The 72,089-nt window shown below is 39.5% G+C and overlaps 1 protein-coding gene and 1 pseudogene across 2 annotated transcripts; both read left to right on the top strand.

Annotated features, from left to right (window-relative positions):
* Positions 1–25,461: 25,461 nt before the first annotated feature.
* Positions 25,462–40,239, top strand: LOC148019690 (NADH dehydrogenase ubiquinone 1 beta subcomplex subunit). Its single transcript, XM_087699824.1, has 4 exons — positions 25,462–25,674; positions 25,762–25,807; positions 25,894–25,995; positions 39,947–40,239. Exons 1-4 carry the CDS (start codon positions 25,577–25,579, stop codon positions 39,956–39,958), a joined length of 258 nt encoding a protein of 85 aa, XP_087555950.1. The 5' UTR covers positions 25,462–25,576; the 3' UTR covers positions 39,959–40,239.
* LOC148019691 (uncharacterized) lies at positions 37,824–39,374 on the top strand (annotated as a pseudogene). Its single transcript, XR_015694863.1, has 2 exons — positions 37,824–39,092; positions 39,179–39,374. The product of XR_015694863.1 is annotated as an uncharacterized LOC148019691 (transcript).
* Positions 40,240–72,089: the final 31,850 nt, after the last annotated feature.

The raw sequence follows: 72,089 nt of genomic DNA, 5'->3' as shown, positions 1-72,089 counted from the left end.
AGAAAGAGATGTCCTGAATCCCATATGCACAGTGAGGAGAGTGGAGAAGCTGAAAAGCTATAAAGACATGTACTTGGTTCACTTTTCAATGCAATGCTATTTGTACTTTGTACTTCATTCTGTGTGTCTGTCATGGTCAGCTCAAGATTTTGTTTATGAGTCCAAGCCTACATCTTGGAACCTAATTCACTTGAGCAATAGTTTGTATTCTTGTCTATGTCACTATGAGTCTTGTTACCAACTTCCATCCTCCATGGTCAGTGTGTTATGCTCTAGATCCATATTTCCTCACATGGTATCAAAGCCTAGTCAGGCATGGCACTACTCCTCCAACTTCATTTCACTCTTATCTAGCTCACTTTGAGCTCAAACCAACTCAGGATAAGTTTGGAACCCCGATTCCTACTCTTTCTTCTCACTGCCTTGCTTGGCAGCCATAGCTAGACTGCACCTATCTTCAGTTGAGCACTTAGATCTCATCATATAGGTTGTTTTAGCTCTTTCCTTCTTCATCAAAGTCGCTTCTCAGCTTAAGGCACTCCTTGCTATCACATCAAACGATGACATTACCCCCTGCAGAACACGGCATTGTGCATTTATTGAAAATTGTACAGTTCAGAATACTGCAATAGTCTGTACAACTGTGCAAGCAGCGTAAGGCACAATCCAGGCGGCCATCATAGGGAAATTGAATCCCAGTACCTAAGCTCTCTTCTCATCAAAAAACCTCTAAAAATGATGGTGTATACAGCCCACACATAGTGAAAAACCATGCCCATGTCCTGGAACCCTAACTAGCAACCATAGCTAAAGCTTGGAAACTTGATTTTTTTCTCACTCTTCCTCCTCACTGAAGCCTCTTCCAATCAAACCTAATCAAATTCTAGTAAGATTTCCTCTCTAAGCCAACAAGAAAAAGCCTCAAGAAAAATATTAAGCATCAATGCCCAACATTGAGCTCCAAGATAGTATCTCCTTGATACTCATGCAGTGTTGTGAAACACTAATCATCCTATGTCTCTTAACACACTGAGATACAACTTCTTTGCTGGTTATTTGAAGCTGAAGCTTATTCTTGGTGTGTGGAAAAAGTAGCTCTCTTATTTTTCTCTTTCTTGTGCTTGTGCTTGTGCTTGTGCTTGAGAGAGGGAGTGTGAGAGTGTGAGGGTGAGGGACCATGGTGGAGAAGCTCTTCATCTTCTCCTCTCCTCTTCTCTTCTCTCCTCTCCTCTTGCCTCGCATGTGCGGCTATGGTGGATGGAGCTTGACGGTGGAGGGTTGAGCTTGCTTGAGCTTGCATCACAGATTGTGGAGCTACCAAAGTGCTTGAGGGAAAAGGCTACTCATTCGGGCATCAAGTTACGCTCATCACTACACTCGTAGGACCAAAGGAGTGTTGGCTAGGTGAGAGATAGCCATTAGAGCTCACTTGAAACACTGGAAACAATAAGAAGTCAATGACACTTCATTTTGGTTCCATTGCCAAGACCAACAGATTCAAGCTTGAGCACTTGTGCACTTCAAATTGAGGGTGGAAGTAGGGTTACATCCCTGAACCAGTGCTTGATGTAGGTAGGATATTTGGGAGTTTGATATTTGAAACAAGTAAGTATTTTGAGTTTTTATTGGTCAGGCAGGTAGGATAAATCATTTCAGTGCTTGAGCTTTGAATTTTGTTGCATTTAAAGTAGGATGAGACCAAGAGATTGAAGCGAATCACTTTAGGGTTGCTACTGTAAACAGGCCTAAAACAAGGTAAAACAAGGAAAAAAGGGGTTGAAATCCATTGACCAGGCAAGAGCATGAATGGGGCAATACTCAAGCACTAGAACGAGGGGTTAAAACCCAAGGAAGAGGAGGTGAAGGCTCATTTTCAGTCCCTGCAATGAGAGAGAGAGAGAGAGAGAGAGCTTGAGAGCTTGAGAGAGTTCCAGGGCAAGGCACGGATCGATCATCGCATATGGGTATTTTCTAGTAGTGTCACGTATATACAAACCTTGCCCCTTATCTATTATTGCATTCTTGAAGCTGGTGTGGCTTGACATGGCCAGAATCATTGTCGAATATTTGATTTTCACCTCATCGGGAACCACAACGACCGTCAAAATCGGATGCACTTGATAGGGTTCAGTTTCTAGAATAAAGCTTGGATGTCCGATTTTGGCTAATCAAATGGTCCAATTTTGGAAAATTAGACCACTCGGACACCACCCAACTGTCTGATCAGACACATTGCTCATTTGATTCAAACAATTGGATAATTGGATAGTCAAACCATCAATAATCAAATGATTGAGAATCAGACACTTGGACTAAACCAAATCAGAGAAGAGTTTGATTCTAGAAATCAGACATTGCAAATCGGACCAGAAGCTGATAGAATTTTTTCTAGACCCAACACATCCTAAGCTAGGTGGAGCACCGCTTGTAGTAGAGAAACCTTTCAACAACCTTCCAGACACATTTGATGGCTCATAGAGCCTCTTGACTACGAAAAGTGTAACTTGACGACCTACAAGTGACAAATAGTGAACCCATTAGCTATTTTCCCATTTAGAGCCCCAATTACTCCTTGACCAAGCTAAGAGCGTAGTAAAGGCCTTAGAGAACCCATAAGAGCGGCCAACAATTGCACTTAGAGCCGTATTTTTGTCAAAATATCAAGCTCCACCCATCTTTATTTGTGTGTGTCTGATCGACATTAGCTGGTTGGAGATAAATGTACAAGTGTGTGACATTAATAAGTCGGGATCTAACGATAGTTAGATGATGGTTAGTGAAACCTAGTATAATACTCTCTCTTTTAGTTTGTAGACTAAGTGAATGGAATAATGAAGAAGAAGAAGATGAGTTGATGCTCATGGTTATGCTCCACTCTCTGTCTCTCCCTCTCTTCCAATATGGTATTAGAGCCATGCTAGGTGGGCTCTCTGGAGCAAGAGGCAGTGAAGAAGACCTAAAGAAAGTGAAGATCCAGGGTTCTTTAAAGAGAGGCAGTCTGCCATTGTTTCTTGAAAGGTATGCATTGAGACATTGAGTTTGCCATTGCTCAAGCATTGTCTAGGAGTGACCAAGGCTCCATTGAGCATTTATAAGTTGTCAATGAGCACCATATGCTATTGATATGCTACGAATACACCTTGTCAAGCTACATGAATTGCACCTGTTGCATGCTGAACTTCATTGATTGCCAAGACATCACACAAAGTGGCTATTAAGTGGTTAAATGATGGTACATACCCTTTGAAAGGTGCTTGAAGACTATTGTATGTAGATGCTTTGGAGAGGGCTCAATTATGAGTTGAGACATGAATGTACAAATCTAAAATTAAGTCTAAACTGTTGTATACTTGAATGGACATCATGTAATTTGTCATGATTGACACACAAGAACACTTTGACATGCTCAAAAAGCATCATTGAAGCATAGGTATATGCAAGAAGGACATATGCCTTGTTCTTGTGCCTTGGAGCTGAAATTTGGAGGTCAAAACACTTAGATCTAGAGCATTTACTTGGTTGGAAAATTGTCATGAATTTATGAACAACAAGCATTATAAAGCATTACATGATATTGCTTGGTTCATGCCAAATGTATGACTTGGGGTGCATCTACTGAATGTCTAGAACTGAAAACAAATGCATTTAAAGTGTCTTGGCTAGTTACAAGCAGGGAATGCAGTCCATGACCTTGCTCCTTGAAGACAAAGTGTTTGTGGTTGTATGTATGGTCATGTATTGACCCCGACACACTGAAGCAAATGTATGAAGTGATTTGAAGACATTTTTGAGCTGGATACACTTTGTTTTGCTGAGTATTTGTTGACTGCAACCTACAGGCAAGATATTTGACACTTTTACTTTATGTCTATGCACTGATATGTGCTCGAATGATCATTATGGAACCCTACATGTACTAGTAGATATTTGTGAGATTTTGGGGCATGTATGACATGCATACACATTGGTTTTGGCTGTAAATCAGCTGTTAGTCATTTACAGCTTGCAAAATTCAAACTGCATGTATGTACTCTGATAGTAAGGTTGCATGATACAAAGTATACAGAAAATACATGGTCTATGTACTGACAGATATACCTACGAGTTATGCCACATGTTTGTGGATGGTTTTGAGATGTTGATGGGCTGAAATACCTTGGTTTTAACAGTGAATTTGTTGCAAAAAACTATCATAAACAGTCAAAGACTGCAGTTGGTCAGTGATACTTGCTAGCTTGTAGGTAGTCAAGCATACATTGTCTATTGCAACATGGCTAATGCACAGGGCACTGACAACATTACCCAGATTGTGGGTTCAATTGGGTTGTTTTGGAGCCCCTATGCCGTCAAAAATATATCTATTTCGAAGTACCAAGCATGTGGAGCTTGTTTTAAGGTATACAAGGCTTTATTTAGCTTGAAACCTTGTACTCTTGACTGTGCACAAAAAATCTTGGAGGTTTTGCAACATATACATCCTCTTCCAAATCTCCATCCAAAAATGTTGTCTTTATATGCAATTGATGTGCATCCCAATTGAAATGTGAAACCATAGGAATCAAACATTTAATGGTAGTCGTCTTGGATGTAGAAGCAAATGTCTCCTCATACTCAATGCCCTTTTCCTCAGCATATCCCTTTGCAACTAGCTTTGCATTGTATTTGTCAATAGACCCATCATATTTCCTTTTAAGCTTGTAAACCCAATGTGTGCCAATGGCCTTTTTACTAGAAGGCAAGTGAACAAGGCTTTAAGTGTTATTTCACTCAATCGAACGCATCTCATTACTCATGGCTTGCACACCCATTGCACATCCTATTGTGTTGCATCCTCAAAACATGAAGTTTCATCTTCATCCAAAAGAGTACTGGCAAAAGCATATGCTTCCTCATCATCAATAATACGGCTTGTATCAAAAAATATGCCCCTTCTGCATTTTTGGCAGTAGAATATGTACTTTGAGCGAAAGGAGGAGCCATATGGCTCTCTTTATGAGTCTATAGCAAACATCTAGGCTTTATTTTGGATGTATATATAGCATGCCTTTCTTGCACAACTATGTTATCCACTGCCCTAGGAGAAATTAGATTAGTTAGAGTTTAATTTTAGGCAAGTGGGGCAATTTCAACATGCTATAATGGCTAGTTTTTTGCATTAAAATCAGCCCTCAAACCAATAACATATGAAAGGAGACCCTCAGATACATCCAAAGAGTCTAATGTGGCTAGCATTTCAAATTCAACATGCATATATGCTGAATTTTCAAAGAATATGACATCTTTACTCACAAAAAACTTGCACTTGGAAGGGTTATACACCCTATACCCTTTTCTTTCAATGGTATACCCAACAAAAATGCATTTTACTACCTTGTCATTGAGTTTTTCACAAAGTTCTTTTGGTACATGTATGCAACACAACCAAAAACATGAGGGCTTCTTGATGTACCTTGCCTCATTTGGTGTAATGGTCTTCAATGCTTTTATAGGAGCACAATTCAAAACATGATTTGCACACATAAGGCCTTCAAGTCAAAATCTACGAGGCAACCCTTTGTTTTTCAATATGCATCTAGTTGTTTCCATAAGAGTACGATTCTTGCATTCTACCACTCCATTCTACAGAGGAGTCATCCTCACTATAGAATCATGTGCAATGCCATGGTCTAGAAAATAAACCTCAGAGGCTTTAAACATATACTCTCCCCTCTATCTATGCAAATAGTCTACACTTTCAAACCAATTTCAATTTCCAATTTGGAAACCAAATGTTTCGAGTACATAAATGCATCCGATTTGGCCTTCAAACCATACACCCAAGTGTAGCTAGAATAATCATCCATAAATGTGATGAAATAAAGATGATCCCCAACAGCACAAGTCCACATGGGACTACATACATCACTCTGTATAAGCTATAATTTCTAGAAAGCATACATTACACCATCCTTCTTAAAGGCAAACCTATGCAACCCTCACAAGCATGAGGAGGTGGAGTGTCCAAGGCAAAGCATCAACCATTTGACACCTCTGAAGAGTCATGAGACTATCGAAACTCATGTGCCCATATTGAGCATGCCATAGCTCCACATTCTACATAATAGGAGTAACAGTACTAACTGTTAGAGCATAATGAGATCTCTTCTCATAAGTATCCAATAAAAAGTGACCTTTGTATGTACCTGACAAACAAAGAGCATAATCAAGTTCTCTATCTTTGACAATGCATTTGTCATATTCAAAGATGACCTAAAAGCCTATTAAAAGCTGAAACTAGAAGAAGGTTTTTAGTAACCCCATGCACAAATAATACATCCATAAGTTGAAAATCTTATCTATCTGTAGTAGTGATCACAATTGTATCAATGCCACAAACATTAAAGCTAGAGTTGTTCACATGAGAAGCTCTCTTCCTCATAGGGGTTGATTGCATGGATATGAACAAACACCTCTAAGAAGTGATGTGCTTGGATGCCTCACTATCAAAATACCATGTATGATATGTTTCACTAGCATTAAATGTTGAATCAACCATAAACATGTTATAACTATAAGTGAGAAATGCATAATGCTCCTCAACCAAGTTGGTTGTAGCATCACTATTTGAGGACCGAGTGGTTGATGTTTCATGGACAACCAAGGCAGAGTCCTTTTCCTCTTTTGCTAACCTTTGTATCCATTTGTCTATGTAATGGACAACCAAGGCTGAGTCCTTCTTTTTCTCCTTTGCCAACCTTTGTATCCATTCGTCTATGTAATGGACAACCAAGGCAAAGTCCTTCTTTTTCTCTTTTTCTAACATTTTTGTGCATTTATCTATGTAATGGTCAGGCTTCTTACAGTAATGGCATTTACCCTTCTTTTTCGCTTTGTCTGAGTCTTCGAAAAATGGATATCCCACATCAGAGTTGGGCTGATTTTTCACTTGTTGCTTGCATTTGCCTTTGCTTTTATACCTAAAAGCATAGCTACATCACCTAATCTCATAGCCATGTTCTTCCAGGTCTATTCCTCTTGAGGCTAGTTAATTCCGCAAATGTGAGGAGCTATTGTGCCCCCCTCAAGGACAAATTTAGCAAAGTATGGAAATCAAGATAAGACTCTAGAAGAGAGTTAAGTCTAATGTTAACCATCTCTTCATCAAGGATCCCCTCATCAATATTCAACACAACTTCTCTCTCAAATCCCGAATGTGGGTAAGGTAATCTATCATGACATCACCCTCATCCATGTGTGCATTTTCCAATTGTCTTCTCAAGTAAGAGATTATGGCCTCATTTCTAGTAGCAAACATCTGCTTAAGGATATCCCATGCTACCTTCAAGGTCTTACAAGACCAAATATGAGGTATTATTGCTCTCTTGACTAATGGAGCAATAAAAGGCAAGGCATGTGCAAATTTGGAGTCCCATTTCCTTTATTCTTCTGTAGGAGGAATATGGCCCATATGGGTGATTTGCTATCCTCTAGCCCCTTTTTGAGGTGTTTGAGAAGTAAACTCTCCTAGTCTAATTGAATCATTGGTGACAAAACCCCAATGACCCTTAGCAAGTAATAGATGGTGTGCCATGAGACTCCATAAAGGAGTAATTGATGCCATCTAATTTGTCCTCCTAGAGTAAGGACACCCAAAATGTTGCTATGATCACTCTAACCCTATTGAGCCATTGCTACACTAAAATGCACAAATTGCAACCAAACACTTCCAAGCTAAAGTGCAAAATGTACTCACACGAGTACCAAAATCACAACATGGGATTAATAATGCAATCACAAAACCGTCCAAACATCTCAAAGAAAAATCTACCTTAAATGCTTTGTAAAGCATGCCAATATTGCTCAAAATAGCAAACACTATTGTACCTTGAAATGCATGCCTAAAAAGTTAATTTTAGCAATTTAATGTTGTAAATCCCCAAATTCGCACAAATTTTTGTGGTTAATTTATATCAATTAGTAAATAAATGATGTAGCTACACTCGCTTTTCGCTTTGGAATGCATAAAATGCAAAAGCATCAAATTTTCTCAAAGAAATTTCAAAAAAGTGAAAATTTTTATACTTGCAACCTTACCATTCGATGAAATGTTGCTTTGGGACTGCAACCAACAACTTCATTATACTTGGAATGCATGCCCACCCAAAGATCACAAAAGCCCCAAATTTCTCATGGAAAATTCAAGAATTTTCAAAATTTGGATATGTCGATCAAAAACCCACAAAGTTCTTGGCATGGAGTGTGAGAAATTGAAAATCTCTTTGAAATTGGGGACAAGATGAGCAAGATGGATAAGAAATTGCACAAATTTCCAAAAAGCATCAAATTCTAAAACTAAGGTTTTTGCACTTTTAGGGTTTCTAAGTATTCTTGCATAGTTGAAAATGGCAAAGATGGCAAGGTGGATCGAAAATTGCACAAATCTTCAAAAATCCACAAATTAGAAATAAGGTTTCTACATATTTTAAAAAAGATCTATAGAAAATGGTAGGCATCGTTGAGAAAATGGAGGGCAGGGCTCGTGCAAGGCTGACAATAACACAAGCAAGGTAGAGAGAGGTTTTGTATGTGCAAGGTTGGATGCAAGATTACATAGGGACTATGTGAAGGTTGAAAATGAGAGTAAATTCTCCTCCAAAATAGTAGCTCCTCCCTCTAAAAAAACAACTCCTCTTCCTTTTTCAACCAAGTGGGCTTTGCACAACTCGCACTAGCTAAGTGATGGCGAGACAAAACCCATGTGTCTAGCTATGATACCAATTGTTGAAAATGGAGAGAGAGAGAGATAGAGAGAGAGAGAGAGAGAGAGAGAGTGAGTGAGTGAGTGTGTGTGTGTGTGTGTGTGTGTGTGTGTGTGTGTGTGTGTGTGTGTGTGTGTGTGTGTGTGTGTGTGTGTGTGTGTGTGTGTGTGTGTGTGTGTGTGTGTGTGTGTGTGTGTGTGTGTGTGTGTGTGTGTGTGTGTGTGTGTGTGTGTGTGTGTGTGTGTGTGTGTGTGAACACAAGACAATGAGCAACAGTGGGCAATAGTGCCACACTCAAAAGGTGTAAATACTAGAATGATAGAATCGAAGTACAATAGGTCTTATAAGTAAGTTAGCTGATGTGACTAGAGTTAAATTAACTCTAGAAGTAGTGACACAACTTATGAACTTAGTTGTATCCACACCACACACTAAAACATTGGGCATTGCCCATAATTGACCAAGTCTAACTGCCTCCACTAATACAAGACCACTCAAGTTGATCATCACCTTGATTAGAATCCATCACCTATATAACATCCCATAACTTTAACTGCATTACAACCACTCAACGTGATCATAACCTATAGACTTGATTGGAATATGATCACTTTGACTAATTTTGAGTCCAGACAAGGTGATTCACACTCAACATGCATAACAAATACAAAATAGGATGAACCACAAGGTGGTTCATCTTGACTGACCCCAAATCTCTTGATCAAATTACCCTGATCCAAGTGATCACTTAAGCAATTTCACTCAAGGTGATCATCACCTTAATTAGATCATTGTAAGTATCCTAGATGTGAATTTAACTATTTGAAAGGTAAGAACTCATCTACGATTATTATTAACGTATCATCCCCACTTAAGGTTACGTTCACCTTGAGTGCATATAGCATCAAAGCTACTCAAAATGATACACTCAAGGTAATAAATCATCACCTTAACTAAAAAATCATGTTAAATGGACTTTTCCTATGAAGGTAGTTCATACATAATACTTTTGCTTCACCTCCAAAATATTAGAATAGCTCCCTAGTTAGACAAACTCTACACATACCACACTCCACACATACCACATCCCATCCCCATCTAGAAAGTGTCGATCATTTTTTAAAACATAGAAGCATCTAGAAGCTGAAAAATAATATTAACTAGCATCCAAAGCACTTAAATTGGTATATGAAGTACTTAAAATCATGAACCCTAAGACAAAATTATCAACTCTATGCAATATACTGGAAATACAAACAACAGAGACCTAGTTTGAGTTATTACTTTGCATTTGAGAGTGATAGTCATCAATTAAAATGGCTTGAGAAGTACCAACTAGGCAAGTTAGTCACTTTAATTGGCCAAAAGTTGAGTAAAAAGTACAAATTTGTCATCATGAGTCACATTCATCACCTTTAATGCATCCAAATTCAGAAATCTAGTGGCCTAGACAAAGAATCGACCCTTGCATCACAAATTGGTAAGGATCCCATTTCTAAAAGATTGGAAAAGAGCTAAAACACATCTACCATCACCTTGGCTACCAATCATGACCTCAATTGGGAAAAACGTTCATAAATACTCAAAAGTTACATGCACCAAACCTCTCTTCAACACACATACCTAGGTTGAGAGACTAGAAGAAATAGGCAACAAGAGACCATGAATCACCACAATTGTATCAAAAGAGGTTTAAAAAGTAGAAACTATCAAGCTAAGAAGCCACAGATACTTAGTGTGTGCTTTTAACAGTATGGGTGTTGGATATGCAAAAATGGTTTAAGGGTGGGGAGTGGATAGATATCTAGATATGGTGTCCGAAGATATATGCATGGACACATTTCAATCAAACCTCTTATGAACATATCAAGCAAAACATCAAAGCAAGGGAGAAAATGGCAAACTTGCTTATTACAGTATGCATAACTATCCTTCATGTTGGGAATCCTACATGCAAGCAGAGGCACACACGCCGCCATGCATAGCCAACCCGCTCTCACTGGTATATAGACGGAGTATTGCACAACTTCAAACTCGATCACACACTTTATTGATCAAGATAGGTGCATGGAGTGGACAGGCAAGAGAGACGAGGTTATGCAAGTTGTGTGGACTACAGAGTGTAGAATCAGAGGAGCACATGATTATGACATGCCCAACATATGCACACATACGAGCTGACTTTGATATCCCTTTACAGGGGCCACTTCACCAGTTTCTGACCACTACTCCTATATCAAAGTTAGGGGCTCTCATCACCCGCATGCTATGCTTTCGGGAGAACCACGTTGCATAGATAATTCTTTCATTGTAGCTACCCTTTCCTACCATGGGGGAGGAGAATCATTGTATATCTGGAAAGGTCCCATGGGTCAAAATTTGGCCTTCCGTGGATGATAATAAACTACTCTGCTCTCTCTCTCTCTCTCTCTCTCTCTCTCTCTCTCTCTCTCTCTCTCTCTCTCTCTCTCTCTCTCTCTCTCTCTCTCTCTCTCTCTCTCTCTCTCTCTCTCTCTCTCTCTCTCTCTCTCTCTCTCTCTCTCTCTCTCTCCACCCCCTTAAGCTAAAGGAGAAGAAGAGCTTTACACTCCAAATCCTTCACTCAAGCTTTCACCCTCACTCTCAAGTAATGGTATACAAGGGGATAGTCTAGAAACAAAAAGAATGGCTACTCTTATAAGTTGCACACACAAGGAGTCTCATATAATTGTTTGTGAGCACTTATGAAGAACATGGGAGCTACATACATGGGATCATTTAGATAATTTCATATAGCTTGTCATTGCTTTGCGGTGGTCATTACTACACGTAATTGAAGGTCAAATGATATATAATTTATTTTTGCACACACTTTTTCCTTCTACTTTTTATTTACACACTTCTCTTGAAAATCAAATAAATCTCCTCAAATATAGCATTGGAAATTTTCTCATGAGTTTGCCCACAATCATTAGGTAAGATTGTGCATATATATGCTTGGTCTTCCCATCTCACTGGCCATTCCAAGATCTTTTCAGCTCTCATTAACTGGAGTAGAACTAGAACCTACAACATCCTCAATAGCACTTGTTTTTACTACACTTATAAATTCCAAAACACCATCAATACATTTTTCAATTCCATGCACAATGTTCCAAAACCCCTTTATAACCAATATATGATGCATCATATAAGTCCATAGTAGATAGTTGGCGCCATCAAACTTGGGTGAAAACCCTATACCAAGGGGGTTTGTTTAACCGCATCAGGGGCTAGGATCAAACCCATTCACAAGAGGTCTCTCTATAGGGAGGATGTTAGGTTAGAAGGTGATAAGGGTACTAGGGGGGCCCTAGCAATAAATTCCTTATCCGCATAGGACCTGCCTAACCCCTATAAGCCTAGGATGGTCTTCCTAGAAGGTTATATTACTAGTTAAGGGTGAAACTTGGTGGATTATACTTTTAGATTCGTCCTTATGGATAGGAAAGATAATATAACAAACTAAATCTTCAAAATGAATAAAGGATTGTCTTATAAGAACCGCTTTACTTATTTGAGTTAAGGAAGCTACTTTTACGTATACTAAAGAATGCACAAAAAGTAAATCAGGAGGTTGAAACCCTCAATAGGTTCATCCTATGGCTGGGTGGTCTTGGTTAGCCGAGAGCTTTCTTCAAAGTTGTGCTAGGTAGGAAATTACATGTTGAACATTAAGGAAATCAAGTAGAACCTTGGCTTCCTGTCATTTTAGAAGACTGGAGTGAGACTATGCCCTACGGGCAAAGGGGTTGATGTTCTACACTCTCCCTCATTTCTCACTCTCTTTGAACTAACTATGACACAAGTCCGCTTCGATTTGAGTGTTTTGTGCAAAGAAGATGCTTGAAGATCGATGCTAGAAGGCCATTAGGTGACTATAGTTTATGAAGAAACCAAAATCAAGTCGATTCTTTTAGAAACAGCTAGGAACTTCCCCTACAAGGTTGACTCAAGTGAGTCTAGGCAACAAAGTTTGTGGTATTCCAAGGAATCCTAGAGGATGTTGCTTAGAAATATCACTTGATGTACCATCAAAAACTGTGTCACTAAAGGCTCTTCAATCGAGCACGTCACATAGAGCCACTAGTAGAGTTGTCCTAGAATTACCAAAGGTACTCTTGGACTTTACAAGAAGATAATATGAGGCCGAGCTTAACATGATAAGGATATAGATAGGGAAAAGAAAATGATAGAGCTATCAAAAGTTACAGTAGCAAATCCTATAGAGACTTTGCTCGAGGTGCTATTTAGGAAGCTTTTAAATAATTCCACAACTATACAAAAATCCCACATTTGATTCATGGATAGAAATCCATTAGTTAGAGCTTGCCCAAACCAATGCTATGATCAAGCTATACAGGGGATTACCAAAAACTCTCTCTTGGGAACATGTACGATAATGATGACAATAGAGACTAAAATCATGCCATTAATGTTTTGTACACTTTTAAATCATGAGAACATTGGAAAAGGTATCCTACTTGAAAGAACCTTCAAGAAAACATCTAAATATAAGATCAAATTTAAAATGTTGCACATACATCTTAGCATTTCTAATGTTAAGATTATTACGGCTTTTAGCAAAGTAAACATTGCTTATCCTCAAGGGAAAGGCAAAGGAGACTACATTAGGATCAACCACAACCTCTAGAGAGGGGGATAAGAAAGTACTTGAAGAATTACTCAATACACAAGTGAGAACTACGTGGTTTGCTAAGGCCACCAAACATAATACAACCACCCCCGAGCCTTAAGAATGAAACACCAAATGAACCCACTTGAGAAATCTAAGAGGCCAAGAGCATTTTATCATAAATATTGATGTAGAGGTAACTTAACGCAACAATGGGTTCCCAAAGCCATCTTGCATTCTCAAGGTAATTATGTTGGCAATCAATGCATCCGGCTTCCTAAACCATCTAATATGCCTTCTCTAATGCTAGAGACTATTCAAATCACAACTTCAATACAAGCTTCTTCCAAACCAAAGAACAGGAAATCTAGATCTATGCACAAACCATCATCAGTAGTAAGGACAATTACGGAAACAAAAAGGCACAACCAAAGGAACTAGTAACAAAAAAGGCATTGGTTGTCTATCAAAAGAAGTTGCATAAGTCACACAACATCCAAATGCAATAACCCATGGTAGCTACCAACTTGTGCTAGGAACGATATCTTAGAAACCACGAACACCACCTAGAAGTAGAAAATGGAACAATAATGGCCTCATGCTACTACTCAAACCAAGAAATTGAATCCTAAAAGAAAATGAGAGATGATAGTCTTAGACTGTTATTGACCTTTTTTCTTGACCTTTCTAGACAAATGCATACTTTCAATCCATCCATATATCTTAGTAATTGGTCACTACTACTTTCAAATTGAGAATGGAATCTAAATAGTTGTAGCACGTGATTGCAATCACCTTCATCAACTCAAATAAGAAACAAGATTTTAGTGCTTCAATAGAACACCTAAGTCTCAAATCACAAGCAACACATCAAGTTTAAAAATACATCAAGATTCTAGTACTCTTCTCAACCACAACCCTCAACAATCTCGAAGACTAAGCTACCAAGAGGTCTTTGAAGACATTGCAAAAAAGTCAAATCAACCTTGACAAGTGTCTCTAAGATATTGATGATACAATGGTGATACTTGCTCTATTATTTAATTTAGTAGACATAACAATGTTACTTGAAAAGCATTGAAAATCTATAGTAGCACTAGTGACATGGGAAGAACAAGAACACATCTACACTTATCACCCATCTCACAAATTGCGAAGGAGCTCTTGAAACTCATATATAACCGGTAGTCTTAGGTTGATTCCCTCTTTCCATATACAACTTTGCCAAATGATCTTAGAGGAGATACAAGAGCTTAAATAGAAAGCAAAATGATGAATCCCATTGGAAGGGGAATGGTATGCCACCCAAACCTCCGTTGTCAAAATATGGAGTCAAATGATGACTACTGTTAGGAAAAGAAGCGTGATAAAAACTTCAAAGTGTGATTCAATGTATGTGGTTCCCACTCCCCTACAAGTGCTAGAAATCATGTATGACTTCCCATTAAGCAAGCAACTATTATAACATCCTTTGCCAGCTCCTACAAAGGAAGAGTCATATATTGCTAGAAGCCAATTAGGCTAGAATGACACAATCTTAGATGTAATTCTCTCCATCTGATTCCTTGTTGTTCTTGGTGCACAGATCGGATGCTATATGCATGCGTAGCGAGTGCCGGAAGGTCCCTAAGAACAAAAGAACTCTACTTTTGCACAAAAAACAAGATAGAAGACTTGCACGACATGAAGCAAAAGACCAATTGGGTACAATCTCCCCCCATGCCTTGTGTGAGCGCTCCACAAAGCATGTATTTGATATATTATTCATCTCCAAGCTAAAAAAATAGCCCAATTTACAGTTAGCATGCTTTAGCTTTTGTGTTTGCTTTTGTCCCACTAAAGAATTAAAGCTATAGAACGCCCAAAGAGTTGGGATGTGCCCAAATACAATGTCCAATAACAAATATTTAAATTGTGTGCCCATGCGCATACAAAATAATAAATAAATGGCAAGCGCTTCAATAAATAAGCGCATCAAAATAAATATTGGCGCCATGCCTAAGATGCGCACTTATCAAAAATGATAATTTCTTCTAAATAGCTTGAATATACGCTATCGCCCAATGCTTCCCAACGCCACCGCTGCCTGCTCTACACATCAACTGAAGCATTCACAATTGTTAGAAAATAATAAAATTAGACCGACAAAAGTGAATACCTAGTAGTCTTCAGCTACAAAATAAATAAATTGGTTAGAACTCAATCCTAACCTTAATTTATTACGAGTGCACACTCTAAACTCATAAACTTCTATTAATTTAAATATGTATTTTGCGAAATCACAAGGAATCCACCTTGTGTATGAGCCCCAGCAAAAAATATAATTTTACAGAATCCATCGCAAAACCTCACGAAATCCACCGTGGAATATGTCTCCTGGCATCATACCCCGGGGTGGGATAGCAATTGTCCTCAATTGCTATTAGCTCAATGTGGAGCCAACAGTGAGGGGTAAGCACTTAGGTCTTGAGCATGCATCCATTGGGCCTCTTCAACAGTATGATTTTTAAACTTAACCAGATATCTAGAATATCTACAGCCAGTTCTAGTGGTCATAAAGTCAGTATCTAGAATAGTTTTAGGTTCTAGTATTTCAGTTTTTTCTTCTAGCAAAGGAGGGTTTTCATAGACAGGATGTATAGGTAATTGGCCTCTAAAAGGTTGTAACAAACTAATATGAAAAGTGTTGTGGATTTTCCAGTGTTGTGGTAATTCTAGTTTAAATGCATTGTCATTGATTTTGTGAATGATCTTGAAAGGTCCATAAAATCTAGGAGCTAACTTTACAACTGGGTGTTTATCAACACTTTGTAATCTTCGCTTTTCAATACGTAACCAAACATAATCATCAACTTTGAAACTCATAGCTTTTCTTTTCGTGTTGGCTTGTTTTGTGTATGATTGCTGGGCTTTGGCAATCATATCTTTAACTTCATCAAAAATGGTAGCATGCATGTTAGCAATATCATCAGCAGCTTGAACTTTGTTTGACAATGATGTAATAGGTGTAGGTAATCTATATCCATAAATAATTTCAAATGGTGCTTTCTGTGTAGCTGTATGTGGTGTGTTATTGTATGCAAATTGAAGTAAATGTAAATGTGTATCCCATGTTTGTGGTTTTGAAATTGTGTATGCATGCAAAAGATCTAAAATGGTACTGTTAGTAGCTTCTGTTTGCCCATTTGTTTCAGGATGAAATGCAGATGAAAAATCAATCTTTGTTCCTAAATTAGCAAACAAAGTAATCCAAAAATTATTGCAGAATCTAGAATCATGGTCAGAACTAATAACTTTTGGCAAACCATGATTAGTGAAAACAATTTTCAAGAACAATTGAGCAGCTTGAGATGCGGTTAACGTTTTCTTGCATGGAATGAAATATGCTTGTTTGCTAAACCTATCAACAATAGTCCAAATCATGTCATGATTAACTTTAGTGTTAGGCAAACCAGTGATAAAATCCATTGAGATATGTTCCCATGGTCGTTCTAGAATTGGTAAAGGCATTAATAAACCATATTGTTTACCATGGTGTCGTTTAACTCTTTGACAAATTAAGCATTCAGATACAAAGTTAAATACATCAGATTCCATGTGTGGCCAATAAAAATCTTCAATCAGTGTACGCAAAGTAGAAATAATTCCTTTATGGCCTTGGTATAGGGACAATGAATTTCATGCAAAACAAATGATCAAAACGGAACAGTTACACATATTTTTTTTATATAAAACACAAATCCATCAGTGTAAGACAATGAATCAATGGGAATCCGATTATTTGCAACTAATTTATTCCAATCAGCTTTAAAAGTAGGGTCTTGGTCATAAGTATCTTTCATAGGGAGAAGAGAGTCAAAAGATATCACAGAGATATTATGAATAGTTAGTCTTCTACTTAAAGCATCGGCAACAACATTCTCTTTTCCGGGTTGATATTGTATGAGTGGATGAAAACTTTGAATAAAAGCAGCCCATTTAATGTGTCGGTCAGATATTTGTGGTTGATTAAGGAGATGTTTAATGCTTTGTTGGTCAAGTTTGATCATGAATTCAGATCCCATTAAATAGTATTTCCATTGACGTAAAGATTGTACTACAGCCAGCAATTCCTTATCATAGGTTGAATACTTAAATTCAAAGGGTTTAAGTTTGCAGCTAGAGTAGGCTATGGGATGAGAATCTTGCATAAGGGCTGCTCCTATTCTAGATCCACTAGCATCAGTGACTACTAGGAAAAATGGTCTACTAAAGTTAGGTAATTGCAATACAAGAGCATGAGATAAAGCATGTTTCAGTAAATCAAAGGACTTTTGTTGATTGTCGGACCAATGATACACAATGTCTTTCTTTAATAGTTTTGTCAGAGGTAATGCAAGCAATGAAAAATTTCTCATAATTTTTTTGTAAAAGCTAGCAAGACCTAAGAAAGAACATAATTCATGCACATTTTTAGATATCGGCCATTTCAAAATTGCTTCTATCTTTTTAGGGTCAACTTTAATACCTTCAAATGAAACAATATGTCCTAGGTATTCAATTTGTGTTTGGAAAAATTCACTCTTTTTCGGATTAGCATATAATTGATTCTCTTTCAATAATTTGAAAACCAAAGATAAATATTCATAATGCTCGTTCTCATTCTTACTGAAAACCAATATGTCATCAAAGAAAGTAATGACACAATGCTAATGCTTCAAAAATATGCGATTCATCATATGACTGAATGTGGCTGGTGCATTAGTTAAACCAAAAGGCATAACAAGGAATTCATAATGTCCAAAATGTGTTCTAAATGCAGTTTTGATTATATCATATGTGTCCAATCTTACTTGATGGTATCCAAATTTAAGATCTATCTTGCTAAATATTGCAGATCCTTGTAGCTTGTCCATAAGATTATCTACCCTAGGAATCGGATATCTATTCTTAACAGTGATCTTATTTAGGGCACGATAATCAATGCACATGCGATAGGTACTGTTTTTCTTCTTCACTAATAGGACAGGTGCACCAAATGGAGAACTACTAGGTCTAATGAGTCCTCAGATTAACAATTCTTCAACTTGGGCTTGAATTTCTTTCTGTTCAATTTGGTTATGTCTATATGGTGCTTTACATGGTGGTTGTGATCTAGAAATCAGGTCTATTTTGTGATCTTCAGGACATATAGGTGGTAAGCCAGGTGGTAAGTCAGCAACAAAAGAATCTTGAAATTGTGAAAGAAATTGTGCGTGCTTAGGATGCATTTGATTTTCTGTAGCTTCAATTTCATTCACCCATATTAAATAAGATTTGCTACCTTTTCGTAATGCACGTTTAGCCTGTGTATGACTAAGCAATGGAAAATTATCGAAAGTGCGCATACCATGCAATGTGATTTGTTTCCCATTAGAATGAATCTTCATTGAATGCGTGGAATAATCTATATCGGGATTGTGCTGATGACGCCAAGGCATTCCTAAGATAATGTCGCTAAATTGCAAAGGCACAACTAAGAAATTTCTGCGTTCAACATAATCACCAATTTTAATTTCTAAGTTATGCACTTCTTGTGTTCCATTGTATCTAGTGCCTAAGAATGCAGCCTTGATGAGATAATGTGTAGAAATAGTATGTAAATTCAATTCTTTGACTAATTTTGCAGAAATAAAGTCGTGTGTGCTCCCATCATCATGTAAAATAGTCTTTTCTTTACCATGCACAAGACATTTCATCGTTAATAAAGAATAGGGATTTGGCATACATGGTAAAGTATATGAAGTAGTACTAATATCGTCATTGTCTTTCATAAAATCTGGCATTTCTTCATGTTCTTCATCTTCTGTTACTCCCAAATAATTGATATGAATAGTTGGCTTTTTGGTTTAACAATTCACTGCTAGATGTCTAGGTTGATGACATTTGTAACAGACTATGGGTTTGGCTTTAGATACATTATTGGTAATAGCGGGAAGTTTAGGAATGTTGGGATTTTGCTGGAAAGATGGCTTAGGGTTTGGATTTGTGTTTGATGGTAAAGCAAGGGGTCGTGTCCAAGATTTACGGAATGAAGATGGAAGGAAACGGTTTTGATTGAATCTTCAAAAATTTGAATTGAATTGTTTTGAACCAAAGTTACCATTAGTTTGAAATTGTTGTGGTCGCTTCTCTCGTCCTTGAATTTTGTCTTCAGTGTCATGGGCCAAGGAAATTGCATCTTCGAGAGTCGTTGGCTTGAACATGTTGACCTCCGCATAAAAATGTCCAAGTAAGGCAGACATAAACTTGCATTTATGGGTTTCCTCAGGTACATCTTCAAGCATTCGTAGTTGCAATAAAGCATTCCAAAAACGCTCGGTATATTGTGAAATAGGCTCACGATCCCTCTGTTGCAGAAGATCCCATTGTTTGATTGCTTTTTCGTGGAATTGGGGTGGAAGGAAATTCTGCAAAAAATTCTTTTGGAAAGTCTCTCAAGTAGTAGGACAATCAATGCTCTTGCAGACAACAATCCACCATAGGGATGCTCTGTCCACTAGATGATTAGTGACACACTTAATTTTGTCTTTCTCAGCATACTGTTCTTCATGGAGATAATCATCAAATTGACTGATAAAAGCAAGTATAGTATTTCCATCACGTGACCCATTGAAAGTATGAAATTTGAAATTTCTTTTACTTATCTTTGTTTCTTTCCGAATAGATTGTGCTTCAAGTGTTGCATCGATCGTACGTCGTATAAGATCTTTAGATTGCGGTCCATCTTGGTTGGCGGTAGATCATTGCAAATTGGCCAATTGAGCTTGCAAAGTTTGACGTGCTATTCGTTCCTCTTGAAGCTGTCATAATCAAATCCAATTTTTGCTTCATCGTTGGTCGGGTAGGTCATCTTCAGCCATAAAATCTTCCATGGTTTGATCGGACATCCTGCAAAATTTCAAAAGACCTCACACACTCGAAAACTTGTTAGCGGGATGAGCATAGCTCAAAGTCGGGTTTACAAGGCTTATTTCTCTTTTTTTTATAAATGGCTTTTTTGTAGTATTTCTTCTTTGCGGATGCGGAATTTGATATCACGGTCATCTTCCAAGAAGCTAATTCGTGCATGCAGACTGCGGGTAGTAATCTGTTTGTTGCTGAAATTGAATTTTGTCAGTCCACAGGTGTGAACAGGGGCTTGCCAGAAGGTTGAAGACGATTTCAGGATTGACCCAGTGTGAACGCCTGCTAAGGAGGAATTTTATGATTGACTTTGAAGCTTTAGGAACCTTAGAGTATTAAGCTTTATTTAAAAAGCTTGATTTTTTTTTTCTAAAACGAATCGGGACAAGAAGACGTTGACCACAGATTCGGCGCCCACAAGTACATACCGTCTCGCTGTCGTCACTGAGATTTAGGGATTAAGCTTTACTAAAAAGCTTATTAAGATTTTAAGCTTAAATTCACTTATCTGTCTTCTCTGGTCTTGAAAAAAAAACATGTTGATGAAGAAGCTTCCCGTGTGGTCCTCCGTCTGTAGAGGCCGGTCCTTCGCTATCCAACAACGTAGCAGGGGGTTCTTCACTACCAGGAACACGTTGGTATTGACGGATTGACTGATTGTAGAGCTCGATCGTTCCAGGAGCTCCGCCTTCGCGCGAGATGGTAAGCGATTGGAAGCTCTCAATCTCAGCTTCGCTCTGATACCACTGGTGCATAGATTGGATGATGTATGCGCGTAGCGAGCGCCGGAAGGTCCCCAAGAACAAAAGAACTCTACTTTTGCACAAAAAAGACAAGAGTGAAGACTTGCACAACATGAAGCAAAAGACCAATTGGGTACAATCTCTCCCCATGCCTAATGTGAGCGCTCCACAAAGCATGTATTCGATATATTATTCATCTCCAAGCTTAAAAAATAGCCCAATTTACAATTAGCACGCTTTAGCTTTTGTGTTTGCTTTCGTCCCACTAAAGAATTAAAGCTATTGGGCGCCCAAAGAGTCGGGCTATGCCCAAATACAACGTCCAATAACAAATATTTAAATCATATGCCCATGTGCATACAAAATAATAAATAAATATCAGGCGCTTCAATAAATAATCACATCAAAATAAATATTGGTGCCACGCCTAAGATGCGCGCCCATCAAAAATGATAATTTCTTCTAAATAAATTGAATACACTCTATCACCCAGTGCTTCCCAACGCCATCGCTGCCTGCTCTACACATCAACTGAAGCATTCACAATTGTTAGAAAATAATAACATTAAACCGACAAAAGTGAATACCTAGCAGTCTTCAGCTGCAAAATAAATAAATTGGTTAGAACTCAATCCTAACCTTAATTTATTATGAGTGCGCACTCTAAACTCATAAACGTCTATTAATTTAAATATGTATTTTGCGGAATCACCCGCTATGGAATCACCCGCTTGCACATTAAATTAACAAGACGCCCAAAAAGGACAGGCGTCCCCATCGAATTTTCGCACAAGGAATCCACCTTATGTATGAGCCCGTGCAATAAATATAATTTTACGGAATCCACCGCAAAACCTCACAGAATCCACCGTGGAATATGCCTCCTAGAATCAGTTATACCCCATCTTCTTAATGTATATATATATCTCTTCAATATAATTGAAATTTCTATGAATGGCTTATGTCAAGGTCGAGTGATCTTATGCTATAAGAAATTCATTCTGTACATACATAAACTACCATTCTCTACATTGTAGAAAATAATATCTAGATTCAAACAAAAACACCTTTAGCCCAACACCTCAAGTCATGATCACAATGGAAAGACGCCTCAATCACTTATAACACCATCGACAATCTTATCATCCTTTATAAAATATTGTCGTCCACCATGCCTTATATCATTATCCAATCTAAGGAAGTCAATTGCATTCCTTACGTTCACCATCATGAGCTACACTTCCATCAACAACAACCATCACTCCTCCATTGCACTGCACCACTCAATGCTAAACATTCTATGTCTATTGTGCATGTTGCAACATGCCACCTTTAACAATAATAAGTGCCAAGACTAGCACTCATCTAGGAGAGAGAAAATATCAATTAAATCTATGAATTGCTAAAAATAGAGGATATTAAAAATGGTCATGATAAAAAATAGCAATTACTCAACAATTGCTAAAGTCAAGAATGCAGTGGAAGTTATCAAGCGTGTTAGGAGTTATTAGATGCATCATTTTGACAAGCTTCTATAAATAGTAGCTATCATAAACAAGAACTCCTACAAATAATAAGTGACAATGATCAACTAGAAATAGAAAGAAGAGAGTAAGTGGGCCTAAAAAAATAAGAAAGTAAATTTTGGTGATATTTAAGGCACAATCATCTTTCAAAATTGTATCTATTCATTTTCCACTCTTGAAACTAGTCTACTATATTTCAAAGTTAGTTGTAAAACACTTGTAGCAAGTGGAGAATATCTATTATAAAAAGTGAAAGCTAGGCTCGCTTCGATAAATGTAATGTCTCATGGAGTCACATACATGTATACTTTTAATGCACAAAAGACTTGCAAGACTATGAATAACCACCACAGGCAAGTTTGCATGTTATGAGAGAAGTCCATGCTACAAATCCAAGAGCTAGGGGAATGTAAAAGAGAGATGACAAGAATTGAGAGTGAACAAGGGTGGCAAACTATGACAAGAAAGTGAGTCTAGGTATGCCTACTACAAACTTTGAGCTTTCTTTTGCGTCTTGGTTTTGTGAGATTGAGGGGATAGAGCATAGATGGTTTAGACTAGAGTATGAGCTAACTATGAGAGAGAGAGCCTAAAACCATAATAGAAGGGAAGTGCTTGAGTTCTCATCCAAGGTTCCATCTGAACATTTCACTTCTAACACTGCTTAGTAATAATAGATCAAGTTTTTTCCCTACTAAACTAAGAGCCTGAAAGCTCACCAAATTTTTCATAAGCTCCATAAGACAATTCAAAGAAAACTCATCAATATGCAACAAATTTGAATCATCATTTGTGAACATCTACATCTAGAAGCTTTGACCCTTAGGTAGAGGAAGCCCCCTAATAGTAGTACATTGATGCATTTTGACATCTCTAAACAATAGCTTCATAACCACAACAAAGAGCAAAGTAGCTCAAGGGTTTCCTTGTATAATTGACCATTTGACTTGCTCAAAGGACTACATGATATGGCAGCCAATGCAAACAAAAGCAAAAGCACTAGAGAATAATGTCTCAATTGTCTCATAAAATAAAGTTCCATTACCAAAAGTTGGAGCCACTATCAACACAAATTTCCAACTTATTCCATCATAGTATTTATCAAGGTCCATGGTGGCCCATATGAACTTATGTCCACTTGCTAAGGTATACTCCATGATTGCAAAGAGATTAAGAATGGCATCATATATCTTTTACCCACTAATAAATCCATATTGCCATTGATCAAGAACTTTGGGTTGTAAGAATTTACCCTAGGCCATAGGTTTAGCCATCAATTTTGTGTGTTGTATTAAGCATTCTTAGTGGCCGTCATTGTCCTTAATTTTATGCTCATTAGCATTAGTGATCAACTTTACAATCCTTGCATTAATGGTTTTGGTAGCACCTTGGAAATCTTGTAATGATTGGGCATACTACAAAGATCCTTACCATAATCCTTCTAGAAAGTTTTCAAAGAACTTTACTTGTCCAATCTTGAGGACTTTCCTTTTTCCTTTTGTTCAATACAAATTCTAGCTCCTCCATCATGAAGGGGTGATCAAGTAGCATACTTTGCTCAAGAGATAACCTATTAGTGACACCCTTCATAAAAGGATTGAAGCTAGCAATGTTGTTGTCATCCATCTCATGCTATATCCCTACAATTGTTGAAGGTAGGATTTAAAACTCAAGGTATGTCAGCCTTATAATTATGAATATTGCAATCGTTGTCTTATATTAACATAATGCCTCTTTTTTTTGTTTCAGCTCTAGAGTCTAGAACTAAAACTTAAAAGATGAATCACCCATCACATTCCATTTTATTTTTATCTTAACTTTAATACATTGGTTTTGACATTCCTATTGACTCTTCATGTGAAATCATGAACGTTGCAAGAAGTACAACGAGGTTGGCAAGAAAAGAAGCAAGAGTAAAGAGAACAATACCTTTGCATCTCAAAGGTTTCAACATCCCTTTGGACTATTAATGTAAAACAACTCTACACTCTATAAGGTCTAAATAACATGATGTTGGCAAGAAAAAGAGCAAGAGTGAAGAGAACACTACTTATACATCTCAAAGTGGTGTCTCCCATTTCCCTTCTATTTGTAACCTTAGACTTACCATATCTTTTGGAGGCTTCATTAGCAACTTGAATGCATTCCCCCCACCTTTGCACAAGAGACAAATTTTTATCTACTTTTCTTTTAGGCATCCTCAATTAGTCTTGAATAGCCCCCTCCATTGGAAAGGAGACATTTAACTCGAAAGGTGGAGGACCATTACTCAACATATCAACTTTAGTGATCCATAATGAGAAGAATACCATGTTGTAATCAAAATCAACCACATGCTTGAGTACCTTGCAAGTACTTTGAGGAGCTATCCCCAAGCTTGTTGATTACAATATAACATATCCAATCTTGCAACATGCCACTTTATGTCCTAGTGCCTATCATCTTAAGCGAAGCAAAACATGCCACATTAATTGCAACATCTACCAACCTACTGCTTATATTGAGAAAAGCCACTTGTCCTTTTCTTCTTCTTCAATTAGGCACTTGCATTTGTGCAACATATTAGAATTGTCATAGGTCATGTTCCAATCTTTGCTATGTTAGAACCACATTGACAAAGTCAAACTCCATCCCATTGCATGTTCCATGACCATTACACACCATGTTCCAATCTTTGCAAAAACCCATATCGACAAGGACAAACTCCATCTCATTGCATGTTCCATGAGCCTTCCTCTTTTCAGAGTTGTTTGCATGGCCATCACCTCCCCTAGGACCCAACAGGGAGCGCTAACTAAGAAATACAAGCCTTGACCATACTAATCACGAGTCTCCTCACTTCCCATATCATCATTTTGGGATAGTGTGCTTAAAGTAGCCAAATAAAACTCCTAAAAGACTCAAAATTCTTAAAAATTTCAATATATAGGTAGCAGTCACTGAATACACGCAGAGAGAGAGATACGCACACACACACGAGAAAGAACAGAGATGGCAGGGCACAGCGAGTTCCATTCCGGAGGCTTGCATTTCCATCCCCCGAAGCGATGGCAGGTTCGAACTGGTCAGATCATGTGCTCCATCATGTGGTAAACATCTCGTGCAATTTCGCATCCGATTTCCCTGTTTCTGCGAAAGTTTCAGACTCAGTTTCTTATGCTTACTATCCCGTCCAGGTTTTGGGTTTTCTACAGAGCGAAAGAGGATGGCCCTGTCCTCCTGGTATACATCTCAGGCAGATTCACTTCTGTGTGTTTCCGTTGATTCACGAGATTTTTGATAAAACACTTATGCGGTTTTCGTGATAGGGTTTGCGGCATCCATGGGAGCACGGTGGCCATGGCCATGGGCACACACAGGTACATGCACATGTGACTACACACGCCTCGGAGGAGAAGGAAGAAGCCAAGGTACGTTTCGTCTCTATTAATCAACTTTTCTGTATGGTACAACAGATGACAAGGTTTAGGGTTCTTGGTAATTTGCACAACGTATGATACTGTTGTCTTATGTAAGGGCAATGATTTTAGGCAGCGTGGGGCAATATATTGTGTGTATTTGAATTCCAAACTGTGCATTAAACATTTCCAGTGGGGAACTCTTGACTTCAAGTCTCACAGGACGCCCCAATCGCGTCTCATAGAGTCCACTTGATCAAATCTTTAGGGGACACATTGGTTCCTATAGGGATAGTTTCACATATATAGACCATTAGCCCCTAGAACTGATCTCACATCTGTTTAACTGTCTGGGTTATAGATTGAATACTTGTAATTTCACTTAATCAACCACAATAGAAAACTAACGAAAACATTCGGATAATAGAAGATATGGGAATATTATGTTTGAAGGAATAAATCTAGAAAACAGTCCTAACTGGCTGCAAAGCATAACAGACAGCATCCTTGAAGCAAAACCCTTTTGCAGAATCCACTCAAATTAGATGGAATTATCCTATTCAGAAATTTCAGTTTGATGTCTTCTTGGTCAGTCCTTTGCAATGTGCCCTTCCTATTCATGTTCAAAACATTTTCTTGCAACAAACCTTGTGCTTATCCTCACTTTTCCAAGGTCTCAACTACTGATTTCTCTTCTTTTTAGCATCAGACGATGCCTTACCGTGCTTCTCAAACTTTGTTGTCTTTTCTCCGACTCTATCTCAGCATTCTGGAAGTCGGAAGACTTATAATGCTTCAAAGTATTTGTTGTTTGTGTTCTCTCTATCAATTGAGACATGCTGGCTATACTTGTCTTCATGCAAAAATCTTTGATTTCCTTTGGCAAACCACAACAATACTTCTCAATTTGCTAAGAGGGAGGCATAGATTTATAAGAAGTGACTTGCAACAATACTTTTCAAAACTTCCTATTGGAATCTTCCAAAATAGTGCATTGTGGAGCATCCAATTTGTATTGAGTCTTTAGCTTTGCCACCTTCCTCAAGGTCTTTAGCTTTGCCCTTCACACATTGACTTAGTAAAGTTACCCCTAGAATAAGCTGCATCAAATTGTTGAACAAAATGCCAATGCTTTCAATTTATCCCGAGTACCATTGAAAGTACTGAACTTTATGGCTTTGCCACCTTCCTTATAGTCTTTGGCTTTGCCCTACAATGGGAAGCTCATAAACAAGTGGCTTTAAAAATGGTGCATTTTTTGTTGTACCACTTCGTGACCAACATTAAACATGGCATTTTGTGGACCAGCCCCAATTCCATGGCACCAAGCCCACCAAGAACTCCAAAAACATTGCCAAACATCCTAGTTTGCATGCCAAGTACCGTGCCAATGTGAGTATTCTTAGGATTTTGCATATGAGCTACCATACGAAGATGCGTTTGTCTAGGCAGTCCATGGATTCATGGTTGAGAACCAAATACATTAGTACCATGCATTCCAAAAGAACTTGTATCATGTCCATAGCATGAAACATAGAACCACCACAAAGTATCTTGGATGTCCCACATATTGAGACATAGCTTGCTGTGCTAAAAGCATAGGGTATACATTCCCAATATTCCCATGCATGTCCCAAAGAAAATATTTGTATTTGTTTACTACATGCATTTGGTGTATTCTAAGGTTGTGCCACACCTAGTTTTGAAGTTATATGCTGTTCCTAGCATCAAGAGGTGTTTTCCAATCTTGGCTTGAAATTAGGTGCCATGAGCCCACCTACTCAAGGGAGTTGATGTGCCTGGCATTGGAACCATGAAACCAACCTTTTGTGAGATTATGCAATGGAAGGGAAACACAAACACAGAGAGAGAAAGGAAGAGGGAGAGTGAAAAGAATGTAGAGAATAGAAGAAGCAGACTAAATCGATCTGAAAATAGATGCTAAATACAAGGCTGGACTGATCAGTCCCTAACAAGGTTCTTCATTGCTTGAGGAGGTGGTTGCTGAACTTTATGACAACTAAGAACAATTCCAGAAATTTGCTTGCAATCTTGGCTTGAAATCAGGTACCATGGGCCCACCTACACAATGGAGTTGATGTGCGTGGCAACGAAACCATGAAACCAGCATTCCGTGAGAGTGCACAATGGAAGAGAAATACAAACACGGAGAGAGAAAGGAAGAGAGAGAGAGAGTGAAAAGAATGCATAGAATAGAGTGAATGGACTGATCTGATTTGGAAATGGATGCTGATTACAAGGTTGGACTGATCAGTCCCTACATGCAGCTGATATGTGGCAAGGGGGGAGGAGAAAGAGTGTAGAATGATGAATGATTGTGGCAGTAGGGGCAGCTATTTGAATAGCTTCCTGAGCCCAAAACAGGCCGACCAGCAGTAGGTGGCTGCATTTAATGCAGCTGACGTGCATAAAATGCACCCATCCTAGTCAAAAAGCCTCGGCCCGTGTGACCACAGCCTCGAACAGTTGCAAAACTGAATGCAAAAAATACCTCCAATTGTATTTGCTAAACTTTGATGGAGCTCACAATGAGGAAATGAAGAGAATGAAATATAGTGAATGCTAACAACTTCCTTGTAGAGAAGGATGGTGAATCTCCAATTTGTAGTAATTACAAGAAGAAAATTTCACATAAATAAATAAATTCAGCACTTCACCAACTAAAGAGACAATTCAACATTGATGGGCCTCAAACCTTGGTACCCCTTGTGGTATCTCTTTGAGCTTTATTTTAGAGGATGATGAGTATGAGAGAGAGGTGGACACCAGGCCGAGAACTCGAAATCCCTACAAGTTCCTTCAATTGTAATCTCCCCCAAATTCTAGCAAATGGTTGCACAGTCTCATACAAATTTGGGATAATTTGCTGTCATAGTTGTTAGGTACGATACGATAAAATGTGGTACTAAATGGCACCTTAAGATTTTATAAGGTACAATACGATATTAGTACGAAAAAAAACATTAACTTGATTATTTTGGACTAAAGATAATATAAGAGATGAGTCTAGCAATGCTTTAGAGTATATAAGATGAATACATTAGGGTAATACGCCAAAACCTCATGCCACATGTGCAACATGCACTAGTGTTACCTACAAGTTACAAGTACATAGATATGAGTGGATACATTAGACATGAAGGATCATACAAATAAGAGTTGGCGAGAGAGAGAGAGAGAGAGAGAGAGAGAGAGAGAGAGAGAGAGAGAGAGAGAGATGGAGGCTTGGACTAGGTGTGGATTTCTTAGTAGCATGTGACTACTCCCAAAAGGACGGGGGGAGCAGCTTTATTGGATATTAATTTCCGTATGGTTGCTTTGAGTTGGCAATTTTGTAGGCTTTATGTGTGCAGAGTCATCCTTGGACAGATATTGCAAAGTTTTTCATTGAAAAGATTGGTATCTTGCATGGTTGCATAGCTATTCAAGTTTCTTGGTGGCATGTGTTGAATTCTGAGAGGCCTATTAAGGTCTCCCAGTCTTTTCTTCTTTTTTCTTTGATTGCATCTTGGTAAGAGATTTTGTGTTTTGCAGTTTGCCTTCATAAGGAGGAGAATTCGTCACAAGGAGAAGTGTTGGCTACCTCCAGGTTGTTGGATTGGCTTGATAGAGACTTGTAGTGAGATAAGTTTAATCAGATGGCTCGCTTGGGGTTATAGATGGTCCATGATGGTGTCATTCTTGGGCAGCCCTGTCTTTATTATTTTCGGTGCATTCGTCAGTACTTTTGGGTGCCTTGTGGCTATCATGACATTTGGTCATTCTTATTGGAGTAGCTTTTGAGGTACTCTCCATTGGTTGCTTTACAACCCTGTCTCCTTGGCAGGATTGGATGTTTGTGCTACCTGATGATTTCGAGAGCAGGTCAGTTAATGAGATCTATCATTAGATTGTCAAGGTCAAGAGATGGGTCACTAGAAAGGCCAATAAAATATAGCATATTTGGAATAGCAAAAAGAAGTGGCAAGAAGGATTTCTCCAACTCTAAAAGTCTAAGAGTCCTCATTAGGGTAAAGGTTTCATAAGGAGGTTGCTTATTGGAAGTCTTCCAATCGGGGATGTGTTGCATGCATAGTTACGCGAAACGGCCCAAAACGGCCCCTAATTAGGCCCGAAACCCCGAAACTTTTGATTATCTTGGCGAAACGCGTTTCGATAGATGAAATGTTTTAGCCTTTCGGTTTCGGCGCCACTTGGCGTTTCAGGCAGGGTCCAAAACTTTTCGCGAGACATTTCGGGACAAAATGTTCATCTTTTGGTGATACGTTTTTTCTTTGTTAAATTTGACGACTGGAATGTTTTACATAGCGTTCTATGTCACTAACGAAACGTTTCGTTCAGACCTTTAATGTTAATGTTTCAACTTTTAAAAAGCTTTTTTTTGTTTCGTATTATTCTTCCCATATGAGGACGATTGCGCCATGCACACTTGCCATGAAGTCGACCGGTGTAATGGACTCTGCACCTACCTCATCAACAGTGAATCGAATGATGTCTCTGCATTGTGCTGGAACCAAATCCAGTAAATGACCCCAGCCCAGTGACCGACACAGTGCAGAGGCTGCAACAGAGGACCCTCTCTCTCTCTCTCTCTCTCTCTCAGAGTAATACTTGAGAGTGGACACTCACTCTCCGTCATAATGATTTTAATAACAGGTTACAGATAACAAATTTTAATAACAGATAACATCTCTCTCTCTGTGATATGAACCACCAAACACACTCTCTCTCTAGCCTTATTCTTATGCCAGGTCTGATTACTCATGAATGTTGAGTCATTATGTATATGATAGGTCACAGAACTCTCTCTCTCTCTCTCTCTCTCTCTCTCTGTGTGTGACAGATTATTCACCTGCAGGCTACCAGATCAGCCTCCCTCTCTCTCTCTCTCTCTCTCTCTCTAACCTCAAGCCTCTCAGGGACCTATACCTTGAACCTTATCTTGATTTCTATACCTATAAATATGTGCACTAAGCATCAAGTGAATTCATCTCACTCAAGGACCAAACCACGTCACTTCAATTCAGCCTAAGCCTCAAACATTCACATCTCGCACACAAATTCAGCTCAAGCTTCAGCACACTTCAGCAAGCGTCCAAGTTCAACACACTCTCTTCCTTTCTCCCTCCCTCCCTCTCTCTTTCCCAAAAGTGAAATCTCAACACAATCTCTTATCCTATAATCTCTCTTTTTTTTCGTATAAGGTAATTGTATTAATTACGAAAAAAATACAAGATTACTTGATTACAAGGTACATGACGACAATGCAAGTCATCATGCGACGAGGTGCTAAGCACTACAAGTTACAATTTCATGGCAAGGAGGCGGAGGAAATTGCCATATACCAAGGACGGAAGTCCTCCGTAGAGAGCAAATCAGAACGATGGAGAAGAGCTAATTGCCAATACAAGAGGCCCTTAAGCCTCACAATATGTCGCTGAACATTATGGGCTGAGTCAAACAGAAAAGCATTCCGGATGGTCCAGTTATGCCAACAGCCCCAGTATCGAAGAAAGTGATACATGAGCTTCATGTGTGGCTGTGCGGGAGAAGGGTATTTGGGCTGGCCCAAAACCCAATCAAAGGGGCGCAGTGTGATACCAACCACCCCTCGCCAAACGGCCGACAAAAATAACCAGACCTTCTTAGCGACGGGGCAGGAAATAAATCGGTGGCGAGCGGTTTCCATAGTAGTGGTGCAAAAGAAACAGGTGCCATTGGAGATTCGTCACTTGGAAAGAGCCGAAGCAAGCGGAAGACCCCCAATGATCACTCTCCAAAGAAAGACTTTATATATAAAGGGTGTCTTGTTGACCCATCCCTCCATCACAGTGACCCTCCACCAGGAGCGGGATTTACACAATCCCCATAAAGCATTCGCTTTAGTAACTAGCCATTGATTATCTTTAATCAGGAGATGATACACTTGATCAGCAGAAGCTTTGCTCAAAGGCAGCCGGCCTTGTAGGTCCCAATCCTGCCAGGGATGATCCAAAGCAAGAGCAGGAAAGGGTTGTCTGTTCTGGAGCACCGTCACGAGCTGTTCCCATAAAGGCCTATATCCACGAGGGATCCGGAAAATCCTCCTAGCAGTACGAAAGGAGATAAGCACATTGCGACTGGCAAGGGTGGCATCCGCAACTGAAGACAAGCCCAACCGTGCCATCTGGTTGAATTGTGGTCTAGGCTCATGTTTACCTTCCCACGAAAGTAGACGCGAGACTGCCAGTAATTCCAATTGAAAAGAGTTAGTAGCCAGGCGATCCTCCGTTGGGTGCCACTGAGCCTTTCGAAGGACGTGTTTCCAGGAACACACCAAATGAGTAAGCAGCGATGAAGAAGAACTGGAAAACCGCGAATCCGCATTAAGAACGTGCCACCAAGAACTCCGGAGTCGGGTATTGCCATGCCGAAGCCCATGACCCTCAAGGAAAGAACGGGCGATAGCGACCCACGGATGATGATCATCCGAGCACATGGCGCGGAAAAGGGACCAACGGAGTGCCTGCATGTGAGTTTGGGCATCTAAAATAGCTCCGCCACCCATGCTTTTGGGGGTGCACGCATGCGACCACGAGATCCAGGAAATACCTGCCTTCAATGAGTCCTTCTTCCAGAGCATGAAGCGAATAGACTGAGTGAGAGCATTCAGAGTCGTAGGAGTCCAGGGCAACAATGGCAAGAAATATGTGATCATTGGCAACATAATTATCTGGGCTACTTTGAGGCGGACATGAAAAGGCCAGGCCTGAGACTTCCAGTACATAAACTTGGCCATCATCTTCTGAGAAATCCACTGCAGAAACTGCTTTGGGGGAACATCAATCCCCAATGGGTATCCAAGATGCCTGACAATGGAACCGCGAGGAACAACCAGACCTTGCCAGTCCAAGGACTGCAAGTCCGACTCCGTGCAGCTTAGAATGGCTGATTTGAGCGGATTGATACGAAGGCCTGACGCCTGGCCAAAGAGACCCCAAACATCCAATGCTTTTCGAAGGTTATCCTTGTCCGCACGCAAAATCATAAAAGTATCATCCGCCAGGGATTGGCTAATGAAATGTTGCCCTGTAGGAAGCGACAGTTCGGCCAACTGGGAAGAGGCGGCCATATGTGATAACATGGAAAGAACTGGATGTGTCGCAAGGGCAAAGAATAAAGGGCTCAAAGGGCACCCCTGTTTGACAGAACGGGCAAGGACAAATGGCTCAGTAACACCTCCGTTCAGCATGACTCGTGAAGACGCCGCAGCACTAATGGTGTAGATCAGACGAGACATCCGAGCACCAAAGCCCATAGCAGACATAAGGTCAGCAACAAAAGACCAGTCCAGATAGTCAAAAGCCTTTTCCAGGTCCAGTTGAATCAACACCACCTCCTGATTAGAATGCCGGGCATAATCAATGGCCAATTGGGCATTCAAAACATTGTGTAGAATATTTCGGCCCTTAATGAAACCGTACTGGAGAGGGTGCACAAGGGCAGGGAGATGCTTATGGAGCCAATTCGCCATTACTTTGGAAAAGATTTTGTACATGGAACCCATCAAAGAAATGGGGCGCCAGTGTGTCAACTTAGATGGCGAAGGAACTTTTGGAAGTAGTTTAATAAGTCCTTGTTTCCATGAGGGAGGCATGATCCCCGTTTCCCAGACCTGCTGAAACAGAGCCTGCAATGGTTTCGCCAGTTGGGTAGCGAAGGCTTCAAAGAACTCATTGGTAAGACCATCCCAACCCGGACTTTTATCTTTGGGCAAGTGTAACAAGACATCCATAACCTCTGCTTCACCAATATCTGACTCCAGAGTAGCTTGCATGTCCTGAGGTAACTGATTGCGGACCAGGTCATAAAAGACCGAACGGGCCTGAGTAATTTGGGCTGAAGGAGGAGAAGCGGAACCGAGAAGGTCACGGAAATAATTCCTGCACATATGCACAATAGTCTGTGGATCCAGGATAAGGTGGCCTTGTGCATCCTCGAGTCTGGTCAAGTTCTCTCGAGCAGGAGAGGCATGGAGGGCTCGAAAGAACTTGTGGGTCTGACATGCACTATCTTGCAAAGTCTCTGTTAGATGTTGCAATTTGGCCTGCTGATACGATTTTAACTGGAATTCTTTAACAAGATCAGCCACCCGCAGGGCCAGTGCAAGCAGAAATGCATCATCCGGAGTGTCCATCAGCAGAGAGCGAACCAAAAGCAGCAGGTCCTCCGCTGCCTGTCGACGGCGCCGACAAAGAGAGGCATGATAGATCCCATATTGCCGAGCAACCCGCTGCACATTAGCGAGCAATCGGTCAAATGAGGCAGTGCCCTGAGAGGAAAAGTCCAAGGAGAATCTGTCAAGCATTTGTTGCATATAGCCCTGAAAAATTGTATGCTTTAAGTAGGAGGAGTTGAAACGCAAAGGGAGTCTCTCCAGAAATTGCTTGAAGGGGGCAATGGGTTGTGCAAGCAACTCGAACTGCAGAGGGAAATGGTCCGACAAGACATATTGCTGCAACACTTTTATTTCGAGCATCTCAGGCAGAAAATCATCATTCTGTATGATATATATGCGGTCCAACCGCGACCATGTTGTGGCATACTGGGCCGAATGGAAAGTAAAGCCTGGAGAAGACGGGTGTAGCCAGGACCAAAGATCTTGCTTAAGAACAGCAAGAGCCAAGTCGTGCCACATACGACTTTCCGGCGCATCCATGACCGAGTGCTCCGATGTAGACTGGAAAGAATCAATACACATATTGAAATCCCCCATGAAGAAGCCGCGTCTGCCAAGTGACAAGGAAGTCTGCAAAGTCTGCCAAAGCTCTCGGCGAGATAACGAATCATTCGGAGCATAAAGGCCAAGTAACCATAGGATTTCCCCTTCGAATAAGATTTCGACCACCAAAAAGCGGCCATGAACATCATTTTTAATAAGAACCGGCTGATATTTGGCATGTACAATCATGAGCACACCCGAATAATGCATGGCCTGTGTTCCTGCATAGAACAAACGAAAGCCATGGCAATCCACAACTTTACCGGCGTCACTGTGACTCTTGTGCTCAACAGCACACAGGACATCCCACTGATTCTCATACAATGCAGTCCACATGGCATGTTGCTTGTGGCGAGAACAAATTCCTCGCACATTCCACGTGGCTATTTTCATGTGTATACAAAACACAATCAGGTAGGAGGCACAGCTTGCCTCGATTTGACTTTGTCGGCGAGAATGTCCAGGACTCCCTCATCCAAGAAATCTGCCAACACCGCAAAAGAGTTCTGAGGACCAGATTTGGAAGTTGAGGGCATATCGGCTTGCTTGGGATTGGAACGTGGGTAACGACGGTCCCACGGAGTAATGACGTTGCCTCTGGTATAAAAAGCCAGCTGTGCAGGTGGACCCTTGAGACGATCCGAATACATTTTCCTGGCGGGCTGGTGGCGGGGAGCTGAAGAAACCATAGCAGGAGCAGAGCGCTCTGACGACATCATTTCCTTCCTGCGCATATATGTTCGCATGGAATCGTGTGAGGTAGAAGGCCTAGTACTCTCCATGCCAGCACCAATCCTGTTGCCTTTTTTGGCGCGTACTTCAACCCAATCAGTAGCACGGGAATCCAGACCCGAAACCTGTTGTTTACCTTTGGCCAGAACTTGGGGCGGGTGGGTAGGGTCCAGCGGCGGAGCATCACACACCATATCTTCCATGGGCGGAGCAACATGAGCTGTATCTGAAACGTGTTGTTGCTCGGGGCATTCAGCCATAAAGTGCCCCAACTGTCCACAGGAAAAGCAATGGCCAGCAAAATTGCCCCATTTCAAACGAAAGTGTAACGGATGCATGCCGGAGCAATTGAGGCGTAACCATGCAGGCCGTTTCCGTGCAGTATCCCATAACATGCACAAGCGGTTGCGATTCACAGCCCTGAGACTGGGAGGGACCAGAACCGTGCCCACAGCGGCCATAGCATCCTTTAATAGCGGCCAATAAACAGCCGGACAATTTTCCACTTCTACCCACACAGGGCATTCACGTTGCAGGAGGCGTTGGAAATCTGCCATCGGGCGCCATGGAACCACATGAACCAACCGACGATCAAAAAACAAAGGCAGTTTGGACAGAAGAGCAGCGCGGTGCGTCTCTGTTTTCAAGAGGACCTCGAAAAAGCCCCGGGATCCAACAAAAATCTCTTCAACACATTCCCCTTGTAGCAGACTCTGCAGCCATTGGCGAATACGGGAAAGCAGCGGAATGCGACCGGTGAAGAAGAGTATCACCGCGCGATCATAAAATACCGAAAAGGAGCGTAGGACAGTTTTTGGCTCGACGGTAGCTTCTAGAACATCGTCTGGAGCAGAGGCAGAGAAGGCTTCCTGGTTGTGTTGAACATATTCACCAAGCAGAGTGTTGGCAAATTCCAACAGATGCTCCCAGTCCACCTCCTGAGAGTCCACCGGATCCGAAGCAACCTGCGCATAGGAACGATCGGGAGTAACGCCTATCTCTTCCAGGGTGTGCTTGGTACGTTTGCCCGCAGGCTGGATGTCAGGACCCGGGGGCAATTCTTCAGTGCACGGAACCATATCCTCGGGTTCCTCAGCATCAGAGTCCGGGCCAAGTGCTGCCACCGTTTGGTCTAGGAAATCCAGATCCAAACCAGCCATCGTGTATGACGAACTGATCTCACAGAAGGACTGATCGACACTCTCTCTCTCTCTCTCTCTCTTTCTGTGTACAGAGCAGAGGGAACGCGATTCCGGACGCTGCCTCTCTGACGAAGGTCAGGTTTAGGGTTTCACAGGAGCTGGGAAACAGGGCGTCTGGACAGCTCCGGGAGCAGGCTCGACAGTCAGCAACAGACGTTGATGCAACCCTCCATGATGGTGGACAGACGCGACTTGTAAAGGGGCTGAAATCTGGCAAGGCGCACCTCTGCAGGATGTGCGGGCGGAGCTGGGGCAGGGGGGGCACTCGGGCGAGGTGTTTTCAGCGGGGCCTTCAGGCAACAGCGGCGGGGCCTGCAGGCGACGGCGGCGGGACCTGCAGGCGACGGGACCTGCAGGCGGGACGACGGGGCCTGCTGCGGGACGACGGGACCTGCGGGACGACGGGACCTGCGGCGGAACCTGCAGGCGAGGGCGATGGGGCCAACGAACAGAGGCTGGGCTGGCGCGAACGAGGGGTGGCGTCAGGCAGGGCGTCAGGCGGCGGCGACGCAGACGAGGGCCGTAGCAGGGCGCGCCAGATCATTCGATGGCAGGGCGGGACGACGCAGGAGCACCATCGCGACACACACTCCTCTCTCTCTCTCCCCTCTCTCTCTCTCATCCTATAATCTCTCTCTCTCGCTCTCTCTCTCTCTCTCTCTCTCTCGTTACCTCATAATGAGGCCTCAAACCATGGAAGCCCAACTAAATGAAACCCCGAGAGAGAAAGAGATGACCCAAAGTGACTATTGGTGGCAGCAAATCAGCATCGTTGGGTCCTACAATAGCAAGGCGGGTGGAGCAAGACGTTGCGTCGCTTTTGTGGCATCAAAAGAGGTGGAGGTGCTAATCAAGTGATGGCGCATCTCCTTAATGCCCTTGGCCATGGTATCAAAGGTTGCGACAAGATACCACTAGAGGATCGTGCTCACACGGCAAGGGATTTTGAGATGTATCTTGAAACTAGGCCCCCAAAAGACACTCACGTCATCTGAGCATCAATGCCTTCAACTACAACTGCCACTAGTGGGAGTCAAGCTCGTGAGAGTGGAGCAAATCAGTTTGCCACTTTTCCTGCGACCGCGACAAGTAGCGGAACACAAGGTACATCATCCATCCCTCGTGGAAAACAAGGCAATTTGTTCACTGCATGGCACACACAAAGGAAGGCTCAAGTAGATGCAGCTGTCGCACGTTTTTTTTACTTGTGGAATTCCATTTAATGTGGCATGATCTCTTTTTTTAAGGAGATGGTTTCTGAAATAGCCGAGTTTGGCCCTTCCTACTAACCTCCCTCTTATGATGCACTACATGAGAAACTTCTACAAGAGGAAGTGACTAGCGTAAAGGCTGCCATCACACCAATTAAACAATAGTGGGATATCTATGGGGTGAGTCTCATAGGTGATTGTTGGTCTGACATATGCAGCCATTCCTTGGAAGGTGTCCTTGCTTCATGTTGTGGCAAGCCTCTATATATAAAATCCACCAAGTGTGGTACTTGGCAAAAGAGAGGTCTTGTCTTATGTGAGATGTGGGCTGAGGCTGTTGAGTATGTTGGACCCAAGAATGCAATTTGTCTCTGATGGAGAGGCGACAAATAGGGTTGTAGGTGCCTTACTAGAGCAACAGTATCCCTATATCACATGGAGTCCATGTATGGCCCATTGTCTTAATAATTTATTGAAAGACATTGGAGCATTAGCATGGATCAAGAGTACAATTGTTATAGGCAAGGAAATCATTTCTTTTGTCACTTGCCATCATTTCTCTCTAGCCGTGTACAGGCAATTTGCCAAATAAGAGCCACTAAAATATTTAGAGACCAGGTTTGCCTATAATTTCTTTATGCTTTGTCGGCTATACAACATGAGGCCAGCTTTAGAACAAATGGTCGCTAGTCCATCTTGGGCATCATGGTCTACTTCAAAGTCAGCTTTGGGCCAGTTGTGCTACGTAACGGTAACCCAAGATGAGTATTGGGAGGAAGCAAAGCAATTGCTTCTTCTATGCTTACCCATGGTAAATCTCTTGCGGCAAGTGGATGGTGATGTACCGCATATCGGTAAAGTGTACGAAGCAATGGATCGTCTCATTGAAAACATCCGTGCTCTTAATCTTGCTCCACCCAAGAAACAAGAAATTGAGGAGCTTGCAATCAGCAGATGGAACCAATACTACTCAGCACTTCATTGTGCTGCTTACAATTTGGATCCAGAGTTCCAACACAAGGGAAAGCAACTCCAGTCGGATGCTGAAGTAACTTGAGGTTGGAATACCACACTTCAGAAATTGGTGGCAAGTCCTGAGGAATGTCGGGAAATCAAATTTCAACTCACTAACTACCGCAACAAAGAAGGCATGTTTGGCTGGCCTGATGTGCAATGTGATAGGTAATTCAATAAATTGCTTAGTTTTTCAATTTATATAAACTTTTAATACAGCTTTTCTAACTACACATTATTTTGGACTGTTGTAGATTCCATGTAGGTGCAGTTACATGGTGGGAGATCTATGGAGCTGATTCTCCAGAGCTGCAAAACTTGGCTATCAAAATCTTAAGCCAAGTTTGTGCATCTTCTGCACTTGAAAGACTTTGGAGCACATTTAGTCTTATACACACCGAGAAGAGAAACAGGCTAGTCAGGGACATTAGGAGCTTTGTCCTGGTCTAGTCATTTTGGCCATTTTGTTCTTTGTCCCTATTTTTGGGCCCATCCATGATTTTGACCTGGAACAGTCGTAGAGGATTTGAGGTCAGCCCTACCTATTGTCAGGCTTCACTTGTTAGTTGGTTGACAGTCACTTATTCATTGACTTCTTTTGTCTCATGCCTTCTCTTGTCCTCACTGCAGCTACGTCTGTAGTATGTGTAGGGGCTGAGAACTGTATGAGCTTCTTCTCAGCTTAGTTTCTAGCTGTCTTTGCTCTTGCCTTCAGTGGTCTTTCGGCTTGCGTGCATCCTATTCTGCTGCACCTCACACAGCCCTATTATGAAATAGCTCGTTTCATTTTGTTTCGTCTTTTTCTTTTCCTTTATGGTTTTGGGGAGATCATTTTTTGCAACATCGAGAGGGGCCTAAATCTAGCACATTCAGTCTGCAAATGAAGTATTTCGTGATAATAATTGTGCAGAACAAGATTGGAATGGCACTGCTACTAAAGCAACCACACTCCTGTCATGCTTTTGTTCTTGGTGTTCCTTTGAGAGATCATGTGTGAGGGCTCATGTATTTTGTGGCTACAGGCTCATCATTGAATTTGAAGAACAGATGAGTTGCGGACCATTGAAGGTGAAGAACTGATGAGTTGTGGTTTAACGCTGATCCTTGAATGTGAAGAATAGGTGATTTTCAAACTACAATTGTTGGAGATATGCAGTGTAGTCAAGAGCTTTTGTATAAGCTAAAACTTCTGCAAGCTCTGGAACAGATAATTTGAATTTGAACCAAAAATAATGTCATGTGAGCTATCGTGGACAAGGGGGGGTTCCACACCTGATTGTACGAGTTAATGCAGCCATTTCATTTTCTTGTTGGTGATGAGGCTGATATGTTAAAACTGTTGATATGTGTGGCTGCCAAGTTGAAGATATGCTCTTGGAGTGCTGAACTGTAAGCTCTTACTCTGTTATGATGTGCCACTACAGTTTAATTGTTGCTAGTCAAGTATGCTTTTCTGGAATTAAGCATTTAGTATCTTAAATGCATTAAAGGAGGGCTTATCTGTGTGCGCACTCGCACAGATTCTCTTTGCTTTCGGGGAGGGGGTGTTGTTTTGGGACTTTTTGAGTGCTTTATTTGGGTGTGCCAAACCAAGCTTATTCTGTTTTCATATCAAATCAATCTGCATACATATTTTTTACTAAAGAGGTCCTTAGAAACTAGGGTTTGTAGCATGTGGTACAAGTATAACTTACTCAATTAACTGACTTGACTGGTTGGGAAGGAATTGATAGATTATGGACATATTTGCTGCATTGGAGCATTTTCATCACTGCTGTGGCAGTACAAATGTCTTAGCAGCTTATTTTGACTATAGAACCTTTTGATTCATGGTGCACGAAGATAATCGCAATACGTTTTAATCTGAGTTGATCAGATTTGGCTTATGGATTCCTGATATTCTCAGATCAAAGGTTATGAACATTGATGAAAAGCAGTTGTAGGATAAGGATTTTTATTGAAAACCTAGAGTCTTACATTTTGCAAATTGAATTCAAGCTATGTTGATGTACCAAGCCCCTTGTGAGAGCTAATGTGCTATATGTACAGTAAAAGTCAAAATCTTATTGTGCTTAGGGGAGAAGGGGAGATAGAGATTTTTTTGATTTTGAAGGGTTTGTATGTTATGGACCTTGTTGGCTCTCTTGTTCAAGTTTAACACAAGTAGGGAGCAACTTGAAATGTAAGTTATGGACCTTGTTGGCTCTCTTTCAAGTTTAACACAAGTAGGGAGCGACTCGAAACTTGTTGAGAACAAATTGTATAACAAATGGTGAAGGGAGAAGCCCAAGTGGAAGAATGAGCAAGCGAAAGCAAGAGAGATGTGAGCTATGGTGGATGGAGTAAGAGAGCAAGAGGGAGAGAGACTCAAGATGTGGAACTCTAACAGCCACAATGTGTGATCGGTTTTCTCTTTATTCAAATGTCATTGAAAGAATAAAGTGACAATGATGGGCGTTTGAGTGAAGAGGGAACAAGAAAAAAATGATAGTACAATGTATCTTGAGTGAAGAGGGAACATGAAAAAAATAACAGAGTACAATGTGTATAAGGAGGTTATCTCATTCAACGCTCATCAGCTTCTTAAGAAAGGTAAAACGCTCTGTTGAGACTTTTCATGAGTAAATTTGCAGGATTTTGGTCAGTTGAGATCTTGACAAGATTAACAGACTAAATCCTTAATGCTCTTTTTGATAAAGTGGTATTGCATGTCAATGCGTTTTATCTTTGTACGGAAGATCATATTTTTGGTGAATTGGAAAACACTCATAAAATCCGAATGTAGTGTAGGGACCATGTTAGTCATAACAAGGTCTGGCATTAGATGGCCTAATCAGAGAGCTTCCTTGCAAGCCTTGGTGGTTGCAATATACCTGGTCTTTGTAGTAGAGAGGACTGTGCATTTCTCACCTTAGAAATCCAAGAAACAGTATTTCGAGCAAAGGTAAACACATAGCTAAAGGTGGATTTTTTGTTTGTATATCTTGCATAATCAGAGTCGGTGTATCCCACAATCTTATGTATCTTGGCCACAATAACATATGTACATATCTACTGTGTCCTTCAGGTATCTTATGATACCCTTGATAGCATCTCAATGTTGTATGCTAGGTGTAGCCATATAGCGTGTCACAACTTCCATTGCAAAAGCTATGTTAGGACGAGTGGCTATCATGACATATATCAAATTGTCCATTGCGGATGTATAAGGGATATTGGCCATCTTGGCCTTTTGCTCATCAAATTGCGGATAATCAATTTGGCATATCTTTGCGTGAGAAGGCAAAGGATATCCAATGTGCTTAACATCTTGCATATGAAATCGTTTGAGGATCTTTTGGATATACTCTTGTGATAAGAAGCCCATGAGAGTGGTCATGCGTAATATATATCCCTAGAATGTGTGGTGTGTTTCATGTCTTTTTATCTCAAAGCTCTTCTTGAGCTAACTTTTTAAAGGATCCAACTTATTGGGAGCTCTCTTAGCAATCAACATGTCATTCACATAGAGTGCGAAAATTAAAAGGTTGTCATAACAAGCTTTCTTTTGTATAAATACGGATCCATATCACTATGTGTATAGTCTTATGAATGCATAAAAGTATCAAACTTGTGGTACCATTGCCTAAGTGCTTGGCTCTTTCTCAATCTGCACACTAGGTGTTCATTGCCTTTTTCCTCAAAGCCCTTAGATTGTTGTATATAAATCTTCTCATGCAAGTCCCCATATAAGAAAGTCGTTTTAACATCCATGTGATAAAGGTCCAGATCTAACTGAGCAACCAATGCTAGTACCAGGTGTATGATAGTCATCTCAACTACATGAGAAAAGGCTTTATCGAAGTCAACATGATGCTTTTGTTTAAAACCCTTAGCAACCAACTTGGCCTTATAGGTAGGCTTGGGTCATCCAGGGATGCTCTTTAACTTGTACACCCACTTGTATGGCAATGTATACTTTCTGCCAGAGACAAAGGAACCAACTCGCACATATGATTTTTCTATAAAGAGCCAAACTCTGATTGCATGGTCCTCTCCCAAGAGTAACTATCACCATGGTGCATGGCCTTATCATAAGTGAGAGGCTTACATGCATTTGTCACCATTATATAATCAATAGAAGGCTCAAACCGTTTATGAGAACGTTCGGTTTTAGCAGAGCGTTTCAAGGTAGATTGAGGAGCTTGCACATTCTATTTAATATCATGATCATATGTTTGTCTAGCTGGCTTTACAAGAGTAGGAGGCTCATTTTGAAATATAATACCATGTATCTTGATTATTCACTCAGGTTGCTTATGCATATTTTTCTAATGGAAAACTATATCATGGTTGCGGATGACTTTTTGAGCATGTGGATTCCATAGGCGATAGCTCATCTCACCTACATCCCCATAACCAAGAAAGATGCATTTCACGGAATTAGGATTTAGCTTTGTGCGCTTGTCCTTGGAGACATAGCAGAAAGCCTTACAACCAAAGACACACAAATAAACTTACAAGGGAGGTTTTCTAGACCACACCTCCTCTGCAACCTAAAAGTCAATAGTATTACAAAGAGATCGATTGGTCAAGTGTACGGTAGTAGTCACTATCTCAGTCCAAAAAACTGCTACGGTAAGCTTATCTGGCTAAGCATACTATGGACCCTTTCTTGTATTGTCCTGTTCATGCGCTTAGCCATACCATTTTAGGATGGGGTGTATGGAGCAGTCAATTGACGCTTAATACCTCTCTCATCACAAAATTTCTCAAAGCCTTTAGAGACATACCCCCATTCTCTGATCGTATGCATTTTAGCCTATATCCAGATTGGTTCTCAACCAATGCAAGCCAACGCTAAAATGTAGCCAAAACATCAGATTTCAGCTTTATGGGATATGCCCAGACCTTATGTGAGTAATCATTAATGAATGTGACAAAGTATTTTGTGTGACGACTGATAAGGCATAGGTCCACAAACATCAGAATGAACAAGGGCCAAAGGCTCACCCATATGTAGAGTGCAAGACTTCTTATGTGTGCTATATGTCTTTCTACCATATAGACAATGATCACATGACTCAAAACACTTATAGTCAAGGGGCAAAAGATATCGCAAATGAGTAAGCATTTTCATTTCCTTTAAGGGCATGTACCCAAGGCGAGGATGCCAAAGAGATATATGTGGAACTGTAGCTATAGACAAAACATGATCTATGAATCCAGATATAACCAAGGGATATAATATCAAGTGTTAGACTTGGCATCACGTGCCAGAATAAGGTTTCCATGGGTGATCTTCCAAGAAGAATCCCCAAAGGAAACAAAGTAACTCTCATAATCCAGTGTGCTAGTAGAGATAAGACTCTTCGTGAGAGCTAGTACATGTCGAATAATATGCAAAGTAAACATACTACTTGAACCAAATTGCAGTCAGATATCAACAATACCAACGATCTGCAATGCTAAGTCATTTTCCAAATGGATAGATCCAGTCCTACGGATTTGCAATGTGAAGTCATTTTCCAAATGGACAGATCCAGTCCTATGGATTTGCAATGCGAAGTCATTTTCCAAATGGATAGATCCAGTTCTACGAAAATAGAAGTGGAACTACTCTTTACGAGGGGTCACATGAAAGGAAGCCCCTGAATCCATCATACTGCGATAGGAGTGGAACCACTCTCTATGAGGGGTCACATGAAAGGAAGCCCCTAAATCCATCGACCAACAGAGTAAAGCTAGGTGAGGCATTAGTCAGCTGTGACTCATCCAAACGACCAACAGAGTAAAGCTAGGTGAGGCATTAGTCAGCTATGACTCAGCCAAAGAAGAAGCTACAAGTATGTAATCATCATTAGAGTTAGGTTACTGCACTCATTGATCTTTTCAATCTTAACACTGGACTTAGCAGGGACAATGTTGCAATCATTAGACTTGTCCTATGCTTTTCCTTTTCCCTTTTCTTTGTACTTGTTATCATGCATTTTATGGCAGTGTGGCTTGATATGTTATGCTTTCCTACAATAATGGCATGTCAAATCAGACTTACATCCATAGGACTTATTGCGAGACTATCCAGGGATCTAGAGAGACTTCTGCGAGTCTCTACCACGGTGGTCATTCTTGCTCTTGCCATTATGGCAACCTCGAACAGTCAAAGCATGAGAAGTACGAAAAGCATTCACATTCTTTCTATTTATCTCCTATGTTAGGAGTGAATCCTCTACATTAGACAATTTCAGCCCATTCTTGGGCATATTTGTACGCATAGCAGTATGGAATGTGTCCCAAGACTCAAGCAGTGTGACCAACAAGAACAAAGGCGGAAGATTTTCCTAAAAGTCAATACCTTGTGATGACAATTGGCCAATGATAGCATGAAACTCGCTCAAATGTTGAGAAACACTGGTACATTCCTTCATACAAAGGTCCATAGGTTGCTGTAGTTAATACATTTGAGAAGCAGGCTTTGCTTATAATAGAGATTACAGATCCCAAGTAGCCAAGAAGCATCAACAAGAAATATGCATATGGTTTCAATGATAAAATAGCATTCAGTCTTGCTTATTACAGTAGTAAAAATGATAGTAAAACTGAACCAAATATGGGCTCAAATCAGTCCAAAAGCATTCCAATACATTGGCCAAACATTCCGCAAGTGTTTGATATCAAATGAGCATCGCATAAGACAAGAGTATGACATTTCCCATACAAATAGCATTCAACCTTGTTGTGACAGTAATGATATCTATGAGAAAACTAAACTAAAAGAGTGCTCAAATCAATCCAATAGCATCTCAGATCAATGATATATAATCCCCAAATATTAAGCAACAAAACATAGGTATACAGGCATCCCAAGAAGCATATATGCTCTAAACATTGAAGATATAGTTGTCCCTATTTTATAACAGCATGGTGCCATGTTTGCACAGTTAATAGCTGAAGCTCAATGACTTAAAACCAATGCTCAATGCCAGGAGCAGCAATAAACAATATCAAAGCCTTTGCCCAATGCTGAGGAGTGGTTGAGCAAACACAATTTCTTAAAAATGGTCACATTTGAAAAAACGTCTTTGTATTTCCAGTCTTGAATACTAAGTTGAATACTCCTTGAAATAAGCTCAATGTAGGCTTAAGAATGCCATGAGATAATTCTAATAGGTCCTGAGAAGTCCTAGAGCAATGAGAGCTCAATATGAATCTCAAGAGGTGGAGCTATGGCTGCCAATGGTGAAATTGTGCTATAGGTAACTCGAATGAGAGTTGAAGCAATGCTAGATTGAGCTCGAGCTCACGGAGAAGAAGGCTCTGATACCAATTGAAGGGAGAAGGCCAAGTGAAAGCAAGAGAGATGTGAACTATGGTGGATGGAGTAAGAGAGCAAGAGAGAGAGACTCAAGATGTGGGAACTCCAATAGTCACAATGTGTGACTGGTCTTCCCTTTACTCAAATGTCATTGAAAGAATAAATAATGAAGTGATAGTGATTGGTGTTCACCACCTATAGTGTGCAGGTATTGTCAGCTTGCTTGTTGCTATCATCAAGCTAAACCGACAAAAGAGTTGCCTTTGCTATTATAATTGAGACAAGTTCTGGGCTTGGATTGTAACTACATTAAAGTGCTACTATTGAGATAACAAAAGCCAACTCAACTCACTTAGCAAGGGTAAAAGTGGATATGTGCATGCGTACACTTGCTTTTGCGGACCTAAAACAAACATCTTCTTGTTAGGAAATAATTGTTCAAAGGAGAAGAGTTTTGTTCCTCTCTTTCCTTGTAGACGACAAAACTTCTAAAATATATTGAACTAAAAAAAAAAGGCGAGAATCAATAGTAAAAATTGAACTTGCCCTTTTTAGAGATGCCACACATTTAAGCCTTGTAATTCCTAAGCGATCCACTTCTCTTCTTAATTAGGGTTGCAATAGTATCAAGCATTTGTAATAAAAGTTGTTAAACTAAGCATATTTCATGGATACATGTTTACAGTAGTACGTTGGTTCATGTCTCCCCCATTGCCACAGGTAGAGGTGTTCTCTTCATTGGCAAGGGTTTATGCATGGTTTGTGTGGTGCAATAGCAACTTTTCTTTTTGCGACGGTGCCTCCTTATATCTCCTTGTATGTCAAGCAGCGGAGTGTTTCTCCTTGTTCTTTGTGTTCCTTCAATACCTTTGTGTGGATGATTTGAGTTATTTGAGTTAGGCTATGGTACAACCATTTGCTAGAATGAAAGTATCAAAAGTGAAAAATTAGAAGACCTATTGTCTATGGGCCTAGTCCAAGCACTCGTGATTGAACTAGTTCTTGGTAGCAATAGAACCTAGCAGTATGCTTGGACATAGCTACACTTGCTCCTTGTATTCTCTCTACGGACTCGATCCATCAATACCAAACAATATTCACTTAACTTGAAACTCTACTTGAAGAAGGGCATGAAGTCAAGGTGTTTGTGTACTTTTTCTTTAGACTATTTTACTTCTCTACTATTTGAAATCATTTGACATAAAGTAATTTGCGCTCTTCCCAAGTGACAAGACATGCGAAAGCTTCTAGTTTCACATTTCCTTATGTTGCACCTATCTCATTAAGCTCATATACTCATCTTTGCACACGACGAAAATCATATGAGTTCTTCATGTGTGTGGCTAATGCCAATCTACTCTCCTTAGTTGAATACTTCTTTATCTTATTTATCTTATGCTTCTCATAATTGCGCTTCAAACCAATAGGAGGGTTGAGCTTAGAGAGGTATATCTTGATTATCTATTCCTTGGAGTGTATTAAAAAATGGGTTCTCTAGGCAAGTCAATGGCAAAATATTCCCAAGTATTTGGGAATGTAGTAACATTTTTGTACACAAGCTCCAAATTTGTTAGAGTTTCAAAATTTAGACTCTACTCATCAAGACCTTCATAATGATATATGGGTGGATAGGCTTTAGACGTGGGACAAGGATGCATCCTTGGAAAGATTATGGAAAGTTTGAAAACCATTTCCAAAATTGTTGGAGTTACCCAAAGCTTTAGAGTGTTATATGGGTGGATTGAAATATACTAGAGAGGGATCGCTCATTTGGATAGGATGGAGGGTGGTTTAAAGAATGCTATGGAGGGAGATATGGTATGGATATTGTGGGCATGATGGGTGTTAGGATAATTGTTATGTACTTAGGTCTCTCACAAAACCATCAAAGGGAGAGAGCACCATGCAGACAGAAGCAACGATCCTTCAACGCCAGCTCCGTTTGATTTATCCGGTTGTAACACACAGCTCCCAAATTTCCTGTCTGATTTATCTTCGAGGCGTATTGGATGCATTACCCGAGTCTTGAGACCTCCCTTGATTCTCCATGTTGTATGTTACCTTCAACGCTAGCTTTGTTTAGTGGACCTAGTCTGATTCATCACACTCGCTCTCCCGTTCCTGCCTAATGTGCCCACGAGCCAAACTTGAAAGCCTATAGGCGCCAATGGGGCCCCTTATATCATTGCATCTCCTCTCTCTCTTTCTCTCTCTCTCTCTCTCTATGTGTGTGTGTGTGTAAAATTTGTGCAATGTTGTCCAATTTTGAAGTAGGTTTAATGGAGGATGGTACAATATCAAAAAGCCATAGATTCTCCTCTCTTTCTCTAAGTCAACTCGAAGGCTAACTTCTGAAGTCTGAAGCCACAACAACTGAGGACACTTGTAGCTTGAATCGGTCAAAGTATTTACAAAGCTTCAACATTATATTGATAGCTACTTGCTAAGCGTTTTATTAGAAAATGAGGTTGAAGTTTAGAACTCGCTAATTAGCATGGGGGTAATGAGAATCCTAATGATCTTGTTATGAGAGGTTCATGGCTCATTATCAAGTAAATAGAGAGATCTATATGAGTTACTTTAATAAGTACTTGCTTTTTGCATCGAGAAAAAGAATATTGTGCTAAAGTATATAGCACTTGGTTTTATCTATTGATTAACAATAGTATATAAGCTCTATTTGTTTCTCTAGATCATGGGTCCCAATTGCCCAAAAAAAGATAATGTACAATTGAGTATCTGAAGCGCATTTTCTCAAAAGAGAAATGTGCAAAGGGACACGGTGGGATCTCGTCAAAGCAGTTAGTCAAAAAGAGTATCATGTAGAGGAGAAGGTATCATGCATGCATAGGTGCCTTGTCTTCAGCGAACATAGAAGTTAGGAAAGCTTGGTTAACCTCCCATCCAATCAAGATGATAGCCTCTTTTAGCACCACACTGTTAGGAAAAGCCATAGACTACTTTTAGACCAACTTTTAGTAAGTCCACTCACATTGATTACATATCATTTGACCCTTTGGTCCATATATCCTTGTGCTCTAATGTAGGCTATCTTTTGACTCATTAACATGTCGTGATATTAGCATAGTGGTCCATTACCTGCTATTAGCACTATGGTTGAACTATTCTACGGACCATGTCCACTCAAGACCCTTGTGGTGGTATTGCTCTTCCCTTTTGGAATAGTTTTTGTCCTTGAAAATAAAAGCAAGAAATCACTTCTTGAGTATAATAACATTCTCGCAAGTAGAATCTTCTTCAGGTTTATCTTTTTACTTGACCAAAATTTGTTCTCAAACATGATGATGTGTATGATGCTTGTGGAAATCCAAGATTCATTCCGGTTTGTAAGGTTGAACTGATGGTTTAATAATTTCTACTAATGCTCGTTGTTCCACCAAACTATCATCACTACCAAGTTGCCTTTACAATTGGCTAACATCTACTAGAGGATGGTGAATCTAATTTGTATGCAACTTTACCAACACATTTAAGGATTGTAAATGGGCCACAATACTGTGGAGATAACTTAGAAACTATTCAAAACTTCAAATTTCTTGAATATTTTGAAATTTGTAAATAGACCTTATTACATTTTCCAAAAGTGACTAAACGTCTATGTTCATTTGTATATTTCTTGTAACGATCTTAAGCTTGCTTAACGTTCAAGTGTGCTACTTTTAGCATATCAAAATAATATTGAATGAAGTCCTTGAGTTATTAGATTTTATTGTGGCCTTGATCCCATCATAACTAGTGATCGAGATTGAAATCCATATGTAAGCATGGATAGATTAAACTCTATAGTCACATGCTTAGCACTATTATAAACAAACTCTATGGGTAAATAATCTTTCCAATTAGGTTGCTTTTTGCTTACATATGCTCATAGCATATCTTCTAGGACTTGGTTTACTTGCTCAGTTTGCGTGGGTCGTTTGTTTGAGGGCGATCTATGGTACTTAGATTAACCATTATATCTAACCTTTTGAATACAACTCTCCAAAATCCCACCCATCCTCAAGCACTTAGCTTTGTTCATTGATACTTTTGGCATTGAACAACATATTTCTCTATATCCTTATGCATTCCGGACCAATAAAAGTGTCTATGTATATGTGCATATGTCTTTCTTATCCCTACATGACCTGCACTAGGTCTATCATGATATAAAGATTTGGTGCGTTGCGTGTCTAAGTTCGAGGATACACATGCTTGACCTTTGTGAAGTAGGTACCTATCATCAATAGTAAGATTTTTCCATCGATTAAACTCATCACTTGTAAGAGAGGAGCCTTGTGTGAAATTCATATCTGGTGCATGAGTTGGTAAGGGATATCCCTCCTTTAACCATATTTCACACATTTTCATAAGATTGATCATGCTCACATTTGCCTCGTAGAGATTCTAATAGATCACTCTTCAATATTATAAATGAGAGAGTATGAATCTTAGACATTCTACTTAGAGCATCAATTACAAATTATATCAATCCTTGTGATACTGTAGCGTGCAGTTAAACTCTTGCAAAAATTCAATCCATCGAGCATTTCTTCCTTTCGAATCCTTTTTTATAATAAACCATTTGATATTCTCTTGATCAAATCGTACCTCAAATGTAGCATTATACAAATGATGGTACCGTTTTTTAAAAGTATAGACAATTGTGTAGAGCTTATGTTTATGACTAGAATAATTCTTTTGAGACTTATCTAACTTTTTACTTTCAAAATCCATAGGTCTAACCTCTTGGATGAGCACATCTCCAATGAATGTGGCACAAGTATCAGTTTTTCACCATATACGGTTTGTGTGGATCCACAATAGCTAGGATTAGAGATGTAGCAATATCTACTTCAAATTTATCAAAATTGCATTCTTGTTCCTCACCCCAAGCGAAGTGCGACCTTGATCATGTGAACAACTATCTTAGCATAATCTTCTATAAACTTACAATAAAATCCAGCTAACTAAGGAATATTTGTAACTCATCTAGATTTATAGGATGAGGCCATTGTAAGATAGTTTGGACCTTTTTTGGATCCATTCTAATACATTCTAAATATGATATAGCTAAAGTAGTGAACTTTTGTTTTAAGAAATTCACATTTAGTTTCCTTAATATAAAGTTTGTGCTGCCTAAGTAACTCAAAGACTAAGCAAAGATATTTCCAATGTTTTTCTTCAAAATGACTATAAATAAGAATATCACTAAGAAAAACAACAACTAGTTTTTAGAGATATGGATGTAGGATACTATCCATAAATGTTAGAATGTGGGAGTATTAGTTAGGCCAAAGGACATAACTAATCAAAAAACTCACAATAGCCAAAATGCATTCAAAAGGTAGTTTTAGATACATTCTCCATGCATATTCACACTTGGTGGTACCCCGACCTCAAGTCAATCTTTGTATAAGTATCATACTCCTTTTAGTTGATCAAACAACTCATCCACATGAGGAAGTAGATACTTATTTTTTATTGTGATCGCATTTAGACCACAGTAATCTATGTACATATGTATAAATCCATTCTTTTGATTCATTAATAATATTGGAGAAGCCTACAGAGAAGAACTAAGCCAAATAAATTCTCGTTGGAGATAATCAATCAATTGCTTCTTCACTTTACTAGCTTCACTACTAGTGCTAAGTCGATAAGATGATCGTCGACTAATGGGTTTACTTCTTGGTAAAATATCAATACTATACATTATATTATATTTCAGGAGTAAACCTTGAGGAAAATTAGGAGAAAATATATCATTGTATTCGTTAAGTAGTTGCCATATCTTATTATGTACATGTGGTAGAGAATGACAATGTGAGGTGTCTGCTAATCTCAATCCAAGGCACACCTTTTAGTAGTCCATCATTAGGTTTTTCAAAATGATGCCGCTCGGTGCTCCCTTAGAGTATCACAGGGTTTGTCACTTAGGCCCTACTGAGTCTACATCGCAACAGAAGAGTTTCAGTCGAACCCACTAGGATCGACCTGAATTTTCGGGTTCCTAACAGACAGGTCTCCTAACAGCTAGCTAGCATCAGTAATTTTGAGTTTCCACCTCCTACATCATTACTCGAACTGAAGTGGACTTGCCATTGCACTTGGTTCAAAGAGAATGGGAGATGAAGGGGAGTGTGGTACATCAACCCTGCTGTCCATAAGGTAAAATCCCCCCCTAAAATAATGCAAGTCAGTTCTACCTAACAACTAGTTGGTCAATTTATTCTCTTCTTATTTCTACGCTAATTTAGAAAAGCTCCTAGCTAATCGGGAACCACCCTACTATTGGATGGACTTGTCAGGAGTCACACCCACCCGCTCTCCTTTGATTATAGTATCATCTTTAGTTTTTTAATTACATACAACACATTTATTGAAACATATACAACCAGTTTCCTTAATTAGTCTGTTAAATCACATGTTCCTTCACGTAATTTATTTCATGGACACCCATACAATTCAAACAACCCTTGAATACAAAATAATTTTCTTTATTATATTGAAAGTTAATTACAATTTCCATCTTTTCGATTCTACAAAAGATATACAGAATTCCATGAGGGTATTCTGTCTACCAAGATTCCTTCCTTGTAACTAGTATTAGGGTTCCAGGATCCCATCCTAGGTCGTGAAGGGGCTTGTCAGGCTCTAGGAGTAATGCAAAATTTATGGCCAGAGCCCCCCATGGCATTCACATTTTCTACTGCTCGAGACTATCTCTACAGACAGACCTTTCCGCTATAGCCGGTCTAAGCCTCTCGAAGTGATAATCATGATCCCCTTGGAGTAGGGTCTTGCAGAACTAGCTTGGGGGTAGCCTAGCGCGATGTTTCATTTTATCCTATTTGTCAATGTTTTTAATCAGAGATCTAGATTCTAGCAAACACAAACAATCCTTTCAAACAATGACAATCACACCATCGTTCACAGCTTCACATAGCCAAGGTAGATCCTTAACCCAAGGTAACCTTACACTCTAAACGAGGATTCTTCTTCCCATAAAGAAGTGTTAAGTACAAATCTTTTAACATTGTTAAGCAAGATACGAATTTCTAGTTTAGGACTAACTTACCCAACATAAGCGAATTTGCTTTAATTGGCACTTAGAAAAATATTGCAATAATAATTTAACGAGATGATTTACAAGATTATTTAAATGTACTTTCACTTTTTAAGTGTTAATCAACTCCTAACCATTGTAACGCTTGGTAATAAATATATTGAGTTATTTTACTAATCTCAAGTGTGTATAAAGTCCTTTACTCATTTCGTGCAATAACCTCTTGTAACTATTTCCATCATGATTTTACGAATTATAATCTTGATTAATCTATCTACAAATCATAGGTAGTAGTTAACCGTTTGTGCATGTATTAATACGCTCTCTAGATGAAACTAACATCTTGTGTAAGTGTAAATGCAAAAGCTAACATTTTATGTACTTAATTTAGAAAAAAAAATATTATTTTAGGTGAGGATATAAAAATAATAGCCTATTTCTGAGTCGTGAATAACTTGGTTTGGCACGTCATTGGAAATTTTATCTTTGCTTGTACTTGCATTCACCACACCCGATGTTCCATTGTGGTAGTGGCAATTCCGATAACCTTAGGCACTCCCATATCTGTGGCAATACATGTTCTTTGACTGGTTGCGGTGGATTTCATGGTCTTTTCGTCTCGTTGCTTTGGAGCCATCGTTTGTGAGCAGGTTTGAGAGATAGAGAAGGTGGAATGAATTCGAGATGATGGAGGAGCATGAGAGCAGCTTGTCGAGTTGAAGACCGAGACATGGAGAGGTTGAGTTACTTCGTTTCCTCTCTAATCCTCTCTCTAATTCTCTCTCTTGCAACCTCTCGGAATCTTCTTGCGCCTCTCTCTCTCTCTCTCTCTCTAACTCTCTTCCTCTCTAGCTTCCTTTCGCAACCTCTAGGGGAGGGGGTATCCTTCTACGTCCCTCTCTTTTCCTACCTTTTGCTCTAAACTCTTGAGAAGGGCCTCTCCCCTCTTGCTCGGACCTTCCTCAACTACTCCCCATGCCTCTTATTTATAGCTAAATTAGAGAAGAAGGGTTGTGGCTAAGAAGAAAAGCTCTTTATGGAGGGGATCTCATCAATCTAAAGCTTCCAAGATGCAATCTGATGCTCAAATCGCAAATCAGATGGTTTCATTGGCTCTGAAAGGGGGATAAATCCCCAAGACACTTGATCAGAAATCTTCCAGATCACTTCTTCTTTTTCTCCCTATTCAGAGTGCTGTTTGCTACTTGTAAATTGCGATCGCGATACGTGCGATTTTGCCAATCCTTTTTGCATTAAATCTCCAAAAAAGACTAAAAAATCCACTTGCTTTTTTTACATGATACCCTGTTCTAAAAGTTTCCATAGCTTTTTAGGATATTTACAATAAATAAGATTCCAAATATAAAAAATATGCTAGTTTTGTCCAATAATCTAGTATTTTTGGACCATCCATACTATAGACACTGACACTAATGACTAATGTGATGCATAACTCTTGTTCACGTGGTAACTTCTGTGAGGACGAGTGGCTACAGTTCTTGTCAATCCGAAAAAAATGTCGGGTTACGATCCTCGATTTTTTTGCTCGAGATTTTCTCTATTTAATGATTTTAGAGTTCTTCAACTCCATTTTGCAAGAAGTCAGAAAGATTTTAAATCAAAGTTGGGATATCACATTCTCTCCCCCTTAGAGGAATCGAGATGTCCTCATCTCGAATGAAACTGGGGATATTGGTTACATAGTGACTTATGGTCAATCCAAGTGGCACCCTCTTCAGGGTAGTCTTTCCATTGGACAAGGTATTCACTAAGGGTTCTACTTCTCAAATTTCTCTCCCTTACATCAATTACTCTGTTAGGTTGTAGCTCAAGGACTCCTTGGTTAGGTATTACAACTTGTTGATCATCAAGGATATGGTTAAGGTTAGCTACGTATACTTTTAATAAGCTAACATGAAATACATTGTGGATTTTTATATTCTTAGGGAGTTGTATCTTGTAAGCACTTGGTCCTAAGCACTTGAGAACCTTATAGGGTCCACAATATCTTGGACTTAGCTTCTTAAATTCTCCTAAAGACAAAGAACTTTTCTTTGGATGGACACTGATGAAGACCATGTCTCCTTCTTTGAAGATTCGTTCTTGCCTTTTTAGATCAGCATATACCGTTTATTGGTCCTTGGTGGCTTGAATATCTTGTCTGATAATCTTGATTTGATCATCCATTTCTTCTAACATTTTTCTCGAAGCTTCTACCGTTAGAGTAGGATCGGAAAAATTAAGTGACATACAATAATCTTGACCATATAGTGCCTGAAATGGAGTCATCTGAATACTTCAATGATAGGAGACATTATAAGCAAATTCCACTAAGGGTAGATACTGAATCCACCTTTTAGGTTCCTTGTTGCAATATGAGTGTAGAATATCCTCAATCACTTGATTAACTCATTCTGTTTGCCCATCAGTTTGTGGATGATAAGTAGTGCTAAAACAAAGTTGGGTTCCAATGGCTTTAAATAAACTCTTCTAGAAATAAGATGCGAAAAGAGAATCACGATCACTGATGATCCTTTTAGGTAACCCATATAACCTAAAAATCTATTTTACAAAAATTCTTGCAATATTTGAAGCTTTGTAATTGGTTTTTGTTGGAACAAGATGAGCGATCTTTGTTAGCATGTCTACTATTACCATTATTGAGTTATATCCTCCTTGCACAGAAGGTAGCCCAACTACAAAGTCGATGCTAATAAACTCCCATTTCATATGGGGAATATCAAGTGGCTAGAGTTTTCTTGGTAACTTGACACGTTCAGATTTTACCCTTTGGCAATTTAAACATTCAGTGACATACTTAAGTATATTACCCTTAAGTCTTTGCCAGTAATAGCTTTTCATGATAGCATTAAGAGTTTTTGCATACCCTGGGTGTCCTAAAAAAGGAGAGTCATGTGCTTCCCAAAGTATCATTCTCTTGAGAGTCTGACTTGAAGGAATGCATAGTCTCATTCTGAAATAAACAAGTGCTTCATTTTCATCTGTAGAGAATTCTTGATACTTAGTCTTGAATTCGGGATCTTGTTCCTTATTTTGAACTTCCCAAAACAATTGTTGATAGTCTGGGTCCTTATTTTCTTCATCCTTAGTCAACTCGATGATAGGACTAGTTGGCATTGATACCATTGTAGCCAGAGTTTCTGCCCTAGATGGTTCTTTAGCGATAAGAGCATTAAGGAAGGCTTTACGACTAAGGGCATCTATTTCTACATTTTCTCTACCAGGTTTGAACTTAATTTCAAAGTCATACTCTTGCAAAATTTTGATCCACCGTTGTTACCTCATATTAAGATCAGGCTAAGTAAAAATCCACTTAAGACTTTTATGATCTGTGACACTAAGGAAAACTTATTTCCAAGCAAGTAATGTCTCCATAATTTGAGAGCGCGAATCACAGCTAACAACTCCAGGTCGCGAGTAGCATATCTCTTTTCATGGGCTTTCAATTTTCTCAAAGAGTAAGCTATAGGATGACCTTTTTGCATTAGTACGCATCCCAATGCAAGAGAGCTGGCATTTGTGATAACTTCAAATTCCTTGCTTAAGTCAACTAGCCTTCAGATAAGAGCAATTATCAAACTATGCTTTAGTTGCTCAAGGCTAGATTGTTCAATTGGTGTCCTAATAATGGCAACTTGCTTTTTGAGTAGGTCTATAAGAGGTGCTGCAATTTGGGCATAATTTTTGATGAATATCCTATACCATCCTGTCAAACCTAGAAAAGATCTCACTTCCTTGAAAGTGGTTGGGGGTGGTCAATCTTGAACATCTTTGACCTTGGCAGGATCTACTGATATACCTTTGACAGAAAGTATGAATTCCAAGTACTCAATCTTTCTTTTGAAGAATGCACACTTCTTCTTCTTGGTATACAATTTGTGTGTTTTCATAGTCTCCAAGACAATGCAAAGATGTGGTTTATGTTCTTCTTCCTCCTTAGAATAAGTTAGGATGTCATTAAAGAATACAACAGTAAAATCATGGAGATGAGGCATGAAAATATCATGCATTAACTTGTTGAAGGTAGCTGGGGCATTTGTCAACCCAAATGACATCATGATAAATTCAAAATGACTATATCTTGTATTGAAGGCGGTTTTAGGAATATCTTCATTCTTGATTCTGATATGATAATACCCTGACCAAAGGTCAATCTTAGAAAATATATTTGCTCCTTGTAAACGATAAAAAACTCATCTATCCTCGGGATTGGGTGTCTATTCTTCACTGTTACCTGGTTTAGCCATCAATAGTCAATCCAAAGACAGAGAGTTCCATCTTTCTTCTTTTGGAATAATAGTGAAGCTCCCCATGGTGAACTACTTGGGCAAATATACCCTTGTTTTAGTAGTTGTTTGACTTGCTCTTTTAGTTTGATGGCTTCAAGAATAGACATTTTGTAAGGTCTTTTTGCCACTGGAGTGGCTCTTGAAACAAGTTTGATCTCATGATTGACTTTTCTTTTTGGAGGTAACTCAGTTAGCTCTTCAAGAAATACATCGGCTTATTCTTTAATGCGCATGGGATGTGGCCAATGCATATGTGTCAGATTAATAAAACAACCCATAACCATGTACGATCCAATAGACATTATCAAGAAATCATGTGGCTATTGAGCATATTCTCAAATGAGTGGACGTCATAAATGCATGCTATGTTGGTAAGACTTATTACTTTTGGATCGAACCAAATTTGAAGGTGGGCAACTAGTGGAGAAGACAATTTGGGATCTGATGTAAAAGGAGAAGTGGGGGAATATAGATTGAGGGGGAATGGGCACTGGAAGCCTTTCACATAGTAATGCTATAGCCAAAATTCATAATAGGCCTTGGTACCAACTTACCCTACAAATCAATCAAATAAAACAAATTAGTGTCAGAGTTGTGAATACCCAAAGTAGTCCATTTCATCGTAATTTGAGCTTGCTAAGGAGTTTCTCTATCCAAGTTTTGAAAACAAGGACGAGTTGGCCTTTACAAAACAATTGCTTCTTGGGTAGTCGATCAACTTGGTGTTTTGGCCACGGGCTTGGACTTCAGATAGGATGTAGATGTGTTGCATATTCAATCTTCTTTGAGCTAAGAGATGGCTTCCATTTGAAATGGGAGGGATTCATCTAGAATCAACCAATCTCATATCGCTAGTCAGAAACTTGGAAATACAAATTCCAGTGGTGTAATAACTTTCAATCCAAAGGCTAGCTTGTAGGGAGTCATGATGGTTACTTTTATAATTGATAATTATTCTTTTTTGGCTTCTCAATGATGGGGCTTCCACTATTCTCTGCCATTTTCACAAAATTGATACAAAACAACAAGTTGATCTTTTGCATTCTTTTACAACAAGTGCATAACAATATACTAAGTATTCTCTTTCGCTAAATGCTCAATAGTACATGTAATATACAATCTATTTGCATATAAAACTTGTATTTTTTTCCTAGCAAACATCTCAAAGCTTATAGATTTGAAATCTATAACCTTACATCCACTTTCAATCAACACACCTGAAATAGCAATATACCTTGAAGCTACTATCTGTAACCTTGTGGGTCTAAAAAGAGGCCCAAAAGTATCTCAAATGGCCAAAAAGCTATAGATAAGACATTGTGGACTTGTTTATAGAATATACAATGCTTTTCTCATATACCAAATCTCACAGCAATCTAAGATTTTTGCTTTGCCTTGCTTCTAGTGCCCCTATAGGCATGAATCAAGAGAAAGAATGGAAGAGCTTTTTACCTATTGCTTGTTTGCTTGAATCTTTACTTCTTCTTCTTTACTTCAGCCTTCCAAACCGATCTCTCTCAATGGCACCGAACTGATACCATATCACGAATAACGTGGTTGGGGGACTTGCTTGAGTTGCTGTGCCAAATACACACTATACACACAAAAGGAAGCTCACTCAAGAATATAAGAAGATATATGGAAACTAAAATGTTTTCTTAATAGTTTCTTCTTCTTCGTTTTCGCATAATACAATGTACACAAAGTATAGATAAGATACAATAAGATACAACATAAAGGAAAGTGGCCTACTAAGTCAAACAATGCATAACTAACTATACTAATCAACTAGCGCTATAACTATACCAATTGTATGTAGGTACAACAAAATAAATATAATAAGTGATAAGTTAGTGTGGTCATGGGAGGATCATAATGATCATCGATGTGCTAAGTGTAGACATGAGGACCCATCTAACTAGGTAGTCTATTATCAATGTCCACATATGTTGTGAGCTTTCCATTTCAATAGATCTTAGTATGAAAATTCTAAGTAAATGGAGTTTGTTTTTTTTCTTAGGTAGCCGATGACTTGTCAAAGATACAAGCTAAAAAACATCTGTAAAATTAGCTTGGATAGGTCAAGTACTTAATAAAGCAAAAAATGATATGGAAACATGGTAAAACCTTGATTGCTTGCAAATCTCTTTAACAATAATTAAGTGATCAAAATCCATTGTAAACTTTTCCAATAAATCTAAAAATACTTCTGTAAAGTTAGCTTAGATAGATCAAGTACTTGATGAAGCAAAGAACGACATGGAAACATGATAAACCCTTGTATTTGCTTCCTAGAAAACACATCAAAACTTACAGATTTGAAATCTCTAACCTTACACCCACTTTCAATCAACACAACTAAAATAGTAGTATGTCCTCCTGAAGCTATTATTCATAACCTTGTGGGTTTAAAACAGGATCCAAAACTACCTCAAATGGCAAAAAAAGTAGTAGATAAGCCCTCATGGACTTATTTACAGAATATACAATGCTTTGCCTATATAGTAAATATCAGAGCAATCTAAGATTTTTGCTCTACCTTGCTTCAAGTGCCTCCATAAGCACTATCCACCCAAGAGAAAGAGTGGAAGAATGGGAGAGTTTCTTACCTATTTCTTGCTTGCTCATATCTTTACTTCTTCTACTTCACTTCAACCTTCAAAACTAGACTCTTTGAGTACTACCACTATGATACAATGTCATGAATGTCATGGTGGGGAGATGTACTTGAGCTGCTATACCAAACACACACCATACACACAAGAGGAAGCTCACTCAAGAACATAAGAAGATAGATGGAGGCCAAAACGGTTTTTTACTAGTTTTTTCTTCTTATTTTTCATAGAATACAATGCATATAAATTATAGATAAGCTATAATATGAAGGAAAGTGGCCTACTAAGTCAAACAATGCATAAGTAACTATAATAATCGACTAGTGCTATAACTATGCCAATTGTATATAGGTGTAACAAACTAAATATAATAAGTGATAAGTTAGTGGCTATGCAAGGATTATAATGACCACCAATGTGCTAAGTGTAGACATGTGGACCCATCTAATCAAGTGCTCTATCATCAATGTCCACAAGTATTGAGCTTTCCATCTCAACTGATCTTAATATGCAAATTCTAAGCAATTAGAGTTTTGTTTTCTCATGGATAACCAATTCCTTGTCACAAAAACAAGCTTAAAATTTTCTAAAAAGTTAGCTTGGATAGATCAAGTACTTGATGAAGCAAACAATGATATGGAAACATGATAAACCCTTAATGGCTTGCAAATCTCTTTAACAATAGTAAACTTTTCCAATAAACCCTTCAAATCTACTAGCTTGTCAATTAAGTTATCATAGGATTGACAAATCTTAAGGAACATGTCTTAAATTTTCTATATATATAAAAATGAGTCTAGTAGTATGTGCATAGCTATTATATCAACAAATTCATTTACCTTGAGGTTCATGAATCATATACTTGGAAGTAGCTTTGATAGTGTTGAAACAAAGAGCCAAATCACCAAAAGGGGTCAATCAGCGAGGTTGAGCACCAAGTCCTTTGTCCTCATCTACGATTCATCGACTTCATTATCCTTTCCTTGATAGGACCATGGTCTACACTCATTTTACATGCATTAGACTTGCATTATCTCTATAATGATTGTTCATTTTACTCCATGCTTAAAGAAAAACCATTCTTTGTATGTTCATTCAAAGGGTCCATATATGTGTTAGATGTTATACTAAGATATAAGCAAAAAAAACCTTCCTTTATATGTTCATTTAAAAAACATTCTTTATATGTTAGATGTGGATGGGAGGCAAGAGAGACAAAGAGAGAGACATGCATGCATTGAATGTAGTAGGTGGAAGAAACCTTTGCATTGAGCAATAGCAGTTAGTGATGATGGGATATGAGCCACCTTTACTAGGTGTGCGAGTGGTGGGGGCACTAGTAAAAGATGAAAACAAATTTTCATCTTTCATCAGCATATGCTCATCATCAGTAGGTCCCCCCCCTTCCACATCGTTCAAAGAGGGGGGGGCCATGTTGATATCTATCCCTATCGTTATTATTATTATTATTATTTGGGAAAGGCATCTTTCAAACTATAAGGATGCTATTTTGATAGTAGCTTCAAGCTCAAAGACTAGAAAACTCAAGATCAAGGAGTCCATGATACCATATTGTACCCATTGTAATGTGTCCACGTGTTCACTTGTAGGACATGTCTTAGTAGCCCATCGGGCAGAGAGTCCAGAAAGCGCCGATAGGCACTCCCACGGAATGTCACGGGGTTTGCGATCTAGGTCTTCCCGAGTCTGCCACGAAGTGGAAGCATTCCGGGCGTTACCACTTAGGATTGACCTGAATCAGGGTTTTCCTAGTGGTCAAATTCCTAGAATGGTAGCTAGTGTTGAACCCCATGCAAACTACTTTACGCAAAAATGTCAGGGTTGAAGTGGATTCATACTGCACTTGGTTCAAGAAGAATGGGAAACGAGAGGGATGCAAAGCTCGACCTCTCTGCCCGTAAGGCATAGTCCCATTCCGTTCCCCTAAAATAACTTGGTTAGGGTCAGGGAGATAGTCGGGGGTAACTGATGCTGCCTCTCCCTCCTGGCCTTCAACCTAAAGCATTAGTTATTTTCCAGCATTAGATTCCTTGAGCAAAGAAGTACAAACAGTGCTCCTAACTGTACAAACACAATCAATCCAGTGGTCGTTTGTTTGGCCAACTGCTAAGGTGTGAATCCTTCTCTACGAATGCATGCATCATTCGATTCGGGATCAATTGTGACTTGGCAAGATCCCCAAGGGTTTTGTTGCTTGTTTACCCTTTTAACCTTGGGTTAGGGTCTATACACTGTTAACCCAATGAACAAACACCTTAGGTCTCCTTATATTAAGGTCAACAATTTTTTGGGCAACCTCGTCACCCTAACTTGATCGGTTAATTTCTTGCTAAGCAATACATAGCTTCCCTAACTTGGCAAAGCAACCCAAGGAAGGGTGATGTAGCGGGATGACCACTTATCCTTTTTGCAAGTTAGACTTGCACTTAGACCCGCCAACCTTGTTCCAAGAAGTGGCAATTCTACTTTGTGATTTAAACACAACATCCTGCGATGTTGCAACTTGTTGCATAGGTGTCGCGTCTGACTTACGGGATTAGTTCTCTCATCAAACGGTATTCCTTGGTCGAGAATACCTTTGGTCAAGATGTAGGGTTTGGGAGTCTTCTTGACCCAACCCAACCCTAAGCTTACTAGGCCGACAACGTTTGGCCCTAGGGTTTCTAAACTCAATCGGAAGTCTAGTATTAGGCCAATAGATCCTTCGGGTAAAAACCCTAGATCATTCTTGTATAGGCGTTTAGCTAGCCCTAACATTTTGTGAATGTGGGCAGGATCTTTGGGATTGGAAGTCTTGACTTGGCATTCCAAGTGCGATACTAGGCAGAATTTTAACGCACTCTACCTAGCGTATTGAGGTGATCATCGCTTGAGTTACACCTTTGCAAGCGAGTTATCTAATCGATCTAATGGTCTTGCGACAAAAGGTGATCCCTTCTTAGAGATGCAAATACTTTATCCTAAAAAGATGTAAATAATTTCAAAATACAACATTTCATGCAATATGCTTTTCATAGACTTTTTCCTTCTAAGCAACTATGAGATTTACAAGGACCATTTCCTTTCCTTGCTTAAATCATAATGATTGACAAGTTTAGGGCTAACTCGTATAAAACCTACGTTGAGTTTCAACAAGAACTATGCTCATAACCCTTCGCTTAATGCATTGAATTCAAGCCTTAATATGAAATGCATTCTTCCTTAAATAAAACCTTCGATAAGAGAAGTCCATGCATGACGAATGTCATAAGACTATTATTGACTTAATCCGTCCTACAGCACTTAACCCAGCCTAGGATGTAATTAACATCACATGCAACTTGCAAGGTACATAAATCCCTTTCATGCATGCAACTACTTGGACAATATCTAATGGACGTCAATGATTATCTCATACAAATCACAACTAGGAGATTACTATCTAAATGCATTATGCGCTGTTTCTTTTTCGTGAGGAAATCGAGGATACATTTAGACAAATCCACCTTATAACCCATGCAATATGCATTTGGGATTGCAACTTGGAAGTGCAAGCATTTTTCAAAGGCACGACATGCACTAACTTTGTAAACAAATGGATAATTGCGTTTAAAATTTCCAAATGTATTTAACTTGACTACGTGTATTGAAGACATGCTTAAATGCATTCTTTTAATGCGAAATCAGTTTCTAAGAACTTGGGCATTGAGGTTCGGGGTGTTATCCACACGCGAACTCGGAGTAGAGGCTCCCGCATGTGCGTCTCGCGTCTTTTGTTTGGGGGCCATTGGTGCGGTGTATTTTTGTCGCAGCAGCTTCCCTTGGGTTACTCGCGCGTCCTGAAGACTCACAGTCCGCGATCTCCCTCTCCTGCGCAGGATCAGGGGCCTTGAAGGCTTGGGTTTAAATTTCCCGGGGAAGCACGAGGAAACCAGGCCTATGGAGGCTTAAGATTAGAAGCTTCCCAAAGAAGCTTCTAATGCTTCTTTGTCAGAATGATCGTGGAGAGAGAAAGGAGTGATGATTGGGAGAAGGGTGAGGATGACGACTGTGATGGCGATGGTGATGAGGCGGCAGCAGCATGGCATGGTGTAGCAGGCATCGATGGCGGCAGCAGCACGGCGTGAAGGCGGCGATGGCGGGTAGCACAACAAGGCAGCTCCTCCCTCTCTTCTCTCCCCTTCCTCAAGCTTGGGGAGGGGGTGGTTTAATGGGGCTAAGAGGGGGGGGGGGGGGGAGGGAGATTGCCACACACGTGGCTCTTCATGCCTTCTCCCTCCCTCATGCACTCCACCACTCAAGCTTCACTCCCTCTCACACTCCTCTCCCCTGCCATGCATTGGCTGAGGGGGAGGGGTTATTAATAATAAAAAATTGCACAAAATTTAACCATTATCCATTTACCTTTTCCCGTGAAGGGTGTTCTCGTGCGGCCTACGGGTTTTTAGCCTCAGTCTCTTTCGCACAACGCGGCTAGAGTTTACTGACGCACGCGCGGGGTAAGCACTTAACCACCACATTTACCGATGCGGGAGATTATGTTAGTTTGCTTTTTGCGCAGATTACGGGTCTTCAATATTTCGAGGCGGAAATATTACACCCATCTTGCCTATGAGGGAGAGTAAATGATAGGACAATAGAAAAAAAGCTTCAAATAGAGCTCAGAGAGCCCTACTCCTCATAATGGATGACCTTTTCCTCATTGCCTGGACACTCCCAATTTTGGGAGAGAGAGAGAGAGAGAGAGAGAGTGTGTGTGTGTGTGTGTGTGTGTGTGTAGAGAGAGAGAGGGGGGGTGTCCTAAGCCTTTTATTGTAGTGATTTACTATTCTCTTCTCACAAGCCACTACCCTCAATAATGCAAGGCTCCTCCTTTTTTCACTAAAGGTTCTAGCTAGGTTTTGTGGAGGCTATCCTCTTCCAATTAATGCAAAGAAAATAATTGTATTCAAAAAGAGAATTGCATTGTAGGTGGTGTTTGTCATTGGGTATGGATGCCAATCTTTAAGAGCTCCTTACTACATATAATATGCTATGCATGCCATTGTTGCAAGGGTTGAAGATGTGTATAATTTGCATCCTCACTCAAAAATATAATGCTAAAGGCAAAACGAATGACCGGTAGAGTTCCTGTGGAGTTATTGCTATTGTAGCGAGGTTGAAGATGTGCACAATTTGCATCCTTGCTTAAAATGAGAACTTTTACATTGGATGAAAGACAAGATTCTTGTGGAGTCATTACCTCCAATAGTGACAACATCACATATACAATTGCCAATCTTAGAGGATGAGGACAATGAAGACAATGAAAGTCTAGCAATGAAGATGAAGCCATCCTCTTTGAGCCCATGTAGGAAGGAATAAAAGCTTGTATTATCCACTCTTTAAGGACCATTTTTGGCATTGCCTCTCCCTAGAGGCTAGCCGTTGTAAAACCTTCTCATTTGCAGATGAATTATTGTAAGCTTCTTGTCTCTTTCATTTCACCATTTTGTAATGCAAGGGCTATGTCCGAGATTTGGTACATCCTTATTGCTTCTCCTCCTCTTGTTTTGTGTCAAATTACTCTATAAAACCACTGGAAAACTTTCCATATGTTGTTTTCTTTTTGTGCACCATTTTTGTGTCTTGTATGTCTAAATTACCTAGTCCTTACTTTGGTAACAAGATTTCTCCATCCCTTGGGTGGACCAGATTGTCAAATTTCCATAATATCGCACAAAACAAGGATCTTGACTATAAGTAATATGTTATTCATAAGAAATGAAAAACACGGTTATTTAAGAGCTAAGAAATAAGTTCAAGGCATAGAAACAAAATACGATGCTCCTTACTATATAGTGTGTGAGATTATCTACTCCCCAAGTATCCTTTGGAGAGGTTTTGAATTTGTCCTTGACACCTGAGAGATCCTCCTTGGACCAAGGTGTTTTATCACAATATGTGAACACTATGTCCACTGCCTCCCAAACATCAGCCTTTCTACTCCTTGCTCTTTCATCATCCTCGTGATATTTAGCTACATTGTACAACACTTTCCACTGGTTGTAATGAATGCAAGAAGAACCTGTCATGGAGCTTGTTGCTCTAGGCTTGCCATGGAAGTCCAAAATTCTTTTGGCCTTAACTCCCCCTATTGAGAGTTTTCTAGGAACGTTGTTTCCATTTTTGGATCTCTGAGGATCTACTTTGATCATAACATTGCCCCTATGGAGACCAATGTCAAACAGAACCTTCTCAATAGCCTTGATAGCATCATCCTTGGCCTTTTGGGATTGCAATTTCTATGCAAATCCAATGTAGAGATGCACAATTTTCTCTAGTATTCTATACAAAGCATGCAATGTGCACATGTGGACATTTTTTAAAGAGGTATCTAGAATGGCTTGACATTTTGGATCTTTAGTGTGTCTATCAAGCGGTTTATTCCAACCAGAAGCATTACACTCCTTGGCTATGGCCATATAGTAAATACAAGGACTCTTAGAAGTAGCACCTCTTGACATGTTAAGCATGCACTTCAATGTCTTTAAATATGTGTCCATGGGCCACTCCACTTTATATTTTCCAAACCCTTCAACACTTTGTTTCTCCCATGCTTGTTGAGCACTTATCACCTCAGGTATAAAAGTTCATTCAAACACCTAGTACATGTCAAAAGTTTCCATGTCAACCTAAAATGCTACCAAACACCCAATGTCTTTCTCTAATTTCATGCTAAAGTGCACTAAGTCCTTTATGCCTTCATCGCCCTCGCTACATGGCCAAAGAGCCTCTGCAAAGTCCTCAAGTCAATGAATATATTTTTATAATTGTCACATTGTAGCACTCTCTTCTTTCGATGATACCTATCTATGACATGAAAGGGCCCACCAAGGTGGACGTCCAAGACTCTCTCATTGATGTTGCATCTTGTTTATTAAACTAAGGAGAGCTTTGGAAGCAGAGACCCCTTTACCCTTTTTTTCTTCAATGTCTCTTGCATGACCTTGAAGAGCTAAGTGTAGCTTTGTCTACTAATCCCCACATTGTGCAAGGTGCCTTGGATGTCTTCTTTGTCTAGGCAAGATCTTTGCAAAAACTTTTCAATGCATTATTTCTTAGCCTTCCTAAACCTCTTCTTAACCAACATCTTTCCTACAGTTTTGGGAGGAATAATGTTGTTATATGCTTGCAATGTTCTCTCCACGTTTCTCATTACTTTGTCTGCTGGGATAATGACCCTGTCATTCATAACAAAAATGAAGACACACATATAAGCATGGATTTGTAATGCATTCATAGAACGAGCACTTGTTTTGGACTTGATGCTCTCGAAACACAATAAAAGAATGCAACTAGTTTAGTATGAGTGACGAACTATTACGTTATGGCTATTGTTCTTCTACTACAACCTCCACTTCCAAGCTTGAGTGTCTCAATATTCTTCAAAATCCTCTACCACCTTTCATGCAACCCAAGCACCATTTCCTTTTTTTTAGCTACTTGTAGTGGGATTCCAAGACTCCTTATTGTCCCTTGGCTCTCCTCTAATTGTTTCCTCTTTGTATCTACTTCACTCTTAGCATAACCATTTGTCCTCTAGATTCAAAATGTTTGAATGGCCTACTAGATTTTGAGTATAAGCTAGAAGCCCTTGAGGACTAGCTCCAATAAACCTCAACAATGAGAAATACAAAGAGAATTCAAGGGTTATTCTTGTCATAGGATCCATACGTTACAACCTCCCATGACTCTATAAATCAATATTCTTTTTTCCCTCTAATATCATTGCTTCCAACACACTCAGTGTGTGACCAAATACCTTGTTTCTTTTGTGAACAAGTGTATACTCATTATCCAAATAAATATAAAGGTGGTATGGATGTTTATGATTATCCATGCTTGCAATCGAGTTACCAAGAAGTAATCTAAGTTGGCAATGGATGTGATTTATAGTCCCCCAAAATGAAAATGTGAAAACAAAGAGGGAATATTTTGAGAGAGTCATGGAAGCCAAAAAAGGGAAGTTTCTAAGCAGTAGTGAGGCATTGAAGGTGACAAGTGCATGCGACGTCTTTGAGGTTCACTGTCAATAAATGATAGAAACCAAAAATACCAAGGCATAAAAGGATGAAAATTTCCCAAGATGACAAATTTTCTTTCCAATAAGTTTATAAATTGCATCATACTTTCTCTGTCCTCAATTTCTCCATGTGAAGACAAAGCACATTCAAGTATGCTATCACTTCATCATAGAGGTATTAGAGAACAAGTCTATTGAGCTTATCAAGTTCCCTATGGACACAACTCCTACAGATCTACTAAGTAAAAGTGTTTCAATGAAACGATATGCCTTCCTTAAAAAGTTGATGTATGTAGGATGAGATGAAATCTTTCCTCATCCTATTGTATTTTATGTACATGTATTTTTCTGTCTCTTCTTTTACTCCTTATTCAAGCATATTTGCCTTTAAGTTGGAGATTATCGGGGGTTAAAGGTCACCTGTGCCTAGCCATCTACATTTACTTGTATATACTACTTGTAACACCATATTAGGGAATATGGAAATTTCCCATAAGTTTGGGACATGTGGTCAAATCTTTATATTTGTCATAACTTGAATATTATAACTCCAAATTGAGTGTTCTATAGCTCAATAGATTTTATTTTTCAAGCGCTTTCCAATGATAGGTCACATCATATGGTTTTGAGAAACTTATGGACATGTTATCCGGGTACCACCTTTTTAGTATTCAAAAAATGAGAATTGGGGGATTCCCAAACTCACTAATATTGTGTTTTGTACACATGTACACTACAGGTAGTGGATGCCCATTACTATCACTTTATTCTTTATTCTTTTAGTGGCAATAGGATAAGGGAAGATAGATCACACATTGTAGCTATACTGGAGTTTCCACACATCAATCTCTCTCTTCTTGCTTGAACCTCCATAGCTCTTGCTCCGTTTTTATTTCCATTCATGCTTGTACCTTTTTCTCAACCTTTCAAAGTTTCCAAACACAATGTCGCCGCGCATAGGGTTGAAGGTTACCACAGGGGTTTGGCAAGAAAATTGGACAAGATAGATGGAGATGTGGTTTCAAGAGATAATTAGGATTCAAGTGAATGTTTATAGGTTCAAGAGGAACTTCACAACCTTTAGTTCACAATATACTTTGGCTTATCTTGAAAAGACAAATTTATACATAAGACGGTTGAATAAATGGGCTAAGAACTTAAAACCTAAGTTCACAAAGACGGATGATTTGCAAACAGGAGTACAACTTCAATTGATACAAGAAGAGTCTTGCCCTCCCTTGCCTATGAATATAGTTGCCTATTTCAGCCTAGGTATGAAGTTCTTCAAGATACTTTCTCTTTTCAACTGATTAGTACAATGAAGATAGAGGATCAAAAAGAAGATTGCTCTATTTCTTGGTGTGATTACAGGGATGGCAGTGTGTTTCTACCTGGTAATTCTGATTGATCAACACAATTAATAGATGGGACGTATACACTATGCCCCTCTTCTCTTAGCTCACAAGCATGCTTTTAAATAGCCCTATTCACATAATCTATTTACTCCTCCTTATGCATGATGAAAGACACTTTGGATCTTTGTAATATGGGCATGTGATACTTTTGGCCTCTTCTTCTCAGCCTAAATCACGATATTTCAGGGCTAAAACCTGTAAGCACAGATTCTTCTTCAGCTACAATCATTGCAAGTACAAGCTAGACTTGTAGTTCCCTACATAGTACCTTACTCCCTCTTCATTCATGGGAGGATTCAAAGAAGTCTTTTGATGATTTCTTGCCATGCCTTCGAATTAATCCTGGTCATCCATAACAATCAATCCATATGCCGAAGCTTTTATGGTGCTTCCTTATTCAAGTTTCATTGATCTAAGTCATAAATCTCATAATCTTTTTTTTATGAAAAACTAGCAACAGTGAAGCTTGTTCCATAACCTTGAATCATTCAAAGGTTGAAATAGGTAGTCTTCTTCTTGATCATTTATCTTCATTACTAATCACTTGAAAAGAGAAAGTGTCTTGAAGAACTTCTTCATGCCTAGGCTGAAATAGGCAGCTATATTAATAGGTCAAGGGAGGCCAAGACTCTTCTTGTATTAATTGAAGTTGTACTCCTGTTTGCAAATCATCCATCTTTGTGAACTTAGGTTTCAAGTTCTTAACCCATTTATTCAACCGTCTTATGTATAAATCTGTCTTTTCAAAATTAGCCAAAGTATATGGTGAACTGAAGGTTGTGAAGTTCCTCTTGAATCTATAAACATTCACTTGAATCCTACTTATCTTTTGAAATCACATCTCCATCTATCTTGTCCAATTTTCTTGCCAAACCCCTGTGGTAACCTTCAACCCTACGCGTGGCAACATTGGTGAACCCGACGTGAAGGTCGGTTGTAAGAAAACTCCAAGTTTGGGGATTCTTTAGGAGATACTCTACAACAGTTGGTGCACATTCTGCAGTAGACTCAGCAACAACAAATCCAAATGTTACAACAACAACAACAAAGGCAAGACGAATAGAAGATTGATTCCATAGCTATCAAGGCCCTAGAAGAAGTTGGACAAGAATTAAAACAATTTAATGGTCAAAATGTCTCTGTTTTCATTCATTTGTATGTTGAGAAAATGCTCTTCTTTGGTGTACCATAACATGCATGGAGTCGCTATTTTGCCAGACTAGCCATGTACGGTCTTCAAGAGAGAATCCATGGTCTTTTTCAGTGAGATGCAAATTGGGTTGCATTCAAAAAGCCCTACGCCGCGAAGAATTCTTCTTAGAAGACTTTGACCTTATGACGAAGAAAAGTTTCATTGAATGGATTGAGAAACCCAACAAAGGATTAGCTGCAACAGCTCTATACCATGAGTTTGAAAGTAAATTTGGGCAACTTGATGCTAAAGACCAACAAAGTATGGAAGGTCAGAAGATTGAATTATTCCTTAAGGCTGTAGATCCCATCCTGCAAGAGAAGCTTGATGATCACCTAGAAGATGCTACCTTCGAAACAGGAGTCAAAACTGCATGGACAGATGTTACTAATGTAGTTAACATGATTGCTCGAAGAGAGTGGATAAAACTAAGATTGGGCTCTACTTCTACTTCAACAACTTCATTGATGGAGCCCATTCCACCTCCAAAAACCCTTATCTCTTTAACTAACCAACCAACTCTTTCTTCTTCTATTCCTTCTAAAAACGATGTAATGGATGAACTCATTAAAATATGTGAGATCTTCATCTGAATCTTACAGAAATTAGTTCCAAGGTGGAGAAGCTAGATGTCAAAGTTGAAGAACGAGGATGATTATCAACTCAAAGACCCATGAGAGAAGGCTTTAAGAGGCATTGTATTTGGTGTGACAGCCAACAACATGACAAGAGGGAGTGTTCTATCTTCCATGAGGCTGAAGCGCAAAAGCTCGTATTTTGGAAAAACGGAAAAATTCATGCAGCTGAAACTGGTCTTCCACTGGAGCCAAATTTTGGCAATGGTGGAATGAAAAAAAGATTAGAAGATTTACCTGTAAAGAATGCCTACATACCGATTGATGCGGATACCTATGGGCTACAAATTGAGCCAACTAAATCTAATTTGAAAGCATCTAAAGCTGATGTGCAATCTAAAGTATGGATGCATGCATTAGACCAAATGGAGTGTGGCAAAGCAACCATAGAAGATTTGACTAATGCCAGTCAGTGCATTCGAGGAATAATTGGTTGGGAAGAACTGATAGATTCTTTCTCCGCCTTTGCACATTTGGTTGAAGTCAATCATAAAGAAGTCTTGTTTGAAGAAAAGAGAAGAAGAGAAGATGAGCCTGGACCTTCCTCTTCTGGCCCTCCAAAATGGGTAA

Source organism: Lygodium microphyllum, chromosome 19 (assembly GCF_053477565.2).
Source record: "Lygodium microphyllum isolate KBCC chromosome 19, Lygodium_microphyllum_v1.1.10, whole genome shotgun sequence".
In the NCBI taxonomy this organism is placed as follows: Eukaryota; Viridiplantae; Streptophyta; class Polypodiopsida; order Schizaeales; family Lygodiaceae; genus Lygodium; species Lygodium microphyllum.
The sequence above is the reverse complement of the archived record's forward strand: the minus strand, read 5'-3'. Positions and strand labels throughout refer to the sequence as shown.

What these genes read in the sequence shown, in the direction of transcription:
- LOC148019690 (XM_087699824.1), top strand. Translation starts at nt 25,577, where the DNA reads ATGGCAGGGCACAGCGAGTTCCATTCCGGAGGCTTGCATTTCCATCCC. An exon ending in ATCATGTGCTCCATCATGTG is followed by an intron (nt 25,675 to 25,761) that starts GTAAACATCTCG and finishes TATCCCGTCCAG; the next exon opens with GTTTTGGGTTTTCTACAGAG. An exon ending in AGGATGGCCCTGTCCTCCTG is followed by an intron (nt 25,808 to 25,893) that starts GTATACATCTCA and finishes TTTTCGTGATAG; the next exon opens with GGTTTGCGGCATCCATGGGA.